The sequence below is a fragment of the Monodelphis domestica genome, chromosome 2, assembly GCF_027887165.1.
Source record: "Monodelphis domestica isolate mMonDom1 chromosome 2, mMonDom1.pri, whole genome shotgun sequence".
In the NCBI taxonomy this organism is placed as follows: domain Eukaryota; kingdom Metazoa; phylum Chordata; class Mammalia; order Didelphimorphia; family Didelphidae; genus Monodelphis; species Monodelphis domestica.
The window spans coordinates 110,515,964-110,588,052 of record NC_077228.1 but is presented as its reverse complement, the minus strand read 5'-3'; the positions used below and the strand labels follow the sequence as shown (position 1 = coordinate 110,588,052).

At 37.0% G+C, this 72,089-nt stretch overlaps 1 protein-coding gene and 1 long non-coding RNA gene across 5 annotated transcripts; both read left to right on the top strand.

Annotated features, from left to right (window-relative positions):
- The first annotated feature begins 16,741 nt into the window (after window positions 1–16,741).
- NUCKS1 (nuclear casein kinase and cyclin dependent kinase substrate 1) lies at window positions 16,742–61,042 on the top strand. Of its 4 annotated transcripts, none has more exons than XM_056815817.1 (7): window positions 16,742–16,932; window positions 46,143–46,192; window positions 47,470–47,575; window positions 54,881–54,936; window positions 58,439–58,591; window positions 58,910–59,059; window positions 59,826–61,042. In XM_056815817.1, the coding sequence occupies exons 1-7, from the start codon at window positions 16,757–16,759 to the stop codon at window positions 60,023–60,025; spliced, it is 891 nt and encodes a 296-aa protein (XP_056671795.1). In that variant the 5' UTR covers window positions 16,742–16,756; the 3' UTR covers window positions 60,026–61,042. The 4 variants fall into 4 exon arrangements, with proteins under 4 accessions (XP_056671795.1, XP_007481331.1, XP_007481330.1 ...); XM_007481269.3 differs by lacking the exon at window positions 16,742–16,932 and adding an exon at window positions 16,953–17,246 and having other exon boundaries at window positions 58,913–59,059; XM_007481268.3 differs by lacking the exon at window positions 16,742–16,932 and adding an exon at window positions 16,953–17,246.
- LOC130457127 (uncharacterized) lies at window positions 17,472–23,002 on the top strand. The gene is made up of 2 exons (XR_008916183.1): window positions 17,472–18,189; window positions 19,292–23,002. It is a non-coding gene; the product is annotated as an uncharacterized LOC130457127 (long non-coding RNA).
- Window positions 61,043–72,089: the final 11,047 nt, after the last annotated feature.

The window sequence follows — 72,089 nt, the reverse complement described above, 5'->3', positions numbered from 1 at the left end:
GGTGTGAGGTTTAGTTCATGATGTTTGAGATTGGTTTCTCCACCATAACTTCTATTTGACTTCTGCTTTTACTCTAGACTCTTCTCATATACTTAAAAAGAAATCTCTTAATGCTCTCTGTTGCTCTTTTGTTATAATCTTTACTCTATTTGTTTACCTTGATTATATTTGTTGTCTGAGATATTTGAAAAGCAAATAATTTCTTCAGATTTGATTTTCTTGTAAGACTGTTTCATATATATCTTTTTATTGAGCACCCATCTTCTTTCACTTATGATTGTTCTATATTTGCAGGGTAGGTCCCCTTGGCTTTGCTCTTCAGAACGCATGATTCCATTCTCTCCTATGGTTTCTTGTGGGTACAGAATAGTCTTGTATTATTCAAATTTACTTTCTTTTTATACTAGAGGTTCTTCTGGCTGTTTGAAAAATTTGTCATCATGAAATTGTTCATTTTAGCCACTATGTGTTTTGAAGTTTTCAGCATAGGAGTTTTTTCCCCCTTTTCTGGAGGCAATTTGTAGATTTTTTTTTTCAGTTGGTACTTTTGTTTCCTGTGTTTAAAAGTTCTGGGCTGTTTTATTACATTGTGTTTTTAAAGGCTTTTTGATTTATTATGTTCTTCCGATAATCTTATAATTCTTAAGTTGTTTCTATGTATTCTGGCTTCAAGATCAAGATACTTTACTCTTTTTTTTAAGATCACACTTTCTTTTTTTTTACTTTTTCTACTTTTTTCAATTACAGGTAGAAAAATTTTTTGACAATTGTTATCCAATATTTTGTAGATTTAGATTCTTTTCCCCCATTTTCTCCCTCTCTTCAAGGTAGAAAATAGTCTGATATGTTATACCAATGCTGTCATGCAATACATATTTCTATATTCCTCATTCCAGAAAAGAAGACACATCTCAATTCAATAAAAAAATGAAGGAAATAAAATGAAAAATGTCATGCTTTGATCTGCAATTAGTCTCCAACAGTTCTTTCTTTAGCTATGGCTATCATTTTTCATCATGAGTCCTGTGGGGTTTTCTTGGAACCTTGCTTTGCTGATAATAGTTTAGTCTTTCACAGTTAATAATCCTACCGTATTTCTGTTACTATAGAGAGTGTTCTCCTGGTTCTACTCATTTCACTTTGCGTCAATTCATATAAATCTTTACAGGTTTTCCCAAACTCATCTTTTTCCTCATTTCTATGGTAAACTAGTATTCCATTACAAGCATATTCTATAATTTGATCAGCCTTTCCCCAAATTGTATGTATAGTTTTATGGCTCTTTTTATGGCTCTTGGTCATGGTTCCATATTGTTCTCCAGAATGGTTGTATCAGTTCATAGTTCCATTAACAATATTTTAGTGTTTCAATTTTCCCACATTCCCACCAACATTTATCATTTTCCATTTTAGCCATCTTAGCCAATCTGATAGGTATGAGGTGTTATCTCAGAATTATTTTCATTTGAATTTTTTCTAGTAAACAGGAATTTGGAATATTTTTATATGATTGATAGTTTTAGTTTCTTTATCTAAGAGTTTCTTCATATCCTTTGACCATTTATCAATTGAGAAATGTTCTGTATTCTTATTTATTTGACACAGTTCTCTCTATATTTAAGAAATAAGGTCTTTGTCAGACACATTTGCTATAAAATTTTTTTTCTCAAAATTTATTGTTTCCATTCTAATGTTGGTTGCGTTAGTTTTGTTTGTACAAAACCTTTTAAAATTAATGTAAACAGAATGATCCATTTCATTTTAATAATGTTCTCTATGTCTTATTTGGACAAAATTCTATCATATCTATGGACATAAACTATTCCATGTTCCCCTAATATGTTTATGGTATCATCTATTATTTCTATAGCAAGCATTCATTTTTACTTTATCTTAGTATATGGTCTGAGATGATGGTCCATGCCTAGTTTCTGCTATGTTATTTTCCAGTTTTCCTGGCAGTTTGTGTCAAATAATCAGTTCTCACAAAAAACTCTGGATCTTTGGATTTATGGAACCGTAGGTTACTCTGATCATTAACTACCATGGGTTGATTACCTAACCTATTCCATTGATCCACTATTCTATTTCTTAGCCAGTATCAGATTATTTTGATGATTCCCACTTCATAATATAGTTTGAGATCTAGTACTCCTTCCACCATTCTCTTAATATTCTTGATCTTCTGTACTTCCAGATTAATTTTGCTATTTTTTCTAGCTCTGTAAAAAAAAAAATTGGGTAGTTTTATTAGTATGGAACAGAATAGATAAATTAATTTTGGTAGGATTGTCATTTTTATTATATTGGTTCAACCTATCCATGAGCAATTAATGTTTTTTCCAATTGTTTAGATTTGACTTTATTTGTATGAAACATATTTTATAATTGTATTCATATAATTGCAAAGTTTGTTCTGATAGGTACACCCCAGGTATTTTATATTGTCTGCAATTATTTTAAATGGAATTTCCTTTTCTATCTCTTGCTTTTGGGCTTTGTGGGTGATAAATAAAAATACTGATGATTTATGTGGGTTTATTTTTTATCCTGCAACTTTTCTGGTTAAGTGTTTCTATTAGTTTTAGGTTGATTCTCTGGGGTTCTCCATGTATACCATCATATCATCTGCAGATATATGACTTTGTTTCTTTATTGTCTATTCTGATTCCTTCAATTTCTTTTTCTGTTTTTATTGCTGTCACTAGTGTTTCTAGTACAATTTTAAAGAGTAATGGTGATAATAGGCATCCTCACTTCACCCGATTTTATTGGAAAGGGGTCCCAAATATTGCTGATGGTTTTAGATATGTCATTCATTACTTTAGTGAAAGCTGCATTTATTCAATGTTTTCTAATGTTTTTATAAGCTTTTAGTACATCTATTGACATATGATTTCTGTTGGCTTTGTTGTGGATATGGCCAATTATGTTGATAGATTTTCTAATATTGAAGCATCCCCGAATTACTGGGTTTCCACCTGATCTTTATGATATAATGCTATAATTCCCTTGTGTGAATTTTAGAACTACTCCACTCTACTCAGACCGTACTTTAGAAGATCTGATTTAGCAATCTCCTGATTAGTAACAATGGAGATACTTGGTCTAACAGAATCAAGTCTTGGGAACTCAACATTTCTCCACCCTACTTAGTTTAACAAGGTCAGGGAAGTATTCACCATACTCAAGGATTAAGTATCTAAGAAAATGGCCTTCAACAGATATGTGCAGAACCAGCAGACAGACCCCCGGGCTGTCCTAAGTCAAGCTAAGCTAACATTGGTACAGATGAGATGCAGGAAAGTGACGTAAAACCGTCTATATAGGGCATGTCACTTCCTTTCTTCAGTCTTTTTTCCTGGAGAGGCATCTCTGGTTGGCAGCGTGCTAAGTGTTCCAACATCTTGGCGTGGTAGCAGCTATTTGTCTGGGTTTTGGTGATGAGTTTTCCCTTGAGCTAATTCAGGTTCAGGCATCTTGGGTGAGCCTTCTTGGAGCTCAGGCTGATTCCTTCCTCTTTTACTCTCCAAAACCTTGCCTTCTAGAGCCTCTAATCTTCCTACCCGGCACAAGCCAGGCAGGAGAAATTCTACACCCTTTCCTCTTCCCTTCTTCTAAAAATTTCTTTCCCCTATATTAATTAAATCACCATAAATTTCCAGACTGACTTGGGTAAATTTTTTTTGTTATTTGGGATATCCATGGTGACCAATAATTAATATAGTTTAGGTCACAATGCTAAAATTATCCTTTACACTTGTTAGTATTTTATTTTAAAATTTTGCATCAATATTCATTAGGGTATTGGTTCTAAGGCAGGGCTAAGCAATGGGGATTAAGTGACTTGCCCAGGGTCACTCAGCTGGGAAGTGTTTGAGGCCAGATTTGAACCTAGGACCTCCTATCTCTAGGCCTGGCACTCAATCCACTGAGACACCCAGCTAACCCCAGATGCTCACTTTCTGACTCCCTCCTTTCTGATAGGTTTTCTGGGGGATAGATCTCAGCCTCTTCCCATATTGAGCAATTCATTGGTTCACCAGCAATGGTCTCTGCCCCCAAAGAACTTCTGTGGTGATAGATCTAGCTCCATCTGGATGCTAGGCTCTTTCCCTCAGGCTTGGTGGGTATTGTGTGAGCATTAAGGGATTAGGCTTCTCTCCTATTAGTTCATAGATTTTCTACCTTATTTGGGTTCTTGATGTCTTAGACCCATGATGGTAAACCTATAGAGATGGCACACATAGACTTCTCTGTAGGTATGCATGCCAAGGACCCAATGCACAAATCCCTGAAGCACAGATTTTGCCAGAGTTCCTAACTAGAAATATGGAAGGAAGGTGCATCTGGGATGCTCCCCTCATCCTCTCCATAGTAGGTGTTAGTGAACAGGTCTCTTCAAGATAGCTTACAATGGGGGGCAGCTGGGGGATCAGTGGGTTGAGAGCCAGGCCTAGAGACAGGAAGTCCTAGGTTCAAATCTGGCCTCAGATACTTCCCAGCTGTGTGACCCTGGACAAGTCACTTAACCCCCATTGCCTAGCCCTTGCCACTCTTCTGCCTTGGAGTCAACACAGTATTGATTCCAAGGAGGAAGGTAAGGATTAAAAAAAAAAAAGAAAAGATAGCTTACAATGGCCTCTTCATTACCTTTGGCCTGTGTGAAATAGAAACAACTTTATGTCTTTACTATCAGAAGCAACTAGTATCTTTACTATACAAAGTATTTTTGGGATTTGGGGGTGTCTTTTGAGTTTGTACTTTAAAAATGTTCAAAACTGTATTCTAGTGATTTAGGAATAAATTTTATGAACCTGAAACTAGGCTAATAGCCTCTTCACAGTTCTACAGCCCCCTTCCCCAGTTTCTTTCACAAGCAAATTTGGGCTTAATTTGTATTCTTAATCTCCTCACCCCTTACTAGCCTGTTCAATTTGCATTCAAAGGGGTGCCTTCTTGAGGGAGAAAAGGTGGGCCAGAAACTCTAGAAGCCACTTAATAGTGGCTTGTCAATCTCCCAGTCAGCCCGGTATCCAAATTAGAACCTGACTTCAACCCTTGATCATTTGCTAAAAAGGTTAATTTGGAGGATACCCACTTCAGGAAGGCTGTGATGGGGTGAATGTGTCAGGATGATGTCATTTAACCTGAGGGTTTTTTCCTATAAATAAGGAGTTTTCCTGTAAGCTGGAAGTTTTTTGCTTATTTTTCTCCTTGGTTTGAAGGGATCATAGCTCATATAACCAGAGGGGAGCAGAGTGCTTATGCCCCTCACCTTTCCTTCTCCCCAAGCCTGACTACATCACCCCCACCCCTCCCTGCCCAGGAGTCCAATGGGAGTGCTTCCTCCCTCTGCTTCCTCCCTCCCCTGAGTGGTCTGGGGGGAGGGCATGCCCAACACTCAGTGGGGGGGAGGGGCACAGAATGTGGTTTGGGAGGGGGCCATGGGCATAGCACTTAGTTAGGGGGTGGGGCCTGGCATACCATCTGAAAAAGTTTCCCCATCACTGTCTTAGATTTTGGAGACAACTGAAATTGCTTCATCTCCTATGCAAAATTCCCATTTTTGAGAGGTCCTAGTAGTAGTGGTAGTCTCTCAGTAACCGAGAATGACGATTGTCTTTGTGCATTATCATCTATTGATGTGCCCTCATGTGGCTTTGGAGTCCAAAGGCTGAGGCGCACAGTTTGTGGCACATGGGGCCTGGGACGCCAGTTGTTACGGCAGGTGCGGTTGTGGCCTGGTGTCGGCGTTCACGCGCAGCGGCAAGACATTGACGTCGCTCATCTTCAAAGGTGGCGGCGGCATGGTGAATGTGGGTTCGCCAGCTGCTTCTGTCAGAGACAGCGAGTTCTAGTTGCTTTGGTGTCATGCCAGCCCACTTCAAGTTGGACTTTAGCTGATCCTTGAATCTTCTCTTTGGTCGGCCTTGTTTCCTGAGTCCAGCTGACAGTTCACCATAGAATACCTGCCTTGGTATTCTCTGTGGGTCCATGCGGATGACGTGTCCAGACCATCGTAGCTGGGTTTTGAGGACCAGGACTTCGATGCTGGTGGAGTTGGCTCTGTCGAGGACTTCCTGGTTGGTGATTCGGTCCTGCCATCGGATCCTCATGATTGACCGGAGAGAGCGTTGGTGGAATTGCTCCAGCTGTATGTGCTTCCGGTACAGTGTCCATGTCTCACAACCGTACAGGAGCGGCTGAGGACCACCGCGTTATATACTTTGAGCTTCATCACAGTGCTTACACCGCTGTGTTGGAGGACTTTGCAGCGCAGCTGCCGGAGTGCCTGGCTGGCCTTTTGGATCCTGGCATTGATCTCGTGGTCTAGGGACCCGTCGTTGGCGATGGTGCTGCCCAGGCACTTGAGAGTGTTGACGTTAGAAAGCTGCCGTCAATTGTAATGCACAGCTGGTTCGTTGGCCTCCCTGGTATAGGTTGAAACAGCACCTCTGTTTTGCTGAGGCTGATAGTCAGGCCAAGCAGTTTTGTTGCAGTAGAGAACCTGTCCACAATGAGAGGTCCTAAGGAGCAAACAAAAATCTAGTCCTTCATCTTGTTGGTCACACAATCTAGATATCCCTATATAGAGCTCTAAAAGTGACAGGTACTTTCCTCATATCTGTTCCATGGGATACAAATTGTAGAAGAACCTGTTTATAAATTTGGACACTAGAAAGGCAAATTTATGGAGGTTAGGCTTACTGGAGTATCAGGAGAAAAACTGGAAGCAATACCCTGAACTGTGATATCCTCTGTTATAAATGCATGCTGTACATGTGATATATTTTTAATGGCTCCCATTGCCCATTTGTAAATTGGGAATAATCATTGTTATTCATCTATAATATTTGTGATATTCTTTAAGTAGGGGTATAGGCAAAACTATATGAGATTAGTTGGCACTTTCACATGAGAGGCAAAATGATCTAGAGCAATGCTGTCAAACTCAGATAAAAAAGAATCCCTGAGGGCCACATATTGATTTAGCAAACCACAAATTAGCATTATCTATGTTTTATTGTATTTTTATTTTGTTAAGTATTTCCCAATTATATTTTAATCAGATTCAGGATGAATTTGATACCTCAGAAGATGGAGCCTTCACTAGAAACTAAGAGACATGGATTCTAGTGCCACCTCTACTATTGTGCTATGTTGAACAAATCATATCATCTCTATTGACTAGATAGCTCAGTGGATAGAGCGCGGAAAAGGCAATGGCAGATCTGAGCTCAAATCCAACCTCAGATACTATCTGGGTAATCCATGGCAAGTCACCTATTATGCCTTAGTTTTCTCACCTATAAAATCAGAATAATAATAGTACCTATCTTTCTGGGTAATTGTGAGAATAAAATAAAACATTATTTATAATGGGCTTTGCAAATCTTAAAATGCTATATAAATAACTTTGTTATTCCTAAAATGAAGAGATTGGACTAAATAATTTCTCAGTTTCCTATGAAGTCTAAAATCCTATGATTCCAAGTCTTGAATTGGACTAAAAACAAAATGGTTGATTTCAGTTTTATTTCTTATAATCATGTGATACTAAGAGCTCTAAGATCACCTAATCCAACTTCCTTATTTTAAGGATGAGAAAACTGAGACATAAAGTATTAAAATGGGTTGTTCAAAATTATACCAGAAGAAAATAGCAGAGCTAGACAGTCCACAGAATCCACATCAACTACTCTTTCTCTTTCAGACCATTTAGTTTGTAACTAGGGGACTCATTCAGCTCTGGAACTCTTACCTGCTCTAGGGTATCCATAGAGATAGATAATCCCTTCAGAGGAAAGAAAAACAAACTTCAGGTTTCAGTGTCTTCTGCTTTGGTGGAGCTTCTGCAGCACATTTTTCTGACCTGCTAATTTCTGGGAATTTGCCATAACTCTTCAGGATAGACAGTTGCTTTATGATTGCTCTTGTATCATTAGTAGTATCAGCTGTGTTTTTTTGAACTCCTAAATTTGCCCTTGTCCCTTGGGAACTTGCCTTTAGGGAAGTCCCAGATTGACCTGGTTTCAAACTAAACCTTAAGAATAAACTCAATGATCCTAGTTTAGGTAAGATCAGTATATAAAGTCTTAGAAGTTTCTCCCATTTTATCAGAGACCTCTTTCAAGGTATCCCAGACCCTGGCTGTACTCCTCCTTTTGTATCCATTGTAAAGCTTCAGCCTCTCCCTGATAATCCAACCCTGGACTCCTCATTTCCTTGTGGCCATTGTAAAGCTAATCAATCATACTTCCCTAAAAGGTTTATAAGATCTCCAAGTTCCATTACTCTAGAAAATCATCGTTGGTTGTGTTTTCCCAGAGACACTGTTCCCAGAGTCCCAGAACTTTGGCTCTGTGCTTGACTCTGTGTGACTGCTGAATCTTGAGCACTCTCTTGTCCTGATTAAAGACTTGTTCTTTCTGACAACTTTAGTGGTTCTCTGTTTTTCAAAGTTGACAATATTCTGCTAGAACTCCTGGGTTCCCAATAATATGATTCTCACTTCATGAGGCTCTCCTTATCTCTCCTCACTGACTATAACAGATTGCCTCCTCTTTCTCCATTTCCCCCACCACAGCCCCACACTGGCTACTGTTCTAAACATGTGGCTTCTCAGAAGATTTCCTATCATTTAGAGAATATATAGTGTAACAATTGTTCTGTATGCAAATATACAGCTATCTGGGACTTTCTCCCAATGAATAATGTACTCTGGGCCCCAAGATTCATGGAAAATAAAGTTCTGGTGACTTTTCCCCTTTACTCATGCAAATTACATGTGGAAATAAATGTGCATGTACTTTAAATCATCTATCTTTAAAGTTTATGAATTTTTCCCATTCCACATTCTTGAAACTGATGCCAGAGAAAATCTGGTGTAGGAGTTATAAATCTTGAAATCTCTCAGACTTGTGAATGTTAAAAATTTCCCCATCGGGGAATTCTTAATTGAAACAAATTCCCTACTGAGAAACATTCCCCATTTTGATGTGAGAACTCGCCAGGATCAGAAATGGGAGGACCTCTACTCCAACCGTACTTAAGACTGCTTTAGGAGAGAAAATTCCTTGCTAAACAATGAAAGTACTTGGACCTATGCTTATAATAAGGCAAGGAGTTCTTTGAGCCAGGCCTGTTTTTAGAATTGATACAATGGGATGCTAGGTACCTAAAAGGATCGGGCAAGTTTTCTCTTGATGAGATTAGTTGACTCAGCTGTGTTTTCTCTAGTTCAGAATTACTGAGGAGATTGGTCAACTTAGCAGGAATTTAGATGGGCAGTCCTTTGGAAAGCATCTACAGTGATTGGTAGATGTAGGGACTTAGGGGAGGTGACATGGGAGAAAAAGCCCTATATAAGAAAAAGCAGAATCTCTTGAGGAGATATCCTTTTGGAGAAATCCTTTTGGAGGATCTCTGATGAGGATCGCTTGGGAAGAATCTCTTGAGAGAGGCTCTGGAGAAGGGAAGCTCTTGGAGGACAATCTCTAAGGAGGTCTCGCTGGAGCTCCTCTAAGGGGACTCTGTCCCTCTGGAGGCTCTGGAGAGAGGCCCTTTGGAATAGTATCTGGCTGGAAGGCTCTCTGGTGAAGTTAGCTGAGATGGACCTGGCCTGGTGTCACTAAAATCCTTGTTTAGGAAGACCTTGAGGTGAGTGTTAAAAGACTGACTGACTGATTCTCTCTCTTAAGACTCAGGTCTAGGCCATATTGGCTTGAGGCCCTTCATAATTATTCCTTTCCTACTCTTTCTCTTTCTCTAATTCCTCATTATATTATTAATTAAAAATCTCTATAAAACCCAGTTGACTTGGATATTTGAATAATTGGGAATATTTCCCTGGCAACCACCTTATATTTGATTTAAAAACCAAGACACTGTAGTGAAACATATTTTCTGTGGTCAAATTTACTCACCCTCTCTTATATCTATCACAATTTATATCTTCCACTATTTTAATCACTACAATTTAAGACCTCAATCATTTGAAATCTCACAGAGTGTCAAAAGGGCATAGTTTTTTTTCATCCAATTTACAATGAATGACCTAAGAAGAATGGCCAAAATCAAATCAAATCTATGGGCTGTTATGAAGTATCTATGAGTTGGAAGTGGTATGATATAGCAGGCATTCATCAAGATTTCATTATGCTCTTGGCATGGTTTTCAAAAGGTTGAATTTCTATCCAAGCAAAATAAAAAATGTGTTTATGCAAACCCAAGCTGATTGTGCTCTTCAGTTCTCCAAACCCTTATTCCTATGGTATATTTCTTAAAAGAAGGGAATAAACTTCTTTTAGTGGCAACCAGAGGTATAGCATGATATGGCTAGAGAACAGATTGGAATCAAGAAGACCTGGATTCAAGCCCTGTCATTTTTTTTTTGTTTTATGACTCAGTGCCCCCGACTTCTCCTGAAGACTTTTAAGTTGCAAAGAAGGTGCTGATCTGCATAGGAAGAGAGACTTTCCACATCAAGAGTTTCCTATGCCAACAAAATGGTGGGTTCAGTTCCAGTACTATTACTTTGTTTCAGTACATTCATCTGTTAAATGAATGGATTGGACTACATAATATCTAAGGTCATCTTCCAGCACGTGTGAAATTAATGCTAAGATTATAGTCAAAGTAAACAAAGAAAGACAAGGTCCTGGATAGGAGTCACTCTGTATTATGTCTCTTCTTAATCCAGAATTCTCTGCTATTTTGATTCCCTTTAGCTCCATTTAGCATGTTCCATAGGAGTAATTGACAAAGGTTTCCAACCTGCCTCCCAATTATGTGGTTATCAACTTCTAGATTAGCTGTGATTGGTGGTAGGTAGTTAGGGAAGATCTACCCATGTTCTCTCTAGCCAACAAGGCTAGGTCATAGATCATAGAATTTCAGAACAAGGAGAGAATTTGGTAAGATCATATAGTTTAGCCCCTTACTTTTTCCAGAGAAGGCAGCTAAGACCCAGAGAGATAATTTGTCTCAAGTCATGTATCAACATCCAGTATTGAAACCTAGCTCTTCTGACTCCTAAGTCAGTACTCTTTAATTGGATGATAAAATAGGATGTTCAAGTGTAGGATTGATGTGATCTCTTGGGACATTATTCTATTCTAAAGCAGGCTGTGAACTTCACTCCACTAACCTGTAAGCTGTGACTATTATTTCTAGAAATTCCATTGCTGCCCTCAGCCTTTCCTTCCATAGGACAAGAAAGGTGTCAACTCCACTGAAGGAAAGAATATGATTAGAGCAGTACATTTCAGAGCTAGGGAAGCCTTCAAGCACTAAGAACTATGCCATTCAGAAATTGCTTTTGCTCCTTAATATGGCCCTCTACACCTCATTTTTATAGTATTTCTTCACTCAAATAACCATAGTCTTAATTCAGGCCCTTATCAACTCCCACCTGAACAATTAGAATGATCTTTTTTTTTTTTTTTAAATCCTTACCTTCAGTCTTGGAGTCAATACTATGTATTGGCTCCAAGGCAGAAGAGTGGTAAGGGCTAGGCAATGGGGGTCAAGTGACTTGCCCAGGGTCACACAGCTAGGAAGTGGCTGAGGCCAAATTTGAACCTAGGACCTCCCGTCTCTAGGCCTGGTTCTCAATCCACTGAGCTACCCAGCTGCCCCCTAGAATGATCTTTTAACTTGGGTCCTTTCCTTGTCTCTTCCAGATCCAACCTATCCTTCATTTAGCTGCCAAAGATTATTTTCTAAGCATAGGCCTGACCATGTTGCCTCCCCCTGTTCACTTCCAGAATTAAATATAAACTCCTATTTGGCATGTAAAACCTTTCATCACCTACTTATACAACTTTTTTATACCCTTCTGGTCTTCTTACACTATCTGCCATCCATGAGCTTTATAATCCAGTTGCACTGCCTACTTGTAATTCTTGAATATGATACTTCAAGGTCCTATGTCCTTGAACTGGCTGTTCCCCATCTTTGGAATGCTCTGCTTTCTTATCTGTGCTTTTTGTTTTTCTTGGCTTTTTTGAAGACTCAGCTCAAAGCCCATCTTCTATAGGAAGTTTTTCCCAGTTCCCCCAGATGCTGATGCATTCCCTTTCATTGCATTATCTGCCACCTTCATTTCTACATATATATAGTCAAACAAAGGTAAAGAAAACCTCGCAACCCATTCTGACTAGGCCCACTACAAATTTGTTATACATACTCAACTGGGTCCTCATTGCTACTAGGCAAATCTTCACCATTCTTATTAACTCACTATGCTACTCTATCAATGCTCTTCCAAAACTTTTCATTCCCCTTAAATCTGCCATGGCTCTCCACCCCTACCACCTTCTCAGCTGAGAACCTTGCCTTATATTTTACAGAAAAATTTGAGGCCATTTTCCATGCTCTGATTCATCTTCTCTCTTCCTCATTTCATATCACTCAGATGCCTTCTGCTATTATCTCCTCCTTTACCTCATCTCACATGAAGAGGCATACCCTCCAGTCTCCTCCAACAAATTACTCCGTTATTCCCTCTCTCATTTATCTTCAACCTCTCCCTGTCTATTGGCTCCTTCTATACTGCCTACAAACATGCCCATGTCTTCCTCATCCTCAAAAAACCCTCGTTTGATCCTTTATTCCCACTAATATCCTTTATCTCTTCTGCCCTTTGTGGCTAATATCCTTGAGAAGGCCATTTCAATAGATGCTCCCCCTTTTTCTCTTTTTTTTTTAATCTCCTATAATCTGGCTTCTAGCCTCACCATTCCACTAAGATTGCTCTCTTCAAAGTTACCAGTGGTGTCCAACTGCCAAATCCAATGGCCAAATTTTCTCAATCGTTATTCTTGACCTCTTTGTGGCCTTTGATGCTAGGTAGATCACCCTCTTCTCTTTCATTCTCTCTTCTCTCTAGGCTTTTGGTACACTACTCTCTTCTAGTTTTCCACCTATCAAAAAACTCAGTTTTCTTTGTTGAATCTTCATCTAGGTCAGATTCCCTAATTGTAGTCATTCCACAGGGCTCTATTCTAGGCCCTTTTCTCTTTTCCCTTTAAGTTACTTTGTTGGTGATCTCATCAGTTCCTATGAGTTTGATTACTATTCCTGTAGTATTGATTTTCAAATTTACCTATCCCACCCCACCCTCTCTTTTTGGACCTCTATTCTCCCATTTTGAACTGCCTTTCAGATATCTTGAAGTAGATATCCAGTAGACATCTTAACTTCAACAGGTCTAAAACTAAACTTATTCTTCCCCAACAAACTCTCTTCTCATTCCAAGTTCCTTATTATTGTAGGGACAATATAATCCTTCTAGTCCACTATACCCTCACTTAGGTGTCATCCTCAATTCCATACTATTTCTTACTCTCCACATCCAATCTACCAACAAGGTTTATTGATGTCACCTTTGCAACATCTCTTGAATATGTCCTCTTTTCTCCTCTGATACTATTAGCATCCCATTGCTGGTGGGTCTGTCTGCCACAAGTCTCTTCTCACTTCAATTCACTTTCCCTTCAGTCAGTAAAGTGATTTTCCTAAAGTGAAGGTTGGACCCTGTCACACCCTTACTCCATAAACTCAAGTGGCTCCCCATTACCTTCAGGATCAAATACAAAATCCTCAGATAATGTTTAACAGTCTTCATTATCTAGTACTCTTCCTCTCCTCCTTCATCTTTCTAATCTTCTTATACCTTATTTTATAGCATGAACTTTTCAATCCAGCTTTCTTGCAGATCCTCAGCTCTGGGCATTTTCTCTGGCTGTCCTTTCTTCCTGCAATGCTCTCACCTCTATCCACTGGTTTCCCTGGCTTTCTTCAAGTCCCATCTAAAATCCCACTTTCTACAAGCAAGTCTTTCCCAAAGCCTCTAAATTTTAGTGCCTTCCCTCTGTTCTTTATTTATCCTGCATATAGCTTGTTTGTATTATTTATTGTAGTCTCTATTAAAGCATGAGCTCTTTGAGGGCAGATAAAGTCTTTTGGCTCCTTTTGTATCCCCAGAGTTTTGCACATATACCCTGTTGACTATTATATCAGAATACCTTCCATTTACTCTTTATATATCCTGTATGTACCTAGTTATTTTCATGCTAAACTAGAATGTATGTTCTTAAAAGGTGCAAATATTTTTTTTTATTTTTGTCCTTTTTCCAGTATAGAATACGGTGTCTGACACATAAGTACTTAAAATGTTGGTTGATTTACTGTTGTTGACTGACCTAATCCCATACCATTACCCTCCACCTCTAAAGCACCATCAAGATGAAGGCAAGGGCATCTTCTCTGGACTAAAGAAGGCCTTTTCCATAGTATAGTGACAAAGGTACTGGCTCTGAGGTCAGAGATCAAATCCTTCCTCTGCTACTTATTACCTCTTCAGTCCTGGGCAAGACATATAGCTCCTCTGATCCTCAGCTTCTTCGTCCATAAAATAAGGGTGGCCTTGATAGCCTCTGGAATTCCTACATGGTATGGAACTATGAACCTCTGACTTCTGAGTGTTCATCTCTTTGATCATGCAGCCCCATGAACTGTCATTTTCAAAAATTCTTATGTTGTTCCTGTCCCTCTCCATGGTTTAAGAAGGCCATGGAACTGTTGTCACTTGTAGGTTCAGTCCAAGCCTTTGGGACCAGTCACTAAGCAAATATTTTCTGACCCAAATATTGACTGAAAATTTCTAACTCCATCTAGCCCACTTGTATATAATGTCCAAATTTACTCCACCCTCTGTAATTCTCAATGGGAAGACCTTGAAGAACTGTTGGCCCTATACATAGCAAACTCTTACTTCTTAGTTCCCTAATCCTTGTGGTTCAGGACATGTCTACTTAGATAAGCACAGCCTTTGCTCTGTTATACCTCATACTCTCACCCTACTCACCTTACCCCTAGTCCTCCCAAGCTTTGGCTTGTCCTTCCACTGTACCCTAGGGAATGTTTTATCATGAACACTCCCCTTTAGTCTAGATCTCTTCCTCTCACATTCCTTCCGCTTTATAATGCTCACAATTTTTTTTTTTGCTTGCCCTTAACAGTAGGCACTGGTGAGGATTATGAATGCCTATGCTGATGTTTTTATCTGCCCTAGGGATGCTGACTATGCCAGGTACCAACTCATCTCATAACTGAGCAAAGTAATTCCTTTGCCTCATTACGGTAGTCCTAAATAACAGTGCTCTCTCAAATAATTGCTAATTGTTCCAATAAAACCATCTCAAACTGTGCTTCTCACTGTACTGCTTCAACCTCTGCATTGGCTCTCTGCCAGTAGCATGGACTGTAATATAGTCAGCCAGGCAGCTTGGAAATAGAATGACATTTGCCTATAGAAGAGGCCCGGCTATCCGTAGTTTGTTTTTCCTTTCCCTCTGGATTATCCATATGGAAATTAATTAGGGTTTTTCAAGGGAGAGGAACATTAATGCTTCAAAAAAATATTTCCCTGAATGATTACTTAGAAGCTACCTGTGATAGGGATGTAGCCTATCAAGAATAGCATGGGTGGAGACTGAGAGGTAGGTCAGTGGATTGAGAGCCAGGCCCAGGGCCCTGAGTTCAAATGAGTCCAAACTGAGCCTCAGACACTTTCTATCTGGGCAAGTCACTTAATCCCCATTGCCTAGCCCTTACCACTCTTCTGCCTTGGAACCAATACTCAGTATTGATTGTAATATGGAAGGTAAGGGTTTAAAAAAATAGCCCAGGCTATTTCTCTGCTAAATTATGGTTTAGGGGGAAAAGATAATGAATTCAGTTTTGGACATGTTGAATTTAAATTGTCTACTGGACATCTGGTTAAAGTTACCTGAAAGGAAGTTGGAAATTCAAGAGTGGAGGCCAGTAGAGAGGTAGGGGCAGGTAGGGAATTGAGGTTAGGAAAGGTGGGAAATTAGCCCCAGAGAGGGTACTACACTGACATAAAACAAACATTGGGGTATCTGTCCTTTTGAGGATTTACTTGAACTTACTGTTTCACATTCAATAATGAGTAATGTAAAAAAACAAACAACAAACCAGATCCATTCTAATGTAATCTTCCTGAAGGCAGAACCAATTTCATGTTGGTCTTTGTCTTGGAGTCAAAAAGACCTGTGTTCAAAGCTCACTGCTAACACTGGATAAGTCACTTAACCCAATCCAGACCGTATCTCTGAGATCTTAAATCAATGTAATAAAAGATCTAGTCCAGAAAAGAAAAAAAAGATTTTCCTAGAGCCTCATACAGTGCTTGACTCAATAGGCACTTAATACAGCTTGATTGATGAAGAAGGCTTTGGAGGCCTGAACTAGAGGTGCCTTTATTGAACTGCTTATCGACCACTGACTACCTCGACTACCTCTTGGTGTGACACTCGGCCAGGAGCTCCCCAAGGCCCAGACTGAGTCCGAGGCTGATAAATAGATTTCCTAGTAAAAAGGCCCGCAAACGTAGCAGGGAAGAATGGTTTCTGATCACGACGAGGTCTCTCCAATTCCAGGAGAGTTATGAGTCTCTTGGGGGGTGGGGCTGAAGCCAGGGGAGGGGCTTGTGTATTTAAGGTCAATTTTTTTGAACCTATAGAAATTTCCCTCCAATTCTGAACCAGCCTCTTGTTGACGAATCTGCTGCCCCTATCACAGGACTCAGGCCTTGTAAAGCATCAGGACCACTGAAGTAGAGAGGAAATGAGCCTGAATTTAAGCAACTTATGTCACCTTAAATGCCACGTAAATTCTCTTCGTCAGTCGCTTCAGGGCCTAGCTAACGGCGAATCTGCTGCTAATGAGTGGGGGCCGCGGCCAGGCGGCGTCCATTTTTGTTTTGCGGCCGTGCGCTCTCACAGTAACTTCGGGAAACCGGCCCCCCCTCCTCTTGGAAAGGGCGGAGCCTATTGGGGAGGATAGGCGGAGCCAAAGCACCGTGATGATTCAAACGGCCCAACAAGCGAGCCATCTCGGGTGGGTGCCTCCAATGGGTGGGAGGGAAGGGGGCGGGGCAAGGGAGGCCTAGCGGGGTAGGTTGCACGGCAGCTTTGGCGCATTTTCGGCTGGTTTGATTCATCCATTTTGAAGAGACGGGGGAACGGGGGGCTCGGCAGATCCCGGGGGCCTCGATCCTGTAGCTGCGAAGCCTGAGAAGCTAGCAGCCCGGGCCTCGGCAGCCAAAGCAGCTCGGGGGGGGAGGGGCGCCGAGCGCGCGGGGTGGGGGGGGGGCCTGGTCTCGGCTTCGCTGGAGGTCCGGTTTCGACTGCGAACATGTCCCGGCCCGTCAGGTCAGTGGGGAGGTAGAGGCCGTTGTGGAAGCCTGGGTGCGGTAGTGATGGTGGGGAAGGTAAAAGGAAGAGGAGGAAGAAGGTGGACTTGGGGCGGGGGCGTATATATATAGGGGGGGTGTCTTGCCGGTTAGAGCTGGGCCGCTTTCATGCTGCGCGCGGCCGCTTCTCCGGGGGCAGGCGCGCTCCTCTGCGTGGGGGAGGGGCAGTGGGAGGGGGGGAAGATCGGGCTGGCGGGCGCGCAGCGAAACCCGTGGGGGAAGGAGGCGGTGGCGCGCACGCGCGTGCCCCAGCCTCTACCCCTCCCGCCTCTGTCTCGCGCGGCACGAGTCGTCGCTTCTCCTGCGGCTTGGAGGGGCGGGGGCCCCATTGCGCGAGCGAGCCAGGCAGCGAGCGAGCGTAGCCGCCCCGCCGCTGTCGAAGTGTGGGATGAATTGCTCGGAGTGCCGAGCCCTGAGGAAGATGGGGTTGGGGGGGGCGGGAGTAGGAAGCTAGCTCCCCGTCCAGCCCCACCCCTTTGGGTCCCTGCCCTGGAGCCCGGAGGGGAAGAAGGCAGGAGTATGACCACTGAAGCCTTTCTTCGCCCCCTCACCCCCACCGACGTTCTGCTTCTGTTGTCTCCCCCCACTACACGCGTGGGGGGGGTTCGTCTTTAGCTGTGGGGGCGTCGCCTTGGCTTGTCACCCCCCCCCCGCCCCACCTCCGAGCTCGCAGGCGGGCCCCGCCCACCGCGTGGGGGCGGGGGTGGGAGGGACCCAATCTGCGTTTTCTTCCTGGCCCCGAAATGACAGCCCAGGGCGGGAGGCGCGGCCCAGAATGGTCACTTCCCCGTCCATGGGCCGTCCCCTTAGTCTCTGACTCCTGCTTTTTGGCGGAGAGAAGCTTAGGCCGAGCTTCACCCTGGTCTCCACTCCCTCTGCTCCTCCCCTCCCCCTCCCCAGAGGTGAGCATGTGTCGGAATCGGTCCCGCCCCCTTTCCCCGAATAGCTTGGGAGCTGGTAAACTCAGTAACCCATCAGGCCCCACGCATTCCCAGAATTTCAGCGAGATTACTGTTCTCCAGTAGATGGTAGAATCGCCCTTATCGACCCATGTCACTTTGTGGGGCTGTGCCACTTTTGGAGAGGGAGTGGCTTTTTAAACCTGATGGGAGCCTAAAGAGGAGAGGGTGGAATTGAAAGCTTGATCTTCAGTTGCTGACAGTTTTAAGTAGGGAATTGGTTTTTCAGTCAAGTTTTTTGTATAGTGAGAAGGGCCCGTGTCTGTTCCTGCTGCTTGCCAATTCTTATTCAAAATGTTATGAAGAAAGACCCTTTGTGTCCCAAGTAGTGACAAGAATAGGTTTTATTTCAACACTACCATTCTGGTGTCCCATCTGTGTCATCATTGGACCCCTTCCTCCCCAATCAGAAAAACAGCATTTCCAAAAGATGGTAGCAAATACTTTTAGGCCTTAGTATTGAATGACATTAGAGGGTAGGAGAGGGAATGTTATTAATATTAATTTATCAGTGCTCTTCTCTTTACTTCCTAGACCCTCCTCCCCTTTTTTGATGCTGATGATCTGGGTGAAGAAAAATGAAATGCAATTCCTACTAAATTGTCCTGCCTACTATCAAATGCAAGATTTTTTTTTTGAATCCTTCTTTTCTGTCTTAATATCAATACTAAGACAGAAGAGTAGCAAGATCTACGAATTTGGGGTTAAGACTTGCCTTGGGTCACACAGCTAGGAAGTGTCATGAGGTCAGATTTGAACTCAAGTCTTCCCTTCTCTGAGCCTACTGCTCTATCCACCTGAACCATTTAGTTGTTCCAAGATACAGTTTGATAATCCAAATCAAACAGTATCTTTGATAGAACAGCTGATATTTGTTTTAGTTGGGTTTTCTATTTTGTTAGGTCCAGGAAGCATTTACTACAGTTTCAAATGATCTCTATTTGCTTATGGAATTTAGATTTTGTATTCCTAAGTAATTTAACTGTTTTTTGCCACTATTTCTTATTCTTACCTGCTGGGGTTTATTTTTTTCTCCCAAATTTAGATATTGAAACCAGAACAGAACTTTATCCCTCAAGAAATTGGATTTTGCTTCTATCACATGAGGATAAATATACAGAGTCCAGCTTAAACTTCAGATATCTCTAGGTATAGGTAATGCCTACATCAGTTTTTCCTTATGTGTAATACAGATGTAAATAATTTTATTTGGCCTTAGCTGAGCTTTTAACAGGCTTATTTATATTGACATTTGGATTTTTTTTTTTAGTGTGTCACCTTCAATTTAATAAATTTAAAAATCACTCAATAAAAGACAAGACTTTAGAGGTTAAAGACTCAATACTTCATTTTTTTTTTGTAAATGTCTAGAAGTTATGACACACTGAGAGGTAGAGTGTTCTCAGTTTTCTTTCTCCTAAAAAAGAGCCTTGTCTCCCCAAAGAAGACTTTTCCTTTTAAGGTATAATTAGCCAGAGAGCAGATAGGTAAGTTTAATTTTGCTCAGGATTGAAGAACATTGACAACTTTGTTCTCATTAGGTAAAAATAAATCTTTTATTATGACAAAACCCTGTATTGCAAAACCAGATAATATGGAATTAGTGATTCCCTCTCCTTTATTAAAATCTTAGAAGTGGTATCATTAGGGGGCAGCTGGGTAGCTCAGTGGATTGAAAGCCAGGTCTAGAGATGGGAAGTCCTGGGTTCAAATGTGACCTCAGACACTTCCTAGCTATGTTACTCTGGGCAAGTCACTTAACCCCCATTGCCTAGCCCTTACCACTCTTCTGTCTAGTACATAGTATTGATTCTAAGGCAGAAGGTAAGGGTTTTTTAAAAAAAAGAACTGGTGTCACTATAAGATGTGATAAATTCAGTGGTTTTTCGTTTTTCATTTAGATATTAAGCCTTACTAATTTCTTGACTTCTCTGTTGTTTATAAAGAAGTGTTGGGGCAGCAAGGTGGCTCAGTGGACAGATCCAGGTCAGAAATTGGGTTCAAATGTGGTCTCAGATACTTCCTCCCTATGTGACCCATGGCAAACTGCTTAGCTCCAGTTGCCTAGTCCTTGCCACTCTTCTGCCTTAGAATTGATATTAAGATAAAAAGTAAAGGTTAAAAAAATAAAATAATGTTCTCTAGCTTTCATTGATTGTTGATCAAGAGTTGTTCTTCAGCCCATGGGGTTTTCTTGGCAAGGATACTACAGTGGTTTGCCATTTTCTTCTCTAGTGAATTAAGGCGAACAAGTTAAATGACTTGCCCAGGGTAGAACAGTTAGTGCCTTGATGTCAAATTTTTAGTCAGACTCTGGATCCAGTGCTCCACAAACTAAACTACTAGCTGCCTCCTAGACAAACAAGTTAAGTGACTTGTCCAAGGTCACACAACTAGTAAGTGTCTGAGACTGCATATGAACTCACATCTTTCCAACTCTAGGCCCAACACTACTCTGCCTTTATGTACTTGGGTAGAAAGTATTTTGTTGCAGTTAATTCTGAATGCTTTGGGGTTTGGAACCATATAGCTTGTTATATTATTAGCCAATATGGTTTTTTGTTGTTGTTTTTTTGATACCTGTGTATTATACATTTTTAAGAAGTCTTGAGTACCTCACAAAGACTAGTGTTAGGTCCTATACTAGCTTACATAGTACCTTGCACCCAGTGGGCCTTTTTAAGTGCCTTTTGCATTCATATACAGGTTGTAGAATCTTCAGACTCATCTAGACTAAACCCCTACTCTTACATAAGAGGAGACTGAAGCCCAGGAAGGTTGTGGAGTTGCCTATGTTCACAGAACTGATTGGCAGTAGAATTTGGACAACAGTCTAAATTTTATAGGCTAATCTTTTCTCACTATGTTTCCTAAATGTCAAGACTTAGGAATAGTTTAGTTTGTTTTATTTAGCATTTTAAAATTCTGTTTTAAATTCTTTATCCGATTTCACATTCAAAAAACTCTGAGATAAAAATGGTATTAATCTGTTTAACAAATGAGGAAGCTAAAGTAGAGTAGTTCCATGATTTGCTTGGACCAGAAAAGAGTCCTAGTCTTAGGACTGGCAGTGTGGTGCTCTTGGAATGAAAAAGAAGCCTTATTAAAGGAGCACCGACAACCTATTTGTCCTTTCCTTTATAATGTAACATCACAAGCATCACAGGTCTGCCAGACTTAGCAGTTTTAGCTGTTCCCCTTGGACTTAAGGGCTTAAAGTTATAAGGGACCTTTTGCTATAACTTTGAAATTATCTGCCTTTTGAGACTATCCAAATAAAGGCCAAAGAAAAGGGAAATTTATTGAAGCTTGCAAATTTAAGGTACTGTAATGGAATTTATTATGTTGAACATTCATGGTCTATAGCTATCTTCAAATATGAGTGACACACTAATACTCTAATATAGTTCAAAATCTTAGAAGCTATTTGAAAGATTCATACCAAGGTTATTTAGTATGACATTTCCTCATGTTTGTATTCTTCTCCCAACCTCCTTTTATCATTGCTTTCTTTAAAAGCAACATATATACAAAAAAAGAAATGCTTTGAAGCCAATTACCATTTAAGTACAAATTTTATTATATAGAAAAATACTAGTTATTCAGGGCCGTAGTCTGATCCTTTAAAAAATGGGCATTTTCTCCCTTGATGTGCACTTAGCTCAAATTAGTAATTTTTAAAATTTAAAAAAAAGCCATAGGGCAACTTAATGTTAGAACATTTTGATATTTTGTAATTTTTATTTATTAAATTGCAGTGAACGTCTGGCATGTTCAATGTTTTTAATTTTCCTTGTGGGAAGAAAAAATTCATTTTGAAGGTAATGATTGCAACTTTCATAGATGTCAAGTGCTACTTAATGAGTGTCTAGAGGAATTAAGAGAGGCTAGCAGATATTACTTAAACAGTATTTTGATGAGCCATTGTCAATATTGAATACATTTCTTATACATAGACATTGGCTCGGATCACAACTTATTTTAAGGAAACTCAGCCAAAGCATTTTATATAAAAATGATTGAATTCAATTTAGTTTTTTAAATTATATTTTTAGGAAGTATTTAAGCTCTGCAATCCAGGTTTTAGTTCTAGCCTTTCTATATATTGTCCTATACCCTTTCTAGGGCTTGGAGAGGGTTCATGTAGATGTCTTTTTTAGGTTGGTTGTATTGGGCAATTTTATCATTTTTATTCTAATTTACCATATATCATGATTATTGTTATTAAAATAAAGTTTGACTTGGCATTTTTTTTCACTAATATTTTGAGAGAAAATAGCCAAGAGGTTCCTAGAAAAAAAGGAAAATATTAGGAAGAGAGAATGTAAGGGACATGAGAAATGTGCCTCAATAGAAATTAGTTAGAATTAACGGTTTATATTTAATGTTTGAGGCTGTGAAATAATAACAAATAAATTTTTATAATATGTAAAGTGAGGAAATTGGACTAGATGAACTCTTACTTCATATAAAGAAAAATATATTTTATGCATAAAACATTTTGGTTGAAAGAATGCTATTTTCTTAACACTACTTTGATGCAAAAAATTATTATAATTTTACTTTCTATTTTGCTTTATAGATAAAAATTCACAGCATCAATTGACACTGCTTGGTTCTTCGAACTATTCTTAAATTCTGGTCTTACTATTAAATAACAGAAAATTTGACAACTTGACAAATAATAAGAAATTGAGCATATACCATAAAATACCAATTCATACATTTAAATGATTATCTTCAAAAAAGGAAATAAGTAACTATTACTATAATCATCAACAAATATATTTAAGTGCTGAAGAAACAAAAGCAAAAGCAATGCCTTTCAAGGCAGTTTATAATCTAATAAGGAAGACAACATGTAAATAACTACACAAAGATATTTTAGGGAAAATCTCAGTGGGAAGGTATTTGAATTAAGGAGGATTGGGAAAGGCTTCTTGCAAGAAGGTATAATTTTAGAGAAGATTTCAAGGAAACCAAGAGATTGTGATGAGAGAGAGAATTCTAGGCTTGGAGACAGTGAAAAAATCAGAGCCAGGAAATGAGATCTTTCATCATGGTTGTGGAAGTGTTGAGAGAAGACAAGATAAAAAATAGGACTTTTGCAAAAGATTGGATTGGGTGTGGTGCATTGATACCTGGTATAAATGTGTAGTTTCTGAGTTTGTATGTTTGGGGACATGATTATATCTTCATCAGCAATAGGAAAGTTAAGAAAGACAAATTTGGCTGGGAGTGAGGGAAGATGATACATTCATTCTGTTTTGGACATGGCTACTGGACATACAGTTCAAAATGTATAATAGGCTTTAGCTGTAGTTGGAGCAATTTTTCTTGACTACATTCAGCAGATAGCAAGGTACTGTGCTAGGCAATGATAATATGTGGAAAAAATTGGCAATGGTCCTGCCTAAACAAGCTTTTTTTTTTTTTAATTCAAAAAATTGTAATTAATTTAGAATATTTTTCCATGGTTACATGATTCATGTTCTTTCCCTCCTCTCCTTCCTTCCCCCCTCCCATAGCCAATGAGCAATTCCAATGCGTTTTACATGTGTCATTGATCAAAACCGATTATCATATTATTGATATTTGCACTAGAGTGATCATTTAGATTGGGATGTACCCCAATCATATCCCCATTGAACCAAGTGATGAAGCAGTTGTTTTTCTTCTGTATTTCTATTTCCACAGTTCTTCCTGTGGATGTGGATAGTGTTCTTTCTCATAAGTCATCATTGCATTGCTGCTAGTAGAGAAGTCCTTAACATTCGATTGTGCCACAGTGTATCAGTCTCTATGTGTAATGTTCTGGTTCTGCTCCTTTCACTCGTCATCAATTCCTGGAGCTTGTTCCAGTTCACATGGAATTCCTCCAGTTCATTATTCCTTATAGCACACTAGTATTCCATCACCAACAGATACCACAATTTGTTCAGCCATTCCCCAATTGAAGACCATCCCCTCATTTTCCATTTTTTTGCCACCACAAAGAGTGTGGCTATAAATAATTTTGTACAGGTCTTTTTCTTTATTATCTTTTTCAGGTATAAACCCAGCAGAGGTATGGCTGGATCAAAAGCCAGATCATCTTTTAAAGCCTTTTGGGCAGAGTTCCAATTTGCCTTCCAGAATGGTTGGATCAATTCACAACTCCGCCGGCAATGCATTAGTGTCCCAATTTTGCCACATCCCCTCCAACATTTATTACTTTCCTTTGCTGTCATTTTAGCTAATCTGCTGGGTGTGAGGTGGTACCTCAGAGTTGTTTTGATAACACTTTTTTATGTGCTTATTGATAGTTTTGATTTATTTATAGGAAAATTGCCTATTCATGTCCCTTGCCCATTTATCAATTGGAGAATAGCTTGATTTTTTGTACAATTGATTTAGCTCCTTATAAATTTGAGTAATTAGACCTTTGTCAGAGGCTTTTGTTATAAAGATTTTTTTCCCAATTGGTTGCTTCCCTTCTAATTTTGATTGCATTGGCTTTGTACAAAACCTTTTTAATTTAATGTAATCAAAATTATTTATTTTACATTTTGTAATATTTTCTAACTTTTGCTTGGTCTTAAAATCTTTCCTTTCCCATAGATCTGACATGTAATCTATTCTACACTCTCCTAATTTACTTATAGTTTCCTTCTTTATATTCAAGTCATTCACCCATTCTGAATTTATCTTGGTGTAGGGTGTGAGATGTTGATCTAAACCTAATCTCTCCTATACTGTTTTCTAATTTTCCCAGCAGTTTTTGTCAAATACTGGATTTTTGTCCCCAAGTTAGGTTCTTTGGGCTTATCATACACTCTTGAACAAGCTTACTTTCTTGAGTTATATGTTTGTATGCAAGTTCAAAATGTATGTATTTAAGTAAAAGTACAAGATTAATTTGAGGAGTGGGAGAAGGCTTAAATAATAAGAAATGTCTGAAGAAGCCCCCTATGTTGGGTGGCAGCTGAGCTTTGAATGAAACTAAGGATTCCTAGAGGTAGAGTTGAAGTAATGTATTCAAAGCATATAGGGGACTGCTATTACCCATGCAAAGGCATGGGATAGAGTGCCAAGTTTGAGACAGCAGTGAGTAAGCTTGCCATTTGGGCAATAATGTTTATGAAGAGGCATGATATGGAATAAACATACTAAGGTAAGGTTTACTTTAAATTCCAAGGTGAATGTGTATTTTATCTCAGAGACTACACAGAGTTCTATAAACATTCTGGAGGAGGAGGAGAACACTTTCTAAAGTCTGTTCTGTACAGTAGATTTAAAAGAATCTGAACGATAAGGCATGTTCCGGCTCATCTGTAAGGTAATCAAAGATAGTGCCTCTTCTTTCATTCTTTTGGGTTCATCTTTTTATTTTTGATGCTTTTGGTTATTTATGCTACCGTCGTCAATATTTCCACCCTGATTTACAGCAAAGAAAAAGCAGTTGAGAATTGTCTTTTCTCATAATTATTTTTTTAGAACAAAATTTGAGATGTGCCTTATATAATTTATAATGTATCTTAAAGTTGTTTTCATTTAGTCTTTGTGGAGACTGTTCTACTTGGCTAGCTTTCTTCTTTTTGTATCATTTCATAAAAGTCTTCTCATGTTTCTCTTCATTCCTCATATTCTGGTTTCACTCAGAAAAAAGGTTGTTCCTTTTTTATTGATAAATTTTGTTTTTAAATTACCTTCATTTCTTAACATAGCTCTCCCTCCTCTAGTCGGAGAATAAATAAACATGTAACAAATACTTGAGGGAAAAGGGGGGGGAAGCATGTTTTAAGTCTTTAGGAATTTTATTTCATTGCTTCATAGTTATGGAATGCTCACAATTACATTTATGCTCACCAAACCACATGACTGACATGGTTCCCATAATACTTTCTTCTTTCCTTCCTTCTTAACTTCTTTCCATTCATCCATCTATCTTAGAATCAATACTAAATATGAGTTACAGGACTGAAGAGCAGTAAAGGCTAGGCAATAGTGACTTGCCCAGGATCATACAACTAGGAAATGTCTGAGGCCATATTTGAACCCAGGACCTCCTCTCTAGTCCTGGTTCTCTATCCAGTGGGCCATCTAGCTGCCCCATAACATTTTTTTTTAGCCCATACTTTCCATCTTAGAATCAATACTGTGTATTGGTTCTAAGGCAGAAGAGTAGTAAGGGCTAGGCAATGGGGGTCAAGTGACTTGTCCAGGATCACACAGCTAAGAAGTGTCGTGAGATCAGATTTGAACCCAGGGCTTCCTGAGTCTCTGGGCCTGGCTCTCAATCCACTGAGCCAACCAGCTGTGCTTCCCCCTTCCTCCCCCTTCCCACATAACATTTCTAATAACTTTTGAGATCCTCAAGAACTAAAGAAGTAACATGTGAAAGAGTCATCCACTGATTGAGAACCTTAAGGGTCCTTAATTCCAAATACTTTGGGGTGCTTTTTTTTTTTTTTAATATTGGTTATACTCAGCTTACTCTTTGCTTTCAAAAGTTCATTTGTGAAACTGAAATCAAAATTAACATTTCTTTTGGGTACATCTAGTATCAAGATTTAGAGTTATAACTTAGAGGCTTAGTTCATTCCTCTTTTTGGTAGTAATTATTTTATAGGAGTTAGAAGTAGAATTGAAAGCAAATCCTTTGCTGGTTTTTACTTTATTCTACTAAATAACCTAGGATGGCATTGGCTTTTTCTTTGAGAAGGTAACAAATCTATTTTCAGTTTAGCGTATGCTAGCAATAGAATACTATAAGTTTTGTTGCAGCATTGAGGAGTTAACATTTTAGTGTGCCTTAAGTTGTACTACATAATGGTAGGTAAAGTTATTTTAGAGAAGTTTGGGAAATGATTATCTTGGAAATAAACTGCATATTATAAAAGGCAGTGTTTATATTACTGTAGGAATAGCATTTCCAAAATGTTAAAACAAGCCAGTCTAAGACCATTCTTATTCATTCATGTTCCTTTTTTTCTTCCTTTCTATTCCCCAATTTCACATTCAGCATTTGAAAGCTTTCTACTTGATATGCTTATAAAAACCTTTTCTCTTAGTGAGCTTGTATATTTTTTGAACATTCTTGTATTTTCTGACATTGTGCTTGAAATGCATTCTTTATTTTTTTAAACCCTTTCCTTCCATCTTAGAATTAATACTGTGTATTGGTTCCAAGGCAGAAGAGCAGTGAGAGGAGTAAGTAATGGGGGTTAAGTGATTTACCCAAGGTCATAGAGCTAGGAAGTGTCTGAGTTGAGATTTTAACCTAGGACCTCCCATCTTTAGGCCTGACCCTCAATCTACTGAGCCACCTAGCTGCCCCAAGAAATGCATTATTTAAATAATTAAATGTGAAAGCATCGAATATAAATATTAGGGCCATATCACTATTTAGTACATATAATAATAGCCTAGGGACTTCCACCATTTGAAGCACATAGAGTAGTGTAAGAATATAAACATGTAGGGTTTTATGCTAATATGAAAGTTCTAAAGTAATATTGTGGTTGCCAATTTAAAAATATTATAGCTTAAGTCAAAAGCACAAGCTCTGGAAAAAGAGCCCTGCAGCATGGGTCTTAGCCAAATTTATCTCCTAAGCATCCTTACGTAAATTGAGGACATAACTTAAAAGGATGTTGGGAATGTAACTCAGGTGTTAAAAATTTTCCATCTGCACATTAGCTTTATTTGTAAAGAGGTGGAAAGAGTAAAAGTAGATAAATGTAAGAAGAAAGTAGAGAATTGTCTAGCCTATCATCCTAAGTACTACCCTGGTGTCTGGCTCAGCCATGGCAGGGCTTGATAATCTTCAGCCAGAGGACCAGGTGGTATCTTCAGCAAGGGTTCCACCAATGCAGCCTCTGCCAGGAAAGGAAGGCCAGCTACTCACCCAGCAAGCCAAGGCAGAATTCAGGGAAAGTCTTCTCCTTCAATCCAGCTTACCAATGCAGAGTCTCCAAAGGCCAAGCCCAAAAGGCGAAGAAGTGTAAAGGGGAAGCCACAAGGTGAAGTCCCTTGGACAGGAAGTTCAGAACTTTTTATAGTCCTTTTTCCAAGTTGCTTCCTATCCCTTCCCCACTTTACGGGAACCAGTCACAGTCTTTCAATTTGTCCAGCACTGCCCAGGGGTGGGCAGAGGTCTCTGGAGGTGTGAGCTTACTCTAATAAGTGAGTCAAGAATGTCTCTTGCTTAGGGTTAAGTATGAGTGCTTAAATTTTTGATTAAGTTAAAAGTTGCTGATTGATAGACATAGAAAGTTTGATTCACTCTTCACAGTAGTTATAGCTTGCTTATGTTTGAAGAAGAGAAAATTGAGAGGAGAGACATCATTTTTGTGAAATATATCAGTGGTCCAAGATAAGAAGCCTAGATGCTTTGTGAATGTTATTGTTATTAGATGTATTTTCTACCCCACATATTACTGGTGGAATGTTTGCAACCTAGGTGTTTGGTGGAGGATATATCAAACATCCAATTCAACACATATTTAATTTTACATGTTTATAATGTATCTAGTGTGTGTGTGTATAATGTTTCTGTTTGATTTCATCCTTTCCAATCCCAGATTTGAATGACTTCAAAAGCAAAATCTGAGATGTGGGAAAACTGAAAAGCTAGCAAGTGAAGTTGTTTTTATCCCAAATGTTTCTAGATAGGTGGCTCATGTTGGAGGTCAAGATGTAACTATAGTCAATTTTTTTATCTAACCTAGTGGAGAGGAATAAAGGTATGGATAATCCAGGAATTGTATGTGTGGGTTTGAGTAGGTGGTTTCATATTTATATTTAAATATACTATTAGAGTATGGCTAGTGGCTGGAATGTTTACTACACAAATCCTTGCTGAACAGCTATACTGTTGCTGCCCTCCCAGGCCTTTGTTCTGTTGTTGTTCCTCCGCCTCCCTAATCTACTAGGGGAGATTACTGCATTACTATCTCATGTATGAAAGAAGTCTGAACTGTACTTAACTCTGCTTTAATTTACTCCCTTTTAAAATGGAGTCAGACTAATCTCAAAAGTTCTTTCTAAGCTCAAAAATGGACTTTTGAAACTTAGTTCACATATTCTCTGAGGCAAGGAAGTTGCTTTTGTCTTAAAAGGCTTTTTATTATGCTTGACAAAGATAGACTGAAGAGGAGCTTCTAAGGATTTTAGAAAAGATTTACTAGGTAATTCCCATTATCCAGTATAGATTTAACTATTAAGAGGATATCATCAATGAATTAAAAGGGGTTTTACTAAATCCTTGCCTTGGTGCCAAGTACCAAAGAATATAAATAGGAGTGAAGTCTCTGCTTTCAAGGTGTTTATACTCTAATAGAGCTCACAGATAAGTGGATTAAAGAGACTAGCTGGACAGAATACTATCCATTAAAATATAATAGATGTGGGGGATGCTAGCTAGGTGGCTCAGTGGATAGAGAGCCAAGACTGGAGACTGGTAAGTCCTAGGTTAAAATGTGAACTCAGATACTTCCTAGTTGTATGACCCTGGACAAATCCTTTAACTGTAATTGCCTAGCCCTTACTGTTCTTCTGCCTTGAAACCAATACTTAGGATTGATTCTAAGGTGGAAGGTAAGAGAGAGAGAGAGAGAGAGAGAGAGACAGACAGACAGACAGACAGACACACACACACACACACACACACACACACACACACACACGTGTAGTGAGCATGCATCATAAGAAATAATGGGCAGGTTAATTTTTTTTTAAATTTGGAAAGAACTACATGAGGTAATGAAAAGTGAAGTGAGTAGAACCAAGAGACCATTATATGTAACTACAGTTGGAATGTTTGAAGACTAACTTGTCAATATCTCCCTCCAGAGAATGAACTGAAAAATGGAACATGAAAGTCATCATCTATATCTATCTATTGATTGATCGATCGATCAATAGATATATCTGTTTGCCAGATGATGCCTTCTATGGTATAGGGAGGAGCTGAAATACCTGGAAAGAAATTTATGTTAATAAAAATTTAATTCCAAGGGGCTATCCAGAACCCCTCCACCCCAAAAGAATCTATATAATATTTAAAACATTTTATTATGTGAGTTATCACTTAAATCCAAACAATTTGTGTTATATATTAAAATGTCCAAAATTCTGTGATGAGAGTAAAAGAGGAATAAAAAATGTTTTTCTTATAAAAGTCAAAACATATGTTATAATTTAGATTATAGTTAAAAATATGCTCCCTTTATCCAAAACTCTCAGCTGTCCAATGACACTTATTTAGTCCAAATGTGATCATCCAGAAATAAGCAAGAATCTTTCAGTATGTTCGAATAATTTTTAAAAGTTAAATAAAATATAGTGAGTGAGAAATACTCTTACATATGATTTTTTTTTTTTGTAATGTAGATACTATCTTTGGCTACTGGAAATTACTAAGTAGGTAGTTTAATGTCTTTTGACTATCACTGTGTTTTTTTGGTTTATGACTTGGGGCCTTTCTGCCATAAAACTTAATAGGGAGTAGCTCAGAGTTTTAATTTTTGCATTTTGTGCTAAAAATAAAATGCCATGTAGGTAAATTATTTTTCTGTTCCTTTAGCATAGTATATGTCAGTCTCTCACAGTGGAAACTCATTTTCATTAAAACAGAAAAGTTTTTGAATGCTTCTGTGTTTTGGCTTCTGTTTTTTTTTGAGCTTGTTTTAAGGGGCCCCTTCTTATTACACAGCCTTTTAAAAGTTATTTCTTATGTGGTAGTCTTGATACTTAAAGCATCTGTACCTTAATGTTACTCTCAATACTCCACTAGGTCTACGATTTTATAGTTGTCCAGCTAAATGCTTTATAATTATAGAGAATTGGCTTAGGCTATGCCAGTTGTGGCAGTCAAGCTCTGCAAAGCTCTACTGTGCTGTACAAGTTTTGAGTGTGATCTGGCAGTAGACTCTTCTTTCTGATAAACAAGTTAGCTAAGTACTGAGGCTCATCACCACTAGTTCCAACACTTAGTGTTAAATATCATGATATAAAAAAATCTTCCTGGATATTAAATTTTAGCTAATTGACACTTTTAAAGATAGGCTTGATAATTGCCAGGCTCATTTCCATAAAGGATTATATATAATTTGCAATTTTCCCCCCATACATATTTGATAATAAACTCAAATATCTAGTTTAACCCATTCAATAAGAATCCCCTCTATGATATAAAATGACCAGCCATTGCCTGAAGACTCTAGCCAGGAGATTTTATTACCAAACTCTCCCAAGGCAGCCCATTCTACTTCTTGATAATTCTTGCTATTACTTTCACTTTAACTCTGGTTCCTAACAAGGGCAAGTCTAATTCTTCCTCTATAACAGTTCAAATACTTGAAGACAGCAGTCTTCCTTTACTGTCTTATTTTCTCCATTGTAAACAGCATGATTCCTTTAACTGATTCTCCTATGTCATAGCTGTAATTCTCATGACCAAACCAGATCGAAAGGTATTTGGGAAATGTTTAATAATACACATAAAAATATACAACATAGATTATGTTAATTTGTGGTTTTTAAAGTTAATATGTGGCTTCTAGAGATGTTTTCTATTTGAGTTTGGCACCACTATATAGTTTGGCATGATCTTAGTGTTCTTTATAATCCTTTTTGTCTACTAACAGTTTCCTTCCCAAAATGTGCTTGGAACTGAACCTAGTATTCTAGATTGGTATGAGCAGGGGGTTAATGTAGCTGAACTATTAACTTTGTTCCTGTCTACAATGCCTCTCTGAGTAGAGCCAAAGACCTCATTCATGAGCTTTTTTGACTGCCATATCATGACTGTTACTAAGGGATGTTTAAGGGGAAGAAACAAGAAGTAAACATCTAAATATTTTGAGTTTATTAATGGGGAAATGGGATAGAAATGAGGGTAACAAGGAGAAGGGAAATTTCTAAATCTTATCCCCAAAACTAATAACTATCCTATTTGCTAACTTCTTAAGCTAAATAAGTTAAGTCCCACCTTAATAGTATCTCACAAAGTTGAGTCCAAGACAGGCCAAAGTCCAGAAGGAAAGATTACAGCTTCCAGCCAAGTAGATGAATCTTCTAATACTCTAGTCCTGCTGATCTGCCCTCTGGCAGAAGTAGTCCCTTTCCATAGCTTATGTCTTCCAAGGACCCGTGGAATCTTTTATATTTGAAATTGTAGCTACCAGCCACACTTACTTTTGCTCCAGAAGGAAAAGCTGTTGTTCAGTTGGGACAAACCTCCCCCAACCTCCTTGCTTGGAATCTTGACCCAGGGTCCCATGTGATTCTATGTCACATGTCTCTGTCAATCAAAATGTAGTCTTTTCCTTAATTTTAATTATTGATTCATTTAACTTAAAGTCTCCTATACCCCAGATCTTTTTCAGATGAACTGCTATCCATCCATACTTATTCCTTTTTGGCCTTGCAGAGTTCTATTTTTTAGACTTAAGTGTAAGGGTGTATATATATCTATATCTCAATTTATTTAATCTTTTAACCTTTGGTTTAAAGTCCTAAATTACCATTTAGAGTCTTCTAACTTCCCACCTTAGCTTTGTGTCATCTACAAATTTGATAAGTATGCCTTGATTTAAAAAAAATTTTTTTTGCAGGTCAGGTTTAAAGGGTCCTTTAGAAACCACTTTCCAAGTTAATATCAACCTATTAGGGACTATTCTTTGATTCGGCCTCGTTTTAAGTGTATAACTGGATTATCAACCAGTCAATATTTATTTTATTCATTTGAATAGCCTGAGAAATTTTGTGAGATACTTTGCCAAAGTTTAAGTAAGTAGTATTCCACTAATTGCCTGTTTGTATCTTTTGACTGCTTTTCTGTTTGTGAATGGTTTTTGTTATGTATTTGATGAAAAATCTTCCCCCAGTTAATTGCTTCTCATTTAATTCTAATATTGATTTTATTCATGTAAAAGCTTCTCAATTTTAAGTAATCAAAACTTTACATTTCATTTTCTGCAATCACCACCATCCATTATTTATTTATTTTTAAGGGGAAACCTTTACCTTCCTTCTTAGAATCAATACTGTATATTGGCTCTAAGGCGGAAGAGTGTTATGGGCTAGGCAATGGGGGTTAAGTGACTTGCTCAGGGTCACACAGCTAGGGTGTCTGAGGTCAAATTTGAACCCAGGAAACCCTACCCCCCCCCCCCCCCCCCCCCCCCCCCCGCCTCTCAATACATTGGGCCACCCAGCTGCCCCCACTATCCATTATTTTTAACAATTTTTCCCATAGCCATAATTGTAAAAGGTACCTTTTTAATTTTCTTTTCATTAATGTGGACTTTTACATTTTAGCATATTTGTGGTATATGGAATAAGATGCTGGGCTGAATCTAAGGCCTTTTAGAATGCTTTCTGGTTTTCTAATTACTTACTATGCTAAATGTTTTTGTTAGGTTTATCTAACACCAGGTTATATGCCTGATTTGTTAATTTGATCACTGGTGGTTGTGCATTTCACAGGATCATAAAGATTCAGACCTGAAAAATACTTGGGAGGTTGGCTCTTTCAACCCCTTCACCCTGGTCCAGAAAGATTAAATCATTTGTCCATTGTCACACAACTATTAAATCTCAGAACCAGTATTTTTTCTTTTTAAAAAAATTGTTATTTAGAATATTTTCCCATGGTTACATGATTCATGATCTGATATACCCCTGGCCCCCCTTCTCTCCGCTCCCAATGCTGACAAGCAGCCATTGGGTTATACATGTATCATTGTTCAAAACCTATTTCCATGTTATTCATATTTGTAGTAGAGTGATCCTTTAACATTAAAACCCTAATCATATCCTTATTGCATTCTGTGGTTGATCATATATTTTTCTAATGCATTTCTAGTTCCACAGTTCTTTCTGGATGTGGATAGCGTTTTTTACCATTCTCTTTTCTTTTCCCTGATTTAATAGCATATATTAATACTTGATGTCTCATTAGTTGTCTATTTTCAGATTAAGTACAATTGTTTATTCTACCATTTTCATAAAAATCTTTTGAATAGCAAAAGCAGTTTGAACTACTTAAATTGATTGATTGGTTCAGGCATAGTTTACAAAATAATCTTTCCCATAACTTATCAGATAATTTTCAGCACAAAATGAGTGAATTGGAATGCATACATTGGAATAAAAATTTAATTAAAAGTGTATTGATGCAGTTGCTTATGTGGACACAACTTATCCTATATAGAGCAAACTATTTTGGTTTATGCATCGTGTACAACTGAGATTGCTCATTTTTTAAATTAACAAAATCTGATTTTTTTTTTTGCTCTTCCATCTCCTATTCCTCCCATGTTGTAAAAGAAAACAAAGCTATTTCAAATATAAATGGTCATCCAAAACATTTCTCCAATGGCTATAGCCTTCCCAACATCTTTCAGTTTGTATTCCAGATCTACTTTCTCACTGAAGGTAGACACCATGTTTTGTCATGAGATCTAGATCTCTAGAACCATGATTGCATATTGGTATTAATAATGAAATTAAAAAAAAAAGTTTTTGTTTTTAGGGGGTAGTTGGGTGACTCAGTGATTGAGAGCTAGGCCCAGAGAGGGAGGTCCTGGATTCAAATCTAGCCTCAGACATTTCCCAGCTGTGTGACCCTAGGCAAGTCACTTAACCCCCATTGCCTAGCCCTTACCACTCCTGCTTTGGAACCAATACTCAGTATTGATTCTAAGATGGAAGGTAAGAGTTTTTATTTTTTTAAAAAAAGTTTTTGTTTTTATAATGTTGCTATTGTGTTAATTGTTCTCATGTTTACTTGACTTCCTATTGCCTCCAAAGTCAAATATAAAATCTTCAGTTTGAAGTTCAGAGCTCTTTATAGCTTTTCACTTTATTACTCAGTCCCAAAACATTCTAGTCTCTTACACTTTATATCCCCTGTCTGATGTATGCTATCTAGTGACACTGGACTCCTTACTGTCCCTTGAACAAGACACTCCATATCTAGGCTTTTCACTGGCTGTGCCCAGCCCTTAGAATTCTCTCCTTCCTCATCTCTCCCACCTGATCTCTTTGGCTTCTTTCAAGACCCAGCTAAAATCTCACTTTCTATAGGAAGAAGCCTTTACTGATTTACTTTAATTTGAATGCCTTCCCTCTGTGGATTATCTTCTGTTTGTTCTATATGTAGTTGTTTTCATCTTGTCTCTTCCATTAGACTTGAGAGCAAGAGCGGTTGTTTTTCCTTTATTTGTGACTAGCACTTACAACAATGTTTGGTACCTAGTAGAAACTTACATTTTTTATTTTTCTTTTAAATTTTATTTAATTAGATGATTTAGAATATTTTTCCATGGTTACAAGACCCATGTTCTTTCCCTCCCCCCCACCCCCTTCCCATATCTGATGCGCAGTTCCACTGGGTTTAACGGGTCTTTCATTGATCAAGACCCATTTCCAAAATATTAATATTTGCACCAGGGTGATCTTTTAGAGTATACTTTCCTAGTCACAGCCCCACCTACCCATGTGATCAAGCAGTTGTTTTTCTTCTGTGTTTCTTTTCCCATAGTTCTTCCTCTGGATGTTGATAGCATTCTTTCTCATATGTCCCTCCAAAAAGTTCTGGATCATTGCATTGCTACTAGGAGAGAAGTCTGTTACATTTGATTTAACCACAGTGTATCAGTCTCTGTATATAATGTTCTCCTGTTTCTGCTCCTTTCACTCTGCATCAATTCCTGGAGGTCGTTCCAGTTCCCATGGAATTCCTCCAGTTTATTATTCCTTTGAGCACAATAGTATTCCATCACCAGCATATTCCACAGTTTGTAGAAACTTTTTTTTAACCTCATTATTTAAATTTTTATTAACCTCATTAGTTCATGAGTCTTCCCATATTTGTCTGAATTTCTCCATCATTACTTATAACAGCATTCTATCATATTCACATACCTATAATTTGTTCAACTATTCTCCAATTAATAAGTATGCCCTTAATTTCCAATATTTTACCATCACAAAAAGAACGATAAATATTTTTGGATGGGTGGATCCTTTTCATCTTTCTTTGATCTTTTTGGAATATAGAATCAGAGTATACACAGTTCAATAACTTTTTGAATGTAGTTCCAAATTGCTTTTCAGATTGGCTAGACAAGTTTACAGTTCCACCACCACTGTTCCTTAATATATACCTGCTTTTTAACAGCCCATTTGGCATTTTCCTTTTTTGTTCTCTTTACTAATCTGATGCATGTAAGATGGATTCTCAGGATTGTTTTAATTTGTATTTCCCTGATTATTAATGATTGAGGGGTTTTGTTTTTAATACGGTTCTTGATAGCTTGGATTTCTTCTTCTAAATAGTACCTGATCATTTCTTTATCAATTGGAGAAGGCCCCTTTTTTAATAAATTTCAATAAGTTCCCTCTTATAGAGGTATCAAACATGAGTCCACATGCTGTTTACACCACTCCTGAGTGTGGCCCAGAACCAGATTGAAATGTGTTTGGGAAATTATTCAATAAAATTAAACTACAATTAAAATCATTTTAAAATTAAATCACTATATGGCCCATAGAGATCCTTATAATTGGGTTAATATACCCTATGCTTTTTGAGTTTGATACCACTGCCCTATAGATCTTAGAAATGGAACCTTTTTAGCAGAGAAACTTGCTGCAAAGATTTCCCCTACCCTGCTTATCTGCTGCTTCTAATATTAGCTGTACTGGATTTTTGTGCAGCAACCTTTCAATTTTATGTAATCAAAATTATTCTATTTAACTCCTGTTTTCCAGTCTCGTTTAGTCACACACTCTTCCCCTTAGCCATAGAAAAATGAAAATTAAAAAATGGAAAGGTGCCTTAGATGCTTTTACTTTTTCCTTCATAATGTTACTCAGAGACCTGGAAGAATACATTTAGGGAGTAGTGTAATTGTATTTGAGGTCAGAGAAGACATTTGTTTTTCCTTTTACCACAATTAACACCAACTAGAAAAGGTGCTAGATGTCTGTTGGACAGACCAGGAGGCAAACTCAGAACATAGATATTCACCAAAGCTGTTTGGTCAAGTTATGGCCCCAGCAATCTAGGTGGTGAGAGCACCTTGGCTGCTTTCATAGGCATGTCAGAGGATATCTAATCTCATTGTCTCATTTTGAGAATAAATAGCAGAGGTCCAGAACATTTGGATCACCTAATCATGACCATGTAACTAGTCAGAGCTAGAATTTGAGACTAGAGTCTTACTTAAGTCTAATACTCTTGGGGGCAGCTGGGTAGCACAAGTGGATTGAGAGTCAGGCCTAGAGACGGGAGGTCCTAGGTTCAAGTCTGGCCTCAGACATTTCCCAGCTGTGTGACCCTGGGCAAGTCACTTGACCCCCATTGCCTAACCCTTACCACTCTTCTGCCTTGGAGCCAATACACACTATTGACTCCAAAATGGAAGGTAAGGGTTTAAAAAAAAAAGTCTAATACTCTTGTGTTTTTTGCTGCAGTATGAGAGCCATCTAAGTTTTGTGTTTGTTTGTTTTTAATACAGTGTTGTTTTTTAATTCATTAGTCTTGAGTTCATTTAATCTTGAAGTCACCTGCTTTTAAAGTTATTTGAATTTTTGTGTTTTATTCTCATACATTTCTTCTCAGTTTCTTTTCTTTTCTCATAATTTGTTCAGTATAAAACAGTAGTAATTCACTATATTCCTATATATCCACTATATTCAGTTATTTCCCCATCTGTGGATATCTACTTTGTTTCCAGTTTCTGAAAGTTGTAGGGAACTTTAAAGATCATCTAGTTCAACCTTTCCCCAATGCACAAATCCCATCTATCCCAATAACAGTGTCCTATGTCTGCTAAAATGCTCTCCAGTGAAAAGAGAACACTTTTAGAGAGTTCTTCCCTATAGTAAATTAAAGTAGTCATAATTTACATTTATCTGCCCTAAGTCTTCTTTCTGGAGCAACTCAGAACATTTGTCCTTTTGCCACATAACAGTTGTCTTCCCTTATTTCTCTCTTCAGAGTAAGCATTTCTAGTCAAAGGAAGCTGACTGCTTTTTAGGCCCCTTAACATAACTGTTCTCTGTATAAGCTTCATTTTGTAAGCACCCTTTTAAAAAATATGTCTAAACACACTTTTATAATAACAGCAATATAATGATAAGAAAAGCAGTTGAAAATACATAATTTATCACTTGTTTATTTGGGTGTATGTTTGGGGGTTTTGGTTGTATAAGATAATTCACTTATAAAAATGAATAATATGGAAATGTTTTAGGTGATACATGTATAACCTAGATGGAATTACTTGACCTCTCAGGGTGGGGATGGGGTTGACAATATAAATCATATAACTTTGGAAAACTTATGTGAAAATTTTTATTTAAATACATAAAAATAAGTCCAAAATTGATCACAATGTTCCAGATGTGATCTGACATCTACCAAGCCCCACTTGGCTTGTGGGGGCATTTTAGAAAGGATATTGATGAGTTAGAGAGAGCCCAGAGGCAGCCAGCTATATTTTACATGGGAAGAGAAGAATTGGATTAGGGGTTATGGGGGGTGGGTAATAACAACTATCTTCAAGTATTTGAAAGGTAGAACTGGTCATTTGGAAGACTGATACATGTATTCTACTTTGCCCTGGAGGCCAGATTTTAGGAGCATTTTGTTGAAGTTTCTTAAGATCTAGGGGAAAATTCCTAATAATTTGAACCATACAAAAATGAAATGGACTTTATAGTAGTGGGTTCTTTTTCCAGAGGATTAATCACCAGAGATTTTTGTTAGGCTATTGCATCTGAGGTTCCTTACAATTCCAAGAGCATTTTGTGTTGTTTTTTTCCTTTAACTTAGTCTTACATGAGAATAAAAAGAATGGCTGCCTTTCTATATAGGGTTTTTTTTTAATCATCATACATGCCCCTGGTAAAAAAAACCAACATTCTTCTGGATGAAATTATGAGAGATCACTTTAGGATTCAATTCAATAGTCCAGTAGATCAGAATAGATTAATTATGAAAAAATCTTTAAAAATGTTAGTGGTCAAATTTTTAATTTGCATTTCTTCATATAATCATGCCCATGTAGGCTCCATAAATTAAAATGCTTCTTGTGTGTAGTAGAGAAACATGATCTTAAGTGGAATTCTTGTAAACTGGTAAATTGGAATTTGGTAAAGTGTTTACCAAAAGGAGATCCACTATTAACTTTTTCTAATTTCTCTAAATGATGATTTCATCCTTCAGAAGGTAGAGGAACCAGAGAAGATAAATTCCTTACCTAGATTTTTACTAACACAGAAGAACTCATTGCTAGAATGGAAATCATAGGACTATCTGGGAGAAGTGATCACTTCCTAGAATTTTTGAAAAGGAGAAGAATACTAGACTTAGTCTTCCGAAATGCATTCTAGATTTGAGAGGATCCAGAAGAAAGGTAAGTAAAAGCTATCCTATGAACTAAAATTCTAAAGGACAGCACAAACTCAGGAAGTATGGGAAAACTACAAATTGCTTATGAGTCAGGTGATTTGGCAAGAGAATTATAGCTTCCAAGAATTAAAAAGATGATAGTCCATTCTATGTACTCTGCATTAGTCCGACCTCATGTGAAATACTCTGTTGAGTTTGTAGTTACATTGATACCTTAGAGAGTATCCAGAGTGGGCAATGGTTTAGAGTTTTGAATTCATGACATTATAAGGGTCAGTTGAAGGAACTGGGACTTTTTATTTATTATTTTATATTTTTCTCAATTAAATGTAAAAACAATTTTTGGCATTTATTTTTTTTTTTAATTTTAAGCTAAAAATTCCTTTCCTTCCCTCTCCTTTAGAAGACAAGCAATTTATTATAGGTTATACATGTGTGGTCATGCAAAACACTGGACCCACCCACCCCCAAAGGAAAAGGAAAGAAAAATGTAAAAGTATGCTTAGATCTACATTCAGACACTGTCAGTTCTTTCTCTCGAAGTAGATATTTTTCATCACTAGCCCTTCAGAGAATTGTCTTGGATAAGTTTATTGTCCAGAATAACCAAGGCATTCACAGTTGATTTTCTACAATATTGCTGTTGCTCTCTATAGTGTTCTCTTGGTTCTGTTTACTTCACTTTGTATCAGTTCATCTAGGTCTGCACAAATTTTTCTGAAAGCATCCTGCTTGTCACTTCTTATAGTGTAATAATATTCCATCACAATCATATAACATGTAACAGTTTAAAGTAAAAGAAGACTAGGGTACAAAATTTAAAGCACAACCAACTTATTAATGTAAAACTCAAACAAAACTTAAGACCATGAAACAAGATGACAGCTCTTTTTTTATAGTTTTGGGTTATATGGAACAAAGAACAAGACTTTTTAGGTGGGGAACAACTTATTGTTTGAAAGAATTTTACATCATAAATGTCAGAATTGGTATGATTGATTAAAAAAGCAGAATTGTGGGGACCAGTGTGATTGGATGAAAATGGGAACAGCCCCCTCCTTCCCTCCTGTGACTATGAAATATTCATTGTTTGAGTCTATCTGCAGTGTAGTACACCGGATTTCTTTGGATAACAGACAACCTTGAAAGATAGCTTGGTGATATAAAAATACTAGTTTAGACCCTTCATCCTTCAAGGATAAAAGATTTCCTTGAGGTAAAAGCAGAACAGTGATCAGCAAGAAAACTGGATTTCTAAACTTAATTCATTACAGGTAGGCAGAATTTCTGAAGTAAGACTTAGGTGTAATAAGACAAAATCAATTAACTATAAATGGGATTTAAAAAAAAAGAATTGGTCTGATCATCTCAGACAATTTGTTTAACCATTCTGTTCGACCATTAATGGCCATTCACTCATTTTCCAATTCTTTGCTGCTATAAAAAGAGCTGCTAATAATTTTCTTTTTATATATAAAGGTCCTTTTCCTTTTTCTTTGGAGTACAGTCCTAGTAGTAGTATTGCTTGGTCAAAGGGTATGCACAGTTTTATAACTCTTTAGATATAGTGCCAAATTACTTTACAGAATGGTTGGATCAATTCATATCTCCATTATTAGTGGCCCAATTTTCCTATACCCCCTTCAGCTTTTGTCAATTTCCTTTTCTGCCATATTGGCCAATTTACTAGGTGTGAGGTGGTATTTCAGAATTCCTTTTAATTTGCATTTCTCTAATCAACAGTGGTTTAGTGTATTTTTCATGTAACTTTAAATAGTTTTGATTTTTTTTTTCTGAAAACTACCTCTTCATATCAGTTGAACATTTTATCAGACAGTATTCATTATTCATATTCAGTATTCATATCAGACAATATTCATTCTTACAAATTTGACTCAATTGCTTAAGAAATGAGGCCTTTCTCAGAGAAATGTAAAAAATTCCCAGTTTCCTGCTTTCCTTCTAAAACCTTGGCCACGTTGATTTTACTTGTACAAAACCTTTTTAATTTTATGTAATCAAAATTATCCATTTTATATCCAGTAATGCTTTCTGTTTCTTGCTTGGTCATAAATTCTTTCCTTATCCATAGATCTGACAGGCAAACTCTTCATGGTCTCCTAATTTGTTTATGATAACATTCTTAATATCCAAATCATGTACCTGTTTTGACCTTTATGGTATGAGATGTTGGCCTATACCAGTTTCTGCCAAACTGTTTTTAGGTTTTCCTGGTGATTTTTATCAGATAGTGAACTCTTGTCCCAAAAGCTTGGATCTTTGCATTTATTAAATGGTAGATTGCTGTGGTCATTGACTACTATGTATTGTATACCTAATCTATTCTTCTGATAACCACTATTCTTTAGGGTAGTCCCAGATTGTTTTGATGATTACTACTTCCTGATACAGTTTGAGATCTGCTATTTCTTCTTTTTTTTCACTAATTTTCTTTACGTTCTTCACTTTTTGTTCTTCCAAATGAATTTTGTTATGTTTTCTGGCTCTATAAAATAATTTTTTGGCAGCTTGTTGTGGCACTGAATTAATTTCAGTAGAATTGTTTTGTTATTGGCTTAGCCTACCTTTGAGCAATTAATTTTTCTCCTGATTTTTACACCTGATTTCATTTGTGTGAAAAGTGTTTTGTAATTGTGTTCATATAATTCGAGGTTTTCTTTTTTTTATCTCTTGCTGCTGGTTTTTGTTGGCTAATATGTAGAAATGCTGATGTTTTGTGTGGGCTTATTTTATATCCTGCAACTTTGCAAAAATGATTTCAACCAAATTTTTAGTTGATTCTTGAGGATTCCTTAAGCATGTTATCATAATTTGCAAAGAATGATAGTTTTGTTATCTCATTGCCTATTCTAATTCCTTCCATTTCTTGTGTTATTACTACAGTTAGCATTTCTAGTACAATATTGAATAATAGTGGTGATGATAATGGACATCCTTGCTTCACCCCTGATTTAATTGGAAGACTTCTAACTCATCCAAGAATTGGGTGTTTTTAGGCTGGAGAAGAGATGACTCTGGGAAAGAAGATAGCTCATTTCAGATATTTGAAGGGCTGGCATGTGCAGGAAGTATTTTTTTTTTTCTGGTAGGGGTGGGCCCTAGAATGAAGAAACAAATGTTTTGATGACAATGAATGAAAATTGCAAAGGCAGGTTTAGGCTTAATGTCAGGAAAAGTTTACTTACAATTAGTACCATCCAAAAGTGGGAACAGGCTGCTTTGGGGAGGTGGTAGGTTCTCTTTTGTTAAAATTCTTTAAGCAAAGTTTGAATGTGCTTGTGGAGGTTCCATTTACTTTTTTATTGATTTAAAAAGCATTATTTTCTCTCCCTCTCAACTAAAAAGTAACCAAAAAAGAAAAAAAAATCAGAAGAAATGAATTCTCACATTGGCTATGCCCAAAACATGTTTCATTCTGTGTTTTAAGTCTTATCACCTCTCTAGCAGGAGGTAGGTGACATGTTTTCCTCTTCGATCCTCTAGACCAGCAGTTCTTAACCTCTCAATTTGTAGCAATGAGAATACATAATGCATATCAGATATTTACATTCCGAATCATAACTGTAGCAAAATTACAGTTTTGAAATAGCCACCAAAATAATTTTTTGGTTTGGGGTCACTGCAACATGAGGAACTGTATTGTGGCAGGGTTATGGCATTAGAAAGGTTGAGAACCACTGCTCTAGACCCGTATTGGCGAACCTATGGCACAGGTGCTGGACAGGGGCCTGCTCCACTCCCCCTCTCCACATGCAATCTGCCCAGCAGTCCAATGGGAACATTTCCTCCCTCCCCTATCTGGGGTAAGGCTAGGGGGCTTGCAGGCTGCATGAGGGTTGCAGTTTGGGCGCTTGATCTTTAAAAGGTTTACCATCACTGCTCTAGACTATATTTTATCATTTCATTGTTCAGATTTCTAAAGTCTTTTGCAGTTTTTTTCCTCTTTATAATGTCATTGTATAAGTTGTTTTCCTAATTCTATTTATTTCATTCTATATCAGTTCATGCAGTCCTTCCCAGCTTCTTCTGAAATGGTGGTACCTTTTTTTTTCCCTTTCATTTTTTTTATAGCACAGTAGTATCCTGTTATATTTATATGCTGTCTTTGCTTAGTCCTTTCCCAATATACAAACACCTCCTTGGTTTTCAGATTTGCTGCCACAAAAATATTTTTGTATTTAATGAGTCCTTGCAAGGGACAACATTTCTTTTAGGTAGGAGTTAGACTGTATGGCTACTGAGGTCCTTTTCACCTCTGAAATACTATGATTTACTTTATTTTGCCTATTAGAAGAGTGACACAAAATAGTTCATTAAACACAGTTATAGTCAGTTGTCTTTAAAAGTTTTTTGGGGGGGGGGCAGCTGGGTAGCTCAGTGGATTGAGAGCCAGGCCCAGAGACGGGAGGTCCTAGGTTCAAATCTGGCCTCAGACACATCCTAACTATGTGACCCTGGGCAAGTCACTTAACCCCCATTGCCTAGCCCTTACCACTCTTCTGCCTTGGAGCCAATACACAGTATTGACTCCCAAGACGGAAGGTAAGGGCTTAAAAAAAAAAGTTTGTTTTTTTTTAAAGACTTCTCTAACTACCAAAAAAGTCAGGCTTTTTAGGGACCTATAACACTGTTAGTACATTGTTGATCTCTTCATCTGTCCCCATCCCATGAACGTATTTTGAGAAATGTCTCCTCATATCTTCCTCTTTGGTCAGATGTTGAAACAAAAAACTTCAGTCTGACCAGCTTGTCTCTATTTAATTGTAGTGATGCTGCTATGTTTCCCTTACTCCTTTCAGTTCACTTTTGTTCTGTCTTTGTAAGACTGCTATAATTAAAGTAATTATAGTCTTCCTGCTCTCCCTCTAAGGCTGTTCTGAGATTCTTGCATCTTAGATGTTAATATTGAAGCTTTTTGTTGAAGAATTTTAACTTCTTTTAAATGCAAAGATTGGAAAAGTAGAAAAACAAATTGAAATTGTCTTGGATTATATTATTATATTAATGCTAAATTAATTACCTATTTTTTATCCTGTTAAGTAGGGCTTGAAAAAAATGCTTTGAAAATCCCCTGAAATCATGGGAAATGCCATTTAGAACGTTTTCAAATTTTAAGTCCAACTCTATGCATCAATTTTTTAATGTCATAGTACTTTATAACTTTTGATTACTTGTTAATTAATAAATAGCTTCCTTTGAATATTAGAAATAGAAAAATCTGATCACAATCAGTTGGTCTGCTGGACTATTTTATAACTCAAATAATTTTAATAATTGGGGCAGTGAAGATTTCTTTAGTGAAAATGTTTGGTTAACATCAAGCATTTAGGAGAATTTTTTGAATTCAATAAGTTCTAAAAAAACAGCCACTTGACTTTATCTTCCAGTTTGTTTAATTGGTGTTATAAAGTAAAAAAGGTGAACAATATCAATATTATGTAGAGAAAAGCTGCTTTTTTTCCCCCCATGAAGACTATTTTAGTAATAGTCAACCTTGTACCTGAATATGTATGGGTTTTTCCAGGAGAAAAAGAATGGATGTGAAACTTTGATTTATTTTTCTATTGTTTAGTAATGCTTGTAGCATCTAGATTGGTGAGGATAAATACTAAGATCAGGTAAACATTTAATAAAAAGAAAAATCATGAGAATAGCTGGCAATAAATAACCAGGGGGAAGTAGAAATTAAATGAATCAAGAGATAAATCTCAAAACTAATGCCAGATTTCTCATGAGGCTTTACTAGAACTTCTTTTTCATTCTTGAGTTAATAATCTATATTTGATTTGTTGACCATACCAGGCATGCATTTTGTTTAGTTTGAGATGGAGTTCTATCATAAAGGATAATGGATCTGTGCTATCACGTCATATCCCTGTAAGTCCATTTTAACTTCTGCATAAGATCATGAGAAAGCACATTAGAAGTTAGTACGGTAGTCCCTATTCTGGTTGATAGAATGGACTTGCTAGAATATAAAAAAGATCTTTAAAATGTTGTCATGGTTTGAATTTCTTTGTATTGCCATGCTCTTTGTAAACTAAATAAATTAAAATGCCTCTTGGTGCTCTTAGAAGCATGATCTTAACTGAAATTTATTCTGGAAACACTATCAAAATTCCTAGTATAAATATGACATTTTCCTGCATCTTTGTTGCAAAATTCACAAAGAAATGTTGTTATTATTTATCTTGACTATTATTTAATGGTGGTTCTATTAGCTTAATCTGATGTGATTTAGTACCGTTCAGAAAATATAGGCATTTTGTACCATTTATCAAGAAATTAGTTTCAAATATAGGGAAATGCAGAGTAAATCTCTTAAGGAAGCTTTTTAAAGGTGACTTGGAAAAGCCTGCTTTATTTCTATTGAATGAAACAGGCAATCCATATTCTGGGTGTCTTGAACAAGCCTTATAACCACCTCTTATTAATTAATGGCTTTTTAAATTCTCCCTTACAGAAACAGGAAGGTGGTCGATTATTCACAATTTCAGGAATCTGATGATGCAGGTAAGTTTGCCCTTTCAAGAAGTATATACACTAAAGTGTACCACAATATTAAATGCATTTTTAAAAGTCTCAAGTTAAAGGAAACCTTGTCCTATATAATATCCAGCCAGTATTATAATAATAAAAAGCACTTATATAGTGCTTTAAGATTTGCAAGGCACTTTACAAACATCTTATATCCTTACGACAACTCCTGTGACGTAGGTGCTATTCCCATTTTACAGATAAGGAAACTGAGTGGGGGGGATAATCAAGTGATTTTCCCAGATGTCATAAGTGTTTGAAACTAGAGTTAAATTCAGTTCTCCCTGACTCAAGGTTTAGCCCTCTATCCACCACACTATCTAGCTGCCTATACTTTTGTGACATGGACATCTTGAAAAAATATAATGGTTTTAAAAATTATTTTGAATATTATGATGGTTTTCATTAACCTTATTAGAGAAAACATTGTTAAAATGGGATACTCTAGCCCTTTTTTTCATGCTTTTTCTAAAATATTTTTACTATTAATAATTGGGTTTAAGGAAAAAATTTTCTAGGATCTATTTGAATATTAAATCTTATAGGTTTTCTTCCATTTTACTTTTCTTGGTAAAATAAATAGAAAGGTTGCCCAGTGAATAGAGCACCATTCCTGGAGTCAGAAAAACTCAAGCGCAAATTTAACCTTAGATGCTACCTGTGTGACCCTAGAAAAGTTACTTAATTCTTTTTCTTTAGTTTCTTTAATCTTTAAAATGGTGATAATAATAGCATCTGCTGCCAGGTAGATTGTTGAGAGGATCAAATTAGATAATAATTCATTCCTTTAAACTTCAGGCTTCAGTTTTCTTTAATAAGCTTCTTTAATTGGGATAACCATAAGTTCTGAAATCCTGTTAATACTTCTTTAATTCGTAAGAAATCTCTTGCTATGATAAAGATCTTTTCCCTCTGAATCCAGAGGGTTTTTAAACCTTTGAAATTGGAGGTGCAAATCATTTACCTGAAATGCTAGAATGAATTAGGGTCTGTGTATTTAAAAAAAAATTATTATTTCAACAGAATTTATTTCCTTTGTAACTTATGTATTTTATTTTATCCATTTAATCCTGAGGTGTCTGTAGGCTTTTCCAGATTGCCAGAGAGTTCATGACACACAAAAAGGTTAAGACCTCCTGGCTTAGGAGTCCCCAGTCCCACCCATTAACTCTGTTGCAAGGGAATACCTTGAATAAGAATGTAGTGCTAATTTTTAATTTAGGAATTGAACAATTTCATTTTTAACTATTAAGATGAAGATTATGGAAGAGATTCAGCCCCTCCAGCTAAGAAAATCAGATCATCACCCCGAGAGGCTAAAAACAAGAGGAGGTCTGGAAAAAATTCACAGGAAGATAGGTAAGAAGAATGCTGCTTCTCTTATTTTTTGTTATCTAATGTACCTAGTCTCCCTTTTCCCCGCTGAATCCTCTTTTGTAACAAAGCAAAAAATAGCTTCTTTCCAAAAGGAGAGAAGTTTATTTCATTACTTGATCATTGTAATAAATCAGAATTTAATTTCCATTATTATAGTTTGTGTATGTGTGTTCTCCCAGTTCTAATTTCTTTCCTTTATCTGTTCACATAAATCATCTCATGTTTCTTTGAAATTCCTCATTGTTGTCATTATTATGTATTTTTATGCCACAATTTGGTAATGTTTCCAGCTTTTTATCACTACAAAAAGTGCTACTATGAAAAAGGTCTTTTATTCTCCTACCTTTTTAAGGCTACATATGTTTATTTGTAACCATTTTTTTTTTGGAGATCAAATTATCTGATTAGTGTTGATATCTGCATTGGACCCAATTTTTCCTGCCTTTTGTAGATGCCTAAAGGAAAGAGTGCCAGATTTCTGATCAGGAGAGACCTTCATTTGAATCCTGCCAGTTACTCAGTAGTTGTGTGATCATAAGCAGTCATTTTTAACTGCTCTGATTCTCAGTTCCCTTATATTTAAAATGAGGGTAACAAAATATATAGTATTTAACAGAATTTTAGTGATGAAAAAATGATATAATTTATAGCATAAAGTGTTATTGTAAACCCTGATAAATAATTATCAGTTGTTAATAACAGGCTTGATATTATTAAGAATTTTCCCATTACTTCAGTAATCCCCCTTTGCCCTATTGTAATTAAATAAATTACTGCCAAATTGAATGTATATTACATTTATTTCTTTGTAATAATTGAAATTTATTTTCCTTTGTACATTCTTCACTTGTAAAATCAGTTATTATTAGCTGTTTCCTAATAAGAATTCCATACATTGCCCCAAAAGTCAGTAAACTGAACTGTAAGAGGACTGAAAATAACTATCAAGGGTCTGGTTATTGTGATTGAAATTTGGAATTACTAGCCCTTGAAATTTGTCTCCTATATACAAATATTGATATTATAATATGTACAAATAACTGGCAAATGTAATACTATAGAAATATGTACAGTTTTAAGGTTGGCAAATTTCCTTGAACTGGAACTGTTTTTTGAAAAAATTTGATTTCTTTGTTGATTAGGGCAGCCAGTAGCTTTTATTTTCAAAATTAGTAATAAGAATTGCCTTTAACAAGATAGTAGTCAAAAAGATTCATTATTGTACGAATATCCATTTCTTGGGTTTTTCCCAAACATCAAAGAATTATAAAATTAGAAGGGATTTGGTGGAGTAACCAGTCCTATCCCTTTCTTGACAAATATAGAAAGTAAGGCACAGAAAGGGGTGACATGCTTTGCCCACAATCATATAACTATGACAGTTAATTTCAGAACCAGGATTAGGACATAGGTTACTGAATTAAGTCTAGAAGGAATCTAAAGATTTATATTTTCCAGAGATAGAATTAAGATGGTAGAGCCAGAAGAAGCATTAGAGGCTAGCTCACCTGACATGCCTCCTTGATAGAGATTTAAAAGGTGTACCAGATAGATTCTGATCAGGAAAGCCAAGAATAATTTTTTTCAGCCCAGGACAGCTTTGGGAGACAGAAAGGGTTAAGAGCCCTGGGGAATAGGGTCTGAGAAATATCATGGATCCTCACAGAAAGGAGGGGTCCTTGAACACACACTGAGTACAGCTGAAAGTGTCATTTGACAGCTTTATCTCCCACTACCTAGTCTCGGGTCACAGACCCAGGGTAGAGAGGAGCCTTTTTGAGCAGGAACCAAGCTGTGCACCAAGCAAAGAAAAAGTTCAAGAAGCAAATGGCTGAATGATTCTGATCCTGGGAGCAAATCATAGTGTCCTAGAATAAAGGGAGATGGTATTTAGATGCTCTGAATCTTCAGAGCCTGAGCCCATAAGCAGTCTTTACTGAAACTTTTTCCCAAGCCAGGAACAAGTCAATATATCCAAACCTGGATTGAGTGTCAGGCCCAGATTGAGTGTCAGTGGATTGAGAGTCAGGCCCAGAGATGAGAGATCCTGGGTTCAAATCTGGCCTCAGACACTTCCTAGCTGTGTGACCCTGTGTGACCCTAGGCAAGTCACTTAATCCCTATTGCCTAGCCCTTACCACTCTTCTGTCTTATGTATTGGTTCCAAGACAAGGAAAGGGTTTTATTATTAAAAAAAAAAAAAGAGGACCAGGAACAGGCTCTTCCTTAGATCATACTACTTTAGAAACATGGTAAGCTAACAAATGCCCAGCCAGAACCGTGAAAGCAGCAGAGGAATATGAGAACAGAAGCTCAGACCAGACATCCCCTCTACTCTTATCTCGGCCCCTAGGATTGAGCAGGGCTGAACACTAACATAACAAAGTTAAGAAATAGACTGGAGGAATGATTGAGAACCCCATCATTTAGAGCTATTATGGTGATGAGGAAGCTCAAGACATAGAAGACAATGGCTCCCCCCAAAAATCTATAAGCAAAGCCTCAAAGAAATGCAGCTTCTCTATAAATCCAATAGGAATTCCTAGGAGAATTAGAATTAAAAAAAAATTTTCTTTTGACCAAATAAAAACAATAGAGGAAAATATTGGGAAAAGAAGCAAGAGCTAAAGAAAAAAGATTTGAAAAGAGAATTAAAAACTTAGGGAAAGGGGTATAAAACCATGGTGAAGAAAATAACTCCTTGAAAATTAGAATTGGCCAAATGGAAGGTAATGATTATGAGACATCAAGAAATACAGCAGGATTGAAAGCCAAGCCACTTCCTAGCTGTGTGACCCTGGGCAATCACTTTAATCCCTGTTGCCTAGCCCTTACCACCCTTTTGTCTTGGAACTAATACATAGTATTGGTTCTAAGGTGTAAGGTAAGGTTTGGGGGTTTTTTGTTGGTTTGTTTTTGAATTACAGCAAAATAGAAGAAAATTTGAAATATTTCATAGCAAAAATAACTGACATAGAAAACAGATTGAACAGAAGTAATTAAAGAACCATTGGACTATGTAAAAATTAAATTAGTCTCTAGTAATAAAAATATTACATTTTTAGAGGTTTACAAAGGATTATTAGAAAACAAGGAATAAAGAAGATACAAATATATAACTCACATGCCCATGACTGATTAGCCAATTTAGAACCCCCCCATGCTTAGCTTATTTACTTACATGTTTTGCAATGGAAGAGGGGAGAGAGAGAGAGAGAGAGAGAATAGAAGAGGGCAAGGTAGGAGTTACTGCCAGTTAAATACCAATTGTTATCTCGCTCAGGTGAGATTATAGGGAATTCTGGGAAATACCAAGGACTTCTAGGGATTGAAATCTGGGGTTCAAATCTCCATTTTTACAACTACTTGGAAACCATGAATAACAAAAAAGAAAAGGTTATTTTAGAAACAAAAGGCAAAGTAAAAACTGAAAGAATCCATTGGTTGTCTCCTGAAAGAAACTCAAATGAAAACTCAAGAGTATAATTAAAATCCAGAGTTCCGAAGTCAAGGAAAAAATACAGCAAACCAACCAGAACCAAAGATCCACACAGGTTTCATCAGCAATGTCTTGTGATAAAGGAGCATAGAACTTTTAGACTATAATATTACAGAAGACATAGGATCTAGATTTAAAGCCAAGAATAACTTATCTAGCAAAACTTAAGTATTAATCCTGTGGGGGATGGACCTTTACCAAAAGAGAAGACTTCCAAGCATTCCTAATGAAAGGACCAGAGCTGAGTATGAAATTTAACATACAAACTGTGTTTGTATCTAAAGAATTTAAAAAGTGAACATAATTAACAATCATAAGGGACTAATCAAGGAACTAATTATGTTGTTGTAAATTCTTATATTGAAAGATGATATATAAAGCCACTTTTAGAATTCTTTCATCAGAGGTCAGAGAGGGAATCTAATTATCTGTATTTTGATGATCTCAAAAGAATGGAAAGAATGGGCAAGAGGAACACTAAGAGGGAGAAGGACAAAGGATTGGGGAAATTATCTCATAAATGGAGTTTGCAAAGAGTTTATGCAACTTTGGGGTAGGGGAGCAAATAACACTTGAACCTCACTTATCTGAACCAGTTAAAGAGAAAACACACACACACACACACACACACACACACACACACACACACACACACACACACACACACACACACATGCGTGCGCGCATGCGCAAAATACATCTTACCTAACAAGGAAATGGGAGGGAAGACAGGTTAAGGGAAAATGGGAAGAGATATGGTAGTCAGAACAGAATGGGCTCTAAAGGGATTGGGAACGATATGGCATAAGATTTGTATTTTATAGTGTTGTTTTAGAGCTGTATGGGATTTTAGAGATCATTTAATCCAGTCCCTTCTTCCCTCATTTTACTGAATGAGAAACTGCAGCTCAGAGCTCATGTTTCCAAAGTTATACAGAAAGTGATAGAACCAAGAATAAAACCTTCATCTTTAAATTTCAAATCCAGGGTTCTTTCCATTATACCATGCTATTTTCACATATTTCTTTTGAGGGAGGAGTGAAAAAAAAATGGTTTACATTTAAAGTACTTCTCATTGTTTTGGAGATCTCTTTTTTATTTTACTGACTCATTTTAGGTTGTCTTTTGCTTCTTTATAGTGTTATACAATAGCATTTAGGTATGTTTAGTTTGTATAGCTTATTATATTCCTTAAAAAGTATTCTAAGCTATTTTTACAGATAGGGAGATGATAGACACAGTCAGGAAGAGGAAGTTATGTCTCTTTGTGTCTGCTGCCAACAAATTAAGGCAAATGTATATTTGTGAACTGCCTGGCCAGTGTTGCATTATTTATCTTACTTACAAGAACTTTCCTGCCATCCCCAAAAGTTAGATAGCCATAATGGATACAGTGACCAAAAAATCTATTTAATATGCCCCCACTGCTCCATTCACCATAAAGTCATTCTCCAGTATACATATTTTATCTTTTCTATGCCTGTATGTGAATTTTTTTCTTCTGAATTTCACAAACACAAAAATTTTATTCACAAAGAACAAAAAAATGAGAATTACATTTGAAATTGTTATTTTTATCTTGTTTTAAGTGTGTATTAAACAAACCAGGGTAGCTAGGGGACACAAGTGGACAGAGTGCTGGGCCTAGAGTCAGGAAGACTCATCTGCCCTAGTCCATTCCAGCCTTAGACCCCTACTAACTGTGTCACTTAACCCCGTTTGCCTCAGTTTCATCAGCAGTAAAATGAGCTGGAGAAGGAAATAAAGAATCGCTCTAGTATCTTTGCCAAAAAAACCCCAGATGGTGTCTCACAAAGAGTTGGATGCAACTTTTAATAAATATACCACAAATTAATAATACTAAACTGTCCTGCTTATTTATGTCTTCGGCATATCTATCTAATTTTTATGTGTGCTCTTTTCTTTTTTGGACATCACTATCATTCCATCCCACAATCTCTAACCCTTCTCCTAATTGCCCTGCCCTCTGTAAAAGAGAGGATTTGCAATACAAAGCAAAGGGCATCATCTGTCCATCAAAAGTAATATTCCAATTTGGAATGTTCCCAGGAGAAATAGTTGGGAGCCAAGCCAGCAGCTGAACTGAGGGGCTTGCTTTTGGGGGCTAGGCTGAGAGGCTTCTGAATGGACCTTACTTAGCTTCTGTCCTAAGCTGAGAGACCATGGTGACTTCTGGAGCAGGGGGAGAAGCTTTTGAACTAACTTTTGTCTAGTGAGGCTGATAGTGGTGACTGAACCTAAATAATTAATTGTACATCTGAGATTTGAGTTTGAAGAAGAAGAAGAAAATATTTGTCCTCTTATCTTTCTCTGTTTCTGATAGTGACTGATTGCCAATACCCTCCTAACTCATTGTATAGATTAGTGAGGACCCCCCCCCCCCATCTCTCTTACCTTATTCCCCATCCTGTCCTGTCTTCCCCAACAAACCTCCTTACTTGAGAAAGAGAGAAAGAGTATCTTCTCTAACCATCATAGGCACCTTGAGTTACATAGAAGGTGGCTGACTAAGAGGGGGTGGGATGTAAAGGGTGAAAATTATGGTTTTGAAATTCACAGGGGCAGGGGAAGGGAGATAAGAGGGAGTGGGTGGGAAAATAGGGTGGCATTTTGAGGGAGGAGGGTAGGAAATATCTTGATCTATTAGCCATCAGTAATAATCAATAGAAACCAGAGTATCTATTTATTACAACTATCCCCTCTAGTATCTTTTTTTTTTTTAAACCCTTACCTTCCATTTTGGAGTCAATACTGTGCATTGGCTCCAAGGCAGAAGAGTGGTAAGGACTAGGCAATGGGGGTCAAGTGACTTGCCCAGGGTCACACAGCTGGGAAGTGTCTGAGGCCAGGTTTGAACCTAGGACCTCCCGTCTCTAGGCCTGGCTCTCAATCCACTGAGCCACCCAGCAGCCCCCTAGTATCTTTTTATTACATCTCTCCAAAGCAAGTTAAGTCAAGCAATACAAATTTACACATGGTCTGAAAATGTATTTCTCATTTTTTTTCTTTTTAGTTATTTTCCTCTCAGACAAGAAGTGGAAAGTGTTCTTTATCATCATCAGTTCTTCTATAGCAGAAGTGTCAAAACTTATATTCTATAGCACTTTTGAATGCAGCTTGAACCACATTGTTTGATCGAAAAATATCTAACAAAACAAATAAAAAACTACATTAGAAGTTAATATGTGACCCATAGAGGTCATTATGTATGGTTTGATAACACTTGTTAATATTTGAGGTTGATATCATTAGTCTTTTAAAATTTTTTGTAAATTGGAAGTTTTTCCTTCACATTTTTTGTGTTCATTTGCATAAATTGTTCTTCTGGTTTGGGTCACTTAATTCTGTGTCAGTTCATAGGCTCAGAGACTGAGGACTATAAGGGACCTTAGAGGTTATCTAGTTCATCTCCTCATTTTGTACATGAAAGACTGGGTCACACAGTCATTATTTCAGGTGGGATTTAACATCAAGTGTCCCCGACTCTTTAAGTTTTAATATACTGTCTTTATACTAGGCTATCTCTGTTTCATACCAGTCTTCAGATTTCCCATCCTTTCCCTTGTTCTTATTTTCTATTATTTCAGAACAATAATATTCCATTACATTCCTATGCCATTTTTGTTTTTATCCATTCTAGTTCTGCTTCTGACAAAATATATTTCTAGACTAGAGGGATAGTCTTAAAGGTTTTGTTTAAATCAGATTCCAAAGTTTCCAGTTTTGGCTTTTCAGGGCTTATTAACATAACTTTTTTGTGCCTATAGTGAGGACTCTGAAGAAAAAGATGTGAAGACCAAGAAGGACGATTCACACTCACCAGGTATTTGTGTAGTTTGTATTTATTATTTACTAGAAATAATAGTTTTCCCATGTTTGCTTAGAAAGCCACTTTTACAAGGCCACATTTACAGAGGATTTCTTTAATACTTCCATCAGAATTTCACTTGAAGTAAACTGTTATTTAATTTGGATTCTTTACAATAGAGGTTTTTTTATGAAGGCTGCTATAGAGGATATGATGTTTGTTTGACATTAAACTAGTTGAGTACTTTTGCTTTTTAAAAGCTACTTTCACTTTTATTCTTATTCAGGTATAATGCCCATACTTCTGAATGCAAAAGAAATTGCATTGAATCTTAATTCTATTTAGTGATCTCTATCCCCTTAATATTCATCTGTGACTATTGGAAAACCATCTCTCAGCTGGACTAAAAAACAAATTTTAATTTCTTAACATTTCTTGAGTTCCCAAAGGATATAAGATGGTATTAATGATACTTATTAGCATTGTTAGTATTAATTAGATTTGTCATGGTTCTCATTTTGGTAGACAAAATTTGGTGTAACTTGTTTCTGGGAATCCTTTATTCCCCGTATCTTATTTGTCTCAGTAAGAGAATTTGAGCACTTTAAGTGATAACTTTAGAGCTAATGGCCATGACAAGGCTGACAAGTGCTCCCAAAAGAAGCCCACCAGACTCTGGGAAAACCAACCTGCAAAAGAAAGAAAATACTTCCAAATCCAAGGGAAAGGCAGCAAGTGATCATGAATAAGAGATACAAGGCTCTGCTATGGGGCTAGCAACCAGCTCTTTAGCAGGAACAGCTTTTTTTGGACGATTTTTAAATGAATGAGTTGCCACTGAAGGGATCTGGGTTGTTTTTTTGTTTTGTTTTGGGTTTTTTTTGACAGTATAGCTATATATATAGACTTCCTGATTATTGACATAAGTGAAAATTTTTAAAGCCTTCCTTAGTCCCTATTAGATAGAAATATTAAAAACCACATTCCTCATTGATTTAGCAGTTTGATATTTACAGTGTCTTAAGATTTGCTAGCAACTCAAAAGTGATTGTAACAAAATTATAAATGATATGGGTGACACTCCCAACCTACTCCTTTGTAGAAGTTGGAAAGTCCACAGGTGTTACATATATTAAACAATATACTTGAAATAACAGATAAAGGAGTTTTAGTAAACTCCTTTTACAAAACAAATAATAGCGCTAAACCAGAGAAAGAAAATTATAGACCAATCTCAGTAATGAATATGGGTGTGAAAATCCTAAACAAAAATAGTTGATAGATAATTGTGAACAATCAGGATTTTATACCAGGAAGGCATGGATGGTTTAATATTAGAAAAATATCAACATACTTGATAATATCAATAACAAAAGCAATTTTAAAAAGCCAAATAATTCTATCAATGGATACAAAAAAAGCTTTTGAAAAATTTCAACACTTATACTCATTAAAAACTTAGGAAAGTGGGGACAGCTGGGTAGCTGGGCAGCTCAGTGGATTGAGAGCTAGGCCTAGAGATGGAAGGTCCTAGGTTCAAATCTGGCCTCAGACACTTCCCAGCTGTGTGACCCTGGGCAAGTCACTTGAACCCCATTGCCTATCCCTTAGTGCTCTTCTGCCTTGGAGCCAATATACAGTATTGACTCAAAGATGGAAGGTAAGGGTTAAAAAAAAAAACTTTGGAAAGTATAGGTAAAAATGGAGTTTTTCTTAAAAAGATACAAAGCATCTACTTAAAACTATCAGTAAGTATAATTTGTAACAGGGAGAAGCTAGAAGTCTTCCCAGTAAGGAGTAAAACAAAGATACTTGTTATCACCAATATTATTTAACATAGTATTAGAAATTCTAGGAAGAGAAGAAAAAAAATTGAAGTTCTTAAGAATAGGCAAAGATTTCTAATAAAACTATTTCTGTAGATGAGATGATGGAAAATCTTAGAGATTCAGCTAAAAAGCAAGTTGAAACTATCAATTTTTGCAAAGTATCAGAATAAAAAATAAACCCACATAAATCAGCATTTTAATATATTGCTGATAAATCCCTGCAAGAAGGGATAGAAAGAGTTGCTCTATTTAAAATAGGCACAGAATAAAATAGTTGGGAGTATACCTACCAAAAACAAACTCGGGAATTACACAAACATAATTATAAAACGTTCTTTATACAAAGAAAGTCAGATCTAAATAATTGGAAGAATATTCATTTTTCATGGATGGGAAGAGCCAATATAATTGAAATGACAGTGCTATCTAATTCAATGCCATTCTAATTAAATTACAAAAATTTTATTTTATTGAGTTTTAAAAAAAACCTTCATTTGGAAGAACAAAAAAGATCAAGAATTTCAAAAGAATTTATGGGGGGAAAAATAAAGGGAAGTAGTCTTCTAGTACCAGACTTTGAATTATATTTTAAAGCAATAATTATCAAAACTATCTGGTGTTTGCTAAAAAATAGAAAATAAAAGCCTCTCTGTGTCAAAAAAAGAAAAAAGATCCCACAGCTAAAAAAACTCATCAAACTTCAAATTAATAACTTTGATGTATATTATATTTAATGATTTTAAGCACTTTATCATTTAACACCGATCATAAGAATGTACATGTTTATAATTTTATATGTTCTCTCCTTAATAACTCTGAGATACAGAAAGTACAATTCTCTCATCCCTCATCATCATTTGAGGACACTTAGACTAAGTGGTTATAACTTCTCAGAGACCCACAGAGATAGTAAACAATACAGCCAAAAGAGTTAAGAGTTAGATCTTTAAAATGCAGTTCATGTGTTCTTTTCTGCAATTTCTTTGAAGAATTCTATTGAAAAATATATTCTCACTTTTCTACTCTTCTCACAGACTTCTTTTTTCTAACCTAAACTTGCCAAATCTTTGTAATGGCCCAATCTGTTATGATTCAAAACTTTAAGGAAGACAAATAAGTTTACATTTTTTGAAGTTGGATTCCTTCTGGTTTACCCTTTTAAAAATGTATGTAACACAAGTGTCAAACACTGCAAAACTAACATGCAAACTAGATTAGAATGTAATTGGGAAATATTTAACAAAATAAATGAAAGTGTACTACAGTGTAGATAATTTGTGGTTTTCTAAATCAATACTTGGCCAGCAGGGATTCCATTTCTATTTGAGTTGGATTCCATTGGTCTACAAAATGTATACTACATAGTATTTTATCTGAAGTGATAGTACTGTTTAAACTCATTATTTTTTGGAATTTCAGGCTATTGTGGTAATACTTGGTGAGGATTATCAGAACTGAAATTGACCCTTTGATTCAATTAAACTAATTAAATAAAATTTTACATTAAAATTAGGCACCGGTGGTATTCTTGGACAAGCAAACATATTTAACTATACCCTTTTATCTAACAAGCTTTTAGCTATCTATCATTACTCCTTATTTTATTTTTATATTCCCTAATATGTTTCCTTCTTCAGCCATTGGAAAGCAAAGCATTTTGTATCATTGTTATGGTTTTGATGTTGCAGAGGATAGTGAAGATGAAAAAGAAGATCACAAAAATGTTCGCCAACAGCGTCAGGCAGCATCCAAAGCAGCTTCTAAGCAGAGAGAAATGCTCATGGAAGATGTGGGCAGTGAAGAAGAACAAGAAGAGGAAGAAGAGGCACCATTCCAGGAGAGTAAGTGGAAGTGACTTGGAAATCACTATCCTTTATAAGTTTGGATAATCTTACATATTTTCTTTCTGTCATATTAACTGATATCAACAATTTCTACTTACATTGTTTTATAAATCTCCCTGTCTTGTAGATCTTCTCTTCAAACAAGTCAGAAATGCAATCCTCATATGAGGTGCTTATTATACCCATTTTATAGATGGGTCTGGTGATAAGACTACAAATCCCATGTTCAATTCTATTAGACTGATAATTCCCTTTGTTCAATTGGAATGATATATAAATTTTAAGCCAGACATTGAAATATTTCCTTTCTCTCAGAAGATTCTGGCAGTGATGAAGACTTTCTAATGGAAGATGATGATGATAGTGATTATGGAAGCTCAAAAAAGAAAAACAAAAAGATCGTGAAGAAGTCCAAGCCTGAAAGGAAAGAAAAGAAAATGCCCAAACCCAGACTAAAGGCTACAGGTGAGCTCAGAATTAGGGAAGCTAAGATGCCCTTTTTAAAAATCATCATTCAAGATCTAGTAAAACATTCTGAAGCAGTTCTCCATTAGGGTTTGACATTGAGCTGGCTAACCTAAAGGGAATGCAAGAACTGCAAAGGATCCTAATTTCCATTCTTGAGAAGTTTAGGTAGACAAATAAATATGAATATAGGACTCTTATGACTTATAAAAATGAAACTTGACTGAATGAGGATATAGTTCAGGAAAGGATTTGTCATAAGTAATAACAACTTCAACTCTTCCAGGAATCTGAGACCATTTACCTTTATTTTGTGGTACCCACAGGATATAAACAAGAGTCAGGAATAATGATTATGCAAAACTTTAAAATACACAAGGAATCTGAGACCATTTACCTTTATTTTGTGGTACCCACAGGATATAAACAAGAGTCAGGAATAATGATTATGCAAAACTTTAAAATACACAATCATAGGATTTCATCTATACCTATTAATATTTAATTTTAATTTTGTTTGTTTTTGCTGATAAAATATCAACTCCCAAACTACTAGTGAAATTTTGAAATGTCATGAAAATATATAAACATAGTCATAAAAATTGAAATACTAACTACCTCTAAGGTTACATGGCTTCACTTTTCTCTCTAGCCTTTGAGATTTGTTATACACATATATACCCCTCTCCCCAGATAAGAGCTAGACTTGTTTTTTGTTTTTTCTTTTCCATCCCTGCCCCAATGCTTCCTCCTTTTTTTTTTCCAGTGACACCAAGTCCAGTGAAAGGAAAAGGAAAAGTGGGGCGTCCCACAGCATCAAAGGCATCAAAGGAAAAGACTCCTTCTCCCAAAGAAGAGGATGAGGAGCCAGAAAGTCCCCCAGAAAAGAAAAAATCTGCTAGCCCTCCGCCAGAAAAGTCTGGGGATGAGGGGTCTGAAGATGAGGCCCAGTCTGGGGAAGATTAAAAAGTGATGGTTTGGGGAGATTTTATTTAAAAAAAAAAAGAGGAAAAAAAAAAGAAATCCTACTTAGGGGTAGAACGTGGTTTTGGCTATGGCTTGACTCATGGGCTTTGAATGCTTTCCCTCCCCCCCCCCTCTTCATTTCCTCCCTCCCACTATTGAGAGATAACTGTATTCCCACCCCCCTCCTTTTTTTAAAAACAGGAAATTATGGTCATGTTTTTTCAATTACCTTTGTCTATTGGCTACTTTCTTCTCCCAACCTCCAGTGAAAGCCATGACAAAATATCCAATAAATTTACCCCCTAAAATTAAAAAGAAAAGAAAGGGTTACTACAGGTGAAGCAATAAGATTTGAAGCAAACCCTGTTGGATTTTTAACTTTGCTAAAAGTTATCAAGGTGAACAGGAATCCAGAAGACAATGAGGATTCCAAGTAAAAATGGTTGTTCCTTATTTACCTGAATTTTTTAAAGATCACTGTCAGCAAAGACAAAAATTTGTGTATTTTATTTTATTTTTTTTAAATCATGACTAAACTTCCATTGGCTAGGCAGAAAGGTGATAGATGTGAATGCCACCTTAAGCTTCCTATATTTCTAACCCCATTTGGGAACAACCAGGCCACATGACTTTTTGGTGTGGGTTTTTTGTTGTTGTTGTTAATTGTTTTGTTTTGTTATATTTCACTCCTGGTCATCTCAAGGAGAATAGGAACAACTAGTGATCCTTTTCTCCTGCTAAAGTCTTTTAAAGGGAGTTAAAATGATGCTCAACCTAAAAATCAGGGGAGCAGTGCATCAAAATCTAAGTGACTTTGTTTCAGATCTGAATATCCATGGTTCATGTTTTTAAAATAAATATGTATCTATTCTTTTTCTTGGAATAAATTTTACCAAGGATTAAGAGGAATTTAGATTTTAACAGCAAGATTGCTATACCACATCAAAATGGGTTTCTTCTCAAACTGACAATGTTTAGGTTTTAAGCCAATAAAGAACCAGTTAATGTGAAACTAAATCACAGAGAGTTGGGCTTTTTCCTTTAAGAAGATTCTATTATGGCATATCCATGCGCTCAGATCCCATGAGTCATGCTTCATTTGGGAACAGAATGTTTTACTATCCCACCCTCCAGTTTCTCCCCAGAAATGTGGTATGTACATTAGTGAACTTCCTGCTGCAACATGGGATACAGACCCCCCTCATGCCTATTCTAAGACATTATTTCTCTTCACCTACAATTTACTCTTCCCATCCTGCCCCTGATGGGGGTTATTATTTACAGATGCTCCTGACTTGTAGGCCCTCTATCTGGGTGTTAATTAAATAAAGTTGAAGTCTTACGGGTTCATTAGAAGCTGGCAGGGAGGACAAGGCCCAAGGACCCAACTCTGCTTTCAGGAGGCATGTTTGCAGTTAATCATCTTCCCAGCCTTCATGAAAACCCCTGCATTGCCCTGAGCTTTGTTCATTTGAGTCCTGCTGGAAATAAGGTCTAGGGATACAATATACTAGTAAATTTGAAATGAAAGGAAAAACTGGACCTCCTCCTCTTTGTGGGATTTTCTTCCCAACAACCTTGCTTGCAGTTTTGTCTTTTTCTTTTGATCTTTGTAAGAATTTTCTCTTTTTTACTCAAAACGTTATAAGTGTTCTCAGAGCAAAAGGCCTTGCTTAACAAAGCAGGTGTTTTTAGGGTTCAGTTTTTATCTGCTCATGCCTATAGTAGGATATGACCTCTTTGTGCATTTAAAAAGGACATGGAATTTCTGGTGCAAACATGTAGATGTTAATGCTTTGTGTGTTGGTTAAATTCATACCTGTGGGCTTTATGATGAGGGTGATTCATTTGCATTTGTGGGTTTCTGCAAGTTTTAGTTCCTTCATTTACACACATAGTCCCTTAAATTTTTTTACATTATTTGTGTTATTATAGTAGAAACTATATCAGTGTTTCCATTGCAAACCTCTATTTTTAGGGGTTTATAACTTGGCTTCACAACTTTTTTCTGGACTTCAATCTAGAAGTAGCTAATTCCCTCTCCCCTAAACATATGTACATGTGCTCCCTCTTCCACTAATGAAGTGAAGATTGAAGTTCTGTATTCTCAGTATTTGTGATTTTTCTTAAATTTTATTCCTTTAAGCTGAGGGTACTGGGGATGGGGGTGGAGAATTTCCTAAATCAGAGTTTTTTTCAAAACAATTTGTGTTGTAACCTGTTTGGTTTTCTTAATATATTTTCCATAAACATCTCTGGTCATAGTATTGCTATCTTCCACTTATACATCAAGAGTTATTCTTTTCTATTCAGTTACTTGTGTGCATTCAGGTTGGGGTTTTCCGTCGGGGATCCTTTTATAAAACAGTTAACTCAGACTGGAAAAGCTAAAAATGTTCTTCATGTACATTTCTGATAGACTGGAAAAAAAATTCCTCTTCCCTGACAGGGAGTAGATAAGCTTTAAAAATCATGTTTTCATCATTGAAATGTTTGAGGTATCGTCTTAATTTTATCTGACTTGAGTCATTCCCTTAAATTCTCCACCCATTTAATGGAATAGTTATGATTCAAACTGGAAACCTAGGTGCTTAGTGTTGAGGTGTACTTGATACTGTGACCTTGGCTTAAGGAAGTATGTATAGTTGACCACCATAGTCATTAGTATTCGATATATCGGTTGGCTCTGTGTCCATGGTTATAGAGTAGATATGTATGGTCCACTATCTTTTTAACTTACAGCACTTGAAAGTCAGATAGTTATTTAAACACAAAGGTGCTGGTATATAGTATCCCCTGAACACTGTTTCCCGAAACAAGTCAAGCTTCTGTGTTTTTCAGTTGCCCATACTGACACTATTTTCTGGCTCTCTAGAATCTTTTGTATCTAGAATCTTGGACCACTGGCTCTCCTTGACATGCTGGAAATGTACTCTGATGTTTTACCCAGTTAAATTGTGAAATTAACCTGTAATGTGTGTTGGAGATGTAGAGTTGGATCTAAGAAGTAGATTGAATAGGAGAAATAGTGTATATTTTACTTTACTTTCTAAAACATACCCTATCTATACCTTTTCCCGACACTTTAATTCCAAGAAGGAAAGTTGTGGATGTTATCCCATTTAGGGAAGATGTAAGATTGTTTGTTTGTAAGGGCTGTTTTAATCTCAAGGAGTAAGTTTGTATTGATTTCCATGAAGAAGCTTTGATAGCCAATAATTTTTTCGCTTATATAGTTGCTGCTGCCAAGCTCAACCCTCAAATGAGCAGCTTTATTCTTGTGAATAGTTAGGTTTCCTTTGGGTTTCTTTTATTGAAGTTTGCATGTAAATATTCAATACAAAGTTGGATTTTTAGCTTCTAAGCCAGATAAAAGGCTTTGATCCTGCTATAGACCCAAACAACTATGGCTGGATGTGACACTTCAAGATTTTTTTTAATGGCTTTTCTTGATTTTATTAAGAAACATCAAAGTAACAAATAAATTTTAGAATACTCTGGGTTTTCTTTTCTTTTTTTTTTTTAAAGGAAACACGCTTCGGCTTAGTCAGGTTTTGGGGTGTTTGGAGGGCCAGAACAGAATTTAGCATGGGGGAACTTTGGGGAAAGCTTTTTAAAGTGAACATGACTTGAGCAGACTAGCTCAAGTTAGAGGTGTGGGAGAGAAAAATGGATTCTTTTTACTGGTTATGTCTGTTGTAATGAGGAGTGAATGTAAGGTTGAATTATTCTTTTTGAGCATGCTCAGTGGCTGCATTTAAAAAACAACTATCAATTTATGTTTTAGGAAAAGATGAGAAACCTAGGTTCTGTTCTTTGTGTTAGATTTCAATATTTGTTACATACATATATGCCAACACACACACACACACACACACACACACATAAAATGCAATGAGCAACATATAGTCATTCCCAAAGGGACAGAGGACGATACTACAACTTGTGAGTTGCTTCAGAATTAGAGAAAATGAATTCATTTTGTCATTCTACTTGTGGAAGGTGAAACTTTTTCAATGTTTTAAATTTAATGTATTAAAGAAAATTGGGTTTGAGACTTTTTTTGAGGATAATTTAATAGAACAGTTTACCAGATTGAGTCCTGGAAGAAGAAAATAAATATTTTCAGATTCTGCAGAGAAAACCCATTTCTCTTTCCTTTTGTTGGAGGGAAGGTAGATGCCTTAGAATGGACTTTCTATGACCAAAATTCTTTCAGAATCCTAAACCCACAAATTAAAAAGTTGGTCCCCCCCCCCCCCAAAAAAAAAAAAAACAACTAGTTACAAAGTTCACTGTGGTGCTGACTTTGTATATCCAACCACTATTGGAGAGAAAGCCTCTAATGCAGCCCACCACAATGCCAGTGCAATGACCTAAATGGTAACATCTTTCTGAGCATGCTCTGTGTGACTGGTATAAAACTACCATTGTGCATATGCTTTGTATATCGGGGAGGGGAGGGTTTTCTAGATTTGGGTGGGAAAGGGTTGGGGGTGGGAACAGGAATATGGGCTTTTGGTTCCTTTTTTCCTTCTTTTGGTGGGGTGGGGGGGAAATACTCAGCTTATGCCACAAATAACATGTATAGAATCCCTAGAAGTATTTTGTGTGAGCGTGTGAGTGTGTTTGATGTGTCTGACAATTGAAATCCTCTGTCTTCTGGAAATTTGTGAATTTTACTTTTTTCCCTCTGCAAAATCAATTGTTTTTTAAAAATGTAAATAAGAGCACTACTTTGTTTACCATAAGCATGTCTTCACAACAAAACCCTACTTATCCTGTTCCAAAAAATTTTTTTTTATTTCACTATAGCAGTAACCCTTGAATGGCACCCAGGCTAGTCAAACATAGCTCAATGATTTGCAGGTAATATTTGTCTTGAATGTCATCTTATTTAGAGCTTTCACATAACTAGCCCTACGGACACCCCCAAAAACCATTTCTCGATGATTCAGTTCCTTATTGTTTTTCCGTCTTGTGAAGAGGAAGGGATAGAAGAGGTCTTCTATCTGTGGGTCCAAACTATAACATCCCTTCCTACATTCAGCAACATTGCTGGACATGTCAAATGCTGGAGGGTTGGACATTCTTGCAATACTTTTGGCAATGCTGACACCAGCATGGTACTAAGGAAGTTAAAAGTTTGAATGTAAACTGCTTTATTTAAAAAGATTTAAAATTTTAAATAAAACGGGGTTAAAGTGAACATGATTTTGTTGACCATGTTCGTGAATTATAGATACAACATGCATTGGTAGAATTTTGTGATGGTCTTCTGTGATACTTAATTTTACATATTCCAATCTCTGTATGTACCTGCATAGGAAAAAAAAAAAACAAACCAACAACTCTGCTTTGCTTTTATTGAAGGGGTTTCCAGGACCGTGTACCTGCTCCTGAGCTCTGTTTTTAAGTATATGTATCCTTTGCTTGTATTTTGTATTAAAAAAAGAACAAAAAACAAAAAAGACAAAAACAAAAAAAGAACCCTTAATTGTTGAGCATGTTGGCATTGTTGCTCCCCTTTTTTTCTCTTTTTGGAATATATGAAGCAAGTTATTCTTTTCTGTATCTTTTTTTTTCCTTTTGTAAACTTTTTTTTTGTTTTGTTTAAAAATGGCTTTATAAAAGGGCTTTTATAACCCAGATAAGCGCCTCTGTGTACTTCTTCTCATGTACTCAGGTAGTATGTAGTGACTTGCTTTTTATATAGTTCAACAGGTAACCTTGGCTTTTCAAAATATATTTCTAGTATACAGTTCTTTGGCTATAGTTCTAGTATACAGGCTTTGGAAAACAACTAGGTTTCCTAAATAATCTTTTATAAACATTTACAGTGACCACCTCTTATTATCATTGGCAGCTAGAGAGTCATACCTTATCTCTCAATGAGGAATTTATGCCTTTTAATAATGGATTGAACAGATTGTTATTTTACTTTTCTACAGTTAATTTAGAAGGATTTGACGGCATTAAGATCTCTAAGCCAGTGAGTAGGATTAACTTAAAAAAAAAAAAAGTATAGCCACTGGAACTGTGTTCAAATTCCAGCTTTGTCCCTGAGTAAGCAAATGACCTTCACCTTCCTAATCTCAATTTTGTCCTCTAAAAACAGAAAGAACATGACCATAATTGGTTCTGTAGAATTATTAACTTGTTTAATGTCTAATTTAGATTTGGTCTATTTTAATTCATTTTTCTTGCCCTATCATTATTATTGCTACAAATACTAGTGATGGGAACACAACTTAGGTTTGTCATTTGTAAATTTAGTGCCTTTTTCTGTGATGTCCCTCAAGGTTAGCCAACTTATTTATTTATGAATGGGATTATGTGGTCTTGAGTCAAAGTTAACATTGGACTTGGGAAACAGGAGCTGCAACTATATAAAAATCTTTTTGTCTGGCTATAAACAATTAGCTTACACACATTTTCCAATCGTCTGTGATGCATATATGGGAGCAGAGCTACTATGAGTTTTATAGCACATGAAGTAGAGAAACAGTTGCAAATTTCCTGAATCCAGATTTGGCAAAGAGTACCTTTGGACTGGCTTTTAAAGTTGAAAGTTACTATTTGGCAAAGTGACTTGAGATTTGAATAGAAACCATTCTATAACTCGCTCTAACTAAAGCCAAATCTTAGTTTTTTCAGAGTTTGATAAATGGGAATCATGCCAACTACTTGATTTTTCTCCTTTCTGCTCAAGTCTTTATGGTCATTTTGCTCTTTGGAATTATAATCAGCATTTAAGGGAAAGGAAGCTTTAGAAAGGCTGTCACTTGGCAGCAGGATTAGACTTGCTCAGAGGTCAGAACTAAAGGTTTTTAGCCTATGAAGAAAAACAAAAACAAAATGTAGAAGATCCTTACTATAGAAACTGAATACCTAGGAGAAAGGATATAGAGGGAATTCCTGGTTGTTTTGGCCCATCTTTTGTGTTCCTTTCTTAATTTTGATTCTTGATGAGATTTAGAATTCTTTTGCATTGCCTGGATCTCAGATCCTCAAGGAACACACGTGTTTAATTATTCAAATTATGTTACTGTCCTATTCATTCAAAGTTATATTTTTTGAAGATCTACTTTTACTGAATGTTAGTCATAGAAGCAATGCCCAAGGTCACCTTCACCTAGTGTAAGAATTATCTTCAACCAGCAGAGGGAGATATTGCTCTTCACTTGATTGATTTGATCAGGTTAGCCTGAAGTAATAATTTTCCCATTGCATTATCAAATACTTCTGTTACAGGATGTTGCCATTTGTGGCTTTTCTCAGCTCCATGGTTAAATACAACTATGCAGCATCCTATAACATTCTGCACCAGTATTTGAAAGGATTTTGCACTCAGGATGTGACCACCTGATCCAAAATACATAATTTCTCACATATCCCTTTCTTCACACCCAAGGGTTACTCAAGTACAGTTGGGGCAAGGAAGCCAAGTACAAGCTAAGCTTTCAAGTAGTAATAGCTATGAACTTGTGGCCCTGTTTTGAAACAGGTGTTGTCTTTTGAAATTGCCCTCAAACTTGAGTTGTTGCACAAACGGCACAAATATATGGTCAGCCTATTGGCAATACTAAAGATCATTTCAGAATTGTTTAGTGGTCTTAAGTCAATTTGTCTTGATGGCATTTCCTGTGTCTTTCAGTTATTTTAATAGAACATGAAGCTAAGAAAATTGAAAAGCATGAATCTGGGGTATTTATCATGCCCAACTTTGGCCCAAGTAATCAGTGGCACCAATTAGTATTGTTTTGGGGTGTTCCCTCTCAATGTAATAATAACATTAAGGGTAAATCAGGTATTTGGAATCATACTATCATGCAGACAGTGAGCTGGGTACAAATGGAATTTTCATTCTACTAAAGCAAATAATTATAAATGCAATTACAAAAGTCTTATCTTTGTTTATCTTAAAAGACCCTACTATGGTTAATTATAAACTAGTACCACCTAGAGATGATGATGATATGATAATGATTTTTGGAAATTGAATATTGAGTAGACAGTAAATGAACTTTATAAAGCTTGAGTGATTGACCACCCTTACATTGCTTGGATGAAATGTAGCCTCTAGAAATCATTTTAACTTTGGAGTAGACAATATACCCTAGTTTCAGGGATGGAGGTCAGCAGCCTGGCAGCAATTTTAAGAGTGCCTATAGTTTTTTGAAGCTTATTAGTCTTTTTGAGAGGCTTATTAGTCTTTTTTTTTTTTAACTCTTACCATATGTCTTAGGGTAGATATTTCTCAAACAGTAAGGGCTGTGCAATTGGGGTTAATTGATTTGCATAGGGTCACACAGCTAGGAAGTATCTAAAGCTAGATTGGAACCAGGAACTCCCAATCTCCAAGCCTGGTACTCTATTCATTGAGCCACCTAGCTGACTGAGCCTGAAAATCTTAAGTTAACTTGATAGTTTACATAAAAAGACATCCTAGGCAATTTGGTTACTATAATCACTTAGGTCATGTGGCAAAGCATGTGTTCATTGCTTTTCATCTGAAAAAAATAGTATTATTCTTTGGAAAAATACCAGGTAGAGACATACATTAGGACTTGTAAATTTGTTGCTAATTGGATCTCAATACAACACATTAAGTGCCTACTATGTCAGGTATTCTACTGTCCTTTAATAGCATACACATCCACCAATAATTCTTTTTCAAGAACTAAGTATCTCTTATTCAAAGGCAACTTCACCTCTTAAGACAGTGCTGTAGTATGGATCTATTAAACATCTTTAGTTTTGAAAGACTCAGTTTCCATTCCATGATTACATCTTGTAACTAGAATCAGAGCCAGTAGTGACCTAGCTTCATATCTAATGCATATCTTGGCTCAGCTGCCGACACCCTCCCACTTTTGCTTTTTGTCTTTTCAGCCCTGCCTTTGACCTACTTCGCCACTATCCCTGTCTCTTTCTCTCTTCCTTCTTTGTCTCTATCTCTTATTGAATGGAATGGATAAAATCAATTGGTTTCCATGGGGTTGGCATTTTTTTAAAAGAAAATATATTGTCTAATAAACCAGCTAGCCAAAGGTATGGATAAGAAGCCTCCAGCCCTAGAGTGAGACTGGAGAGTTGAGTTCCAGATAATTCAGAGCCTTTGTTGTAGGGAGTTTGTGGTGTGGCCCTTTGTAAACAATATTCCATTGCAGGGAGTGGTGGATGCTGTAACTGAGAGACAATAGTGTATCAGTTATCCAGGATGGGTTATTCTTCAGATAGTTAATGTTTTCTGTTTCCTGCCCTTTTTTCCGCATATGCCCAAGGTAAGCAGTGGGGGCTTAGGACCTTGTCTTGTCAGACCCTGCCTCAAACGTTTACATCAGTAAACATGGAGTGCCCATAAAGGGAAGAATGCTAAAGAAGGTGGTAATCCCTACAGTTGGAGAGTGTAGTGCATTTGAGAACACCGCATTCATGCACCTCACAAATACAAAGAAAGGAAAATCCATCAATTCACTTAAGGTCATCAAGTTTAGCCGAATGAGAATTTCCAAAGCTTCTCTTGAAAGTATGTTCACCTCTGTTGATCACTACTATTCATATTGATTTCTCAATAAAAAATTCTCCAGATATGAGGAAAAAGGAACTAGGGTTAATAGAAATAGAAGCTGGAAACCTTGCCCATTTGTGTATTTTTTAAAAAGGAGTTGGTTCCATGTATGATTTTTTTTTTTAATAACCCATACCTTCTGTCCAAGAATCAATTCTAAGAAGAGTGGCAAGGGCTAGGTAAATGGGGTTAAATGACTTGCCCAGGGTCATAGTTAGGAAATGTCTGAGGTCAGATTTAAACCCAGGTCCTCCCATCTCCAGTCCTAGTGCTCTGTCCACTGTGCTACCCATAGTTATTTTTTTAAATAACTTTTTACCACATGATGTTCTGAGAAATCAACCTAGTAGTAGGAGAAGACAAGGTCAGGAGATTGGACCCAAGCAATCAGACTCCATCCATGGATTGCTGTGTGGCCCTAGGTAACTTACAAGCCTTTCTGCCCCTTAACCCCTTTTGTATAATGGGGATAGTAAGAACAAGCCAGCTCCACCCTCCCTCAAAGGGACATTGTGAGAGTGAGGTAATGTCTATAATGTGCTTTGAGCTCCTCAGGAATAGTCCCTTTGAATTATGAGTTTGTAAAATGAACAGTGACAGCTCCTAAGATGAATGAGACTAATGATGTTCCTGTTGGCAGGTTCTGCATTGGGCCAGTACCTCATTCCTGGAGCACTTTGGCCCTTTTCTCACTGAGTCACAAATAAGTTTATTCATTAGCAGAAACATTGCTGCAGTGAGGTAAAATTTAACCAGTTCACATTTTGAGAGGGGCAGGAACATAATTTATTTGTAAGTCACCCATACTATGTTCAAGTTGTTTTCTCCAGCATAAATTGTCGAGCCTGGTTAAAAGTGTGAAACGCGATGGTTGAGTGCACTTTGGGGCAGAAAAAAAAGACAACTGTTGCAGTCTCACAACCAGCATTCCTTAACCTTGGGTACACATTTCAGGCCGATGGTTAAGGGACGGGGACCAGGTAGAGGATTGTGGACCATCACCATACCTGAGGGCCAGGGAAGAGGGGAAGCAAGGAAGCTGGGAGGCAACGCTTTCGGAGTGGATGTCAATAACATCACCTTTGTGTATCATGAAGGAGGGCTTATTTTCACCACTGGAACTTTTTGAGATTGATTCTATGAAGATAATATATCTCATAAAGCTGACCTGCTCATTAATGCAGTTGTCAAGGTCCAGATCATTTGGCTTGATTTAGACCCACTCACATCCTTGTTATTTCAGAGCTCGGGTTCATATACTGGGACCTCTTATAAGCCAAAACTGCCACTTAAGATCTATTTGGTTCTTTGGTAACAAAATCTTGGACTGGAAGTCCAGCATGACCCCATGTGACACTGAATTCTGTTCTATAGTAAGTGCCATTTATAGGAATATTACAGTGTATTGTCATCAATCTCTCTTTCTTACAAACAGCAAGTTAACCCAAAAGTTGGGAAGAAGATGGATTCATCTAATTTCTCCAGACAGGATGAAGTTTGAGCCTTTAAGAAATATTAAAGTGCCAAGTTTGATTTATGTAGGAATTGTGTAATGGTCAGAATGTGCAAATACTCTTTAAGTTGATCAAGAGCCTGCTAATCTTCTTTCTGTCAGATTTTAATAACATTTTTGTTCTCAGACAGATAAGATAATAGTTCTCAGAAGCGAAAAGTTTCTGTTGTCGTGTTATCTTGCTCATGGAGATAGAACTGGCCACTTGACCTTGGTGAAGTTTTCACATTATCAACCCAATTACCACCACAGGGTTCTGTTAATGTTGTACACGACAAACCCTGCCCCTCATCAAGAGTTTTGGATAGATGTCAGTTTAGGGTCGTGAGAACTGTCTGTGTTCCTTAAGAACAGTATTACCACAACTAACTTTAGAGTCAGCCTAGCCATATTTCCCGAGAGCCTTCATTTCAGAATGTCTTGGTGCAGAGAGCAAATTAACTCAAATGGGCTCAAACTAAATGAAACTCACCAAATAGGCTAAGAACCCTGAAGTCTTAAGCCTCTGACCCCTATTAAACTACCTCCTCAAAAGCTCTGTTAGCTTCCTGCTCCCATAAAGACTTTTCTTAAAAGTGCGTTTCCGTTGCCCAGGTCTCAAATTTAGCTTTCTTATCACCATTTTCTAATTGGTGTGATGGGAGGGAATAGGGAGCCTGGTAAGGGAACTGCATCCCATTTGTGTATGAGGGAACAGGCATGGAGGTGCTGTAACCTGAAACCCTTCTGCCCCGCACAGGAGGGCAAGCTAAACGATGCCAAAGGATCCGCTTGTTCAGATCCTCTCCACCTTGTCTGTCCCTTTATAGGACACCACCAGTTGGCTAAGGGTGGTGTTACTGATAGCAGGCAGTTCTCACACACCACCCTCAAGCTTTTCAAGCAATGTTGGCCATTCCCTTCCCCTTGGTCCCTATCTGTCCCTATCCCTAATTGTAGGAAATCATTTTTCTCAGTGCCTAGATGTTTCTTCTACC

Bases quoted from the DNA above. Each gene is read 5' to 3' on its own strand.
- NUCKS1 (XM_056815817.1), top strand. From the start codon at position 16,757: ATGAGTGGGGGCCGCGGCCAGGCGGCGTCCATTTTTGTTTTGCGGCCG. The intron at 46,193-47,469 runs GTAAGTTTGCCC...TTAACTATTAAG, and splicing joins TCAGGAATCTGATGATGCAG to ATGAAGATTATGGAAGAGAT. The intron at 59,060-59,825 runs GTGAGCTCAGAA...TTTTTTTTCCAG, and splicing joins ACCCAGACTAAAGGCTACAG to TGACACCAAGTCCAGTGAAA.